Genomic DNA, 64,449 nt, shown 5'->3' on the forward strand with positions numbered 1-64,449 from the left:
CTACAATATTAAGTTTGTGAACATGTGATAGAGCATATTCATAATTTTATAAATATATGTTCATAATTATAGAGATATATGTTTATAATTTTTGATGTTTATATTCTCCATCACATAACTATATTATGAATCTACAGTATAGAAATTATAAATCTACTCTCGTACCCACCTTGCAATGTGAGCACGATTCTACAGCATAACGTTCCTTCTAATTTTTTTATATACACAATGGGATCTACAAAAGAAAGCCCTTTTCCTTTCTCTCTACGTCATGGGTTGTGGACAAAGGAAAAACACAGTTTTTGAAAGATGTTACGGGTTCGGCCCAACACTAATTGGGCCAGAGAAAAAGCATGGTTTAGGTCCAACGGAAAAGCATCAGAAATTCAGAATTGAAAACGAAAGGGGCATTCCGAGAATTGAACTCGAGACCTCTCGCACCCTAAGCGAGAATCATACCACTAGACCAAATGCCCACTGCGAACAGTGACTAATTTTAAACAATAAGTACAAATTCGAAAAGCGTCAGAATTGAAAATGAAAGGGGCATTCCGAGAATTGAACTCGGGACCTCTCGCACCCTAAGCGAGAATCATACCACTAGACCAAATGCCCACTTTGAACAGTTCCTAATTTGAAATTATCTAATATGTATTGATTCAAACATTAAAGCTAACAGCATTATACCCACACCCCTACATGGTTGAAACATTGCTGGTGAATTGGTGGTGTTGCTACTTCTTTTTTGAGTGACGAGGAAAACCACAGTCACTATATGAGGATACGCATTGGGTAAATTCCATCTTGTAACTCTAGTCAACAAAGGATCACAATGAGGTAAACTAGTATAGATAGCACATAGTTGTTCCGTTCAAATTAAAAAGACAAAGATTACTCCCGTGATTCGAAGTTATAACTTTATGATTACCAAGTCAACAACCTGACAAACTTGGTCCGAGTTGCCCACAATGCAAGTGTTGCTATTTTTGCATCCAATGAGTGTTGCACTTCTATGTATTATGCTTCTAATTACTAGTAATTTAACTTAATCTTTTTAATAAATACAACACTTTTATATGCTAATTAGGCTCGGCCTATAAAACCCAAATGCAGATTGTGCTAAAAAAACTAAATTAAAGAAAGATGGTTAATTTACTTGAAACAGTGTAGGGGGGAGATTTCATAGGTGGGGCATGCAAGAATGATTAATCTCAACAGCTTCATTGTTTATATATATTTGTGTTAGCTGTAATGAAGATAGTTTATAGTGTCCTCACTCCCCTCCATTGCTTTAGGAAGCTAGGACTAAGGTAATTAAATTTTAAATTTAATAGTCCATATTTGAAAGTGTGCGGTGTACTTTATCATTTTTAATTTTACAAGTTGTTACGTTATAATTAGATTTTTTTTTTTAAAGATCGGAATGGAGGGATCAAGTTGTTATAATTAGTTGTCAGTGTCAAATTACAATCGCAACTTGTTTGTGTGACCAAATTCTTGAATAAGAATGCATGGCCAGCCGATGAAAAGAAAGTATAAAATAAAATTGGACGAGTTGTCAAACAGAGGTTAGATGGTCAAGTCCAACATCGTGACGCTGACTGATATGTAAGTATAAAGAATTAAAATTATGGTTTTGTAATCTATTTCTTTGTATAATTATTTTAATCTAAGTAATGATAAACACTTATTTTGATAAGTCATACTTCCAACCCCATCGCTCTTCTTCTTCTTCTTTGTCTTCTTTTAGCTGCAGCCAAGTTTTGAATTTCATAATCTGGGTCAGGTTTATTCTTGGCTGCTTGTGGCTGCCACATTTTTGACTTCAACTAATGGCACTTCATATATATCCCCTCATTGTCCCCATTCCTCATTAATATAAATATTAATGTTAGGATCAATCGTCTAGCATTACGCCAAAAGGTACAATTTTATTTATTTATATACTGTCATCACATTTTCGAGATGCAAGGTGTTGGACTTGACACTTCACTAACTACCACTCAACAATTCTCTTAACCGTTAATTATTGGATTTGACCTTTTACCAGCTGGCTCGGTCCAATAATTAAGCCAGCTATTCATAACCTAAATCAATTCTATCTCAAATTGAGTTGAAGCATGCAGAGAGATCAGATTAGGCAAAACAGTGTTAGTGAAAGTGACATACTATTTTGATACTTATCCACTTGCTAAATAATACCATTTATTTTATACATTTCAATTGTGAGGGTATTGGGATTTGGTTTCCAGATCCTTTAGTTATGCATCTTGTTTTGGTCCTTGTCTTGCCATATTTCTAAGTTAGGTTGAAGAAAATAAGAAATAGTGTGCCCTTTAATCCAGCATGCATGAGTTTTAATTTGTCCACTGTGAAGCTATATGTTTAGAAAAAAAAAAAAAAAGAGTCAATTGTTTCATCATAGACCCTCGCTTAATTTACTGTACAATGACTCACGTTTCAAAGTAATAACATGGTTAATAATATAATCATTCGCCCCCACAGATCTAATTCTGATACCAAATAAAATTCAGTTGAGTTACCATCATTTATATCCTCATAGATGTTCTGTCGGGTCGGGGTGTGAGGGGCCCTTGGGGTTGGAGATTCAACCTTTTGGGAAGAATGATACCAAATAAAAATATAATGGCCCTGTTTGGTAAAAAATTGGCCTATAGGTCAATTATGGCTTATTTGACCACTACTAATTGTTTGATTTAGGTAAAATATCAATATAAATGTTTGGTTAATTAACTTTTTGCAACTCCAAAAGACAAAAATTGAAAAAGCTACTCCAAGCAACTTTTTCAATTAGCTTTTTGAGAAAATAAATTATACCAAACAGCTATCAGCTAACAGCTAATTCACCAAACACTTTTCTACAATCAGCTAATGTTATCAACTATTTATACCCTCTAATTAACACAATCAGCTAACAGCTATCAGCTATCAACTAACAGCCATTTTACCAAACAGGGCCAATATCCATAAATAATCAACATCATATATCCTAATTATTTCAATAGTAGTGTAACCAGTCTCCCCCACCATTGTCATCTCCAAACCCCTAATTGCCCAAACCATCCAAACACATTAGGTTTACAAATTACAAGTAATAATTTATTTCAGCAATTCAATTATTATGCTTCTCAAAATAAAAAAGAATTTATTTATGGCCCAAAGATCAGTTGTACTTAAATCTAACAAAAGAAGAAAAATAATAGAAAAGGACAAAAGCTCCTTTGAAAATATTGTCCTCATCGGTCCACACTCCATCATGTGATATATATATATATATATATGGTCAGGTTCCTATGAGGTCAGGTCTTCCCGTGCGGTCAGTGCGGCATACACCATTAGGTATGCATAAATGCACCACACAGTATTCGTAAATACACCATTATGTGTGGTGTATTTTTTTTTTTTTTTTTTGTGGTGCATGTTTTTACATTTCATTTTGGTGTATTTTCAAACACTATATGATGCATTTATGCATATCTAATGGTGTATGCCGCACTGACTGCACGGGAAGACCTGACCTCATATATATATATATATATATATATATACTAACTATAATCTGTATATGAATTATTGTGATGGATCAAGAAAATAAATAATTAAATCAAAGATTAAAAAATTTCTAATTATTAAAATGGATTAAAGTATTATATATGGTCCAGAAAGTCAATGTCATTAATCATTTTCTACTTAATAAGCTTTTTTATGAATAAGAAAAAACGTAATCAATTACGTGAAGTTTTTTTTTTTTTTTTGAACGCAATTACGTGAAGTTTATTTCTTCTTAATAAATAATAAATAAAACGCTACGGAATATTTATGAAAAAAATATATATTATGATACAGTGTAATAATTTTTCATATCTATTGACTAAACCCTCTTAATTGAACCCATTACACAAGTTTTTGTTTGATTTGCAAGTTATTTACACATAGGTGTGGTTTATTTACACAATTGAATAGTCGTGACAGGTTTCTCTCATTACTCAACAAAAAAGTCAAATACGGAGTAATATTTTTGAAATACTCATGATTCTTTACAAGGTAGAGAATCAATGTCTTCCGATCACTACCGAGGCTTGGTTTGTGACCACTCATTTAGAATGATAACAGAAGTATTATCACGCTACATAGCAGTTAGCAAAAAAAAGTCAAATAATATAATGTAAGACTAACTCAGGTTTGACTCGGGTTACTCTCACAAAATTTGATTTTTATTCAAAAGAAAGCGCGACTCATAATCTGTTTACATTATACACCATTTAAGAGACTTGAACATTCAACATTGTAGTTGTATTAATAAAAGGATGCATTATTTTTCTACATTTAAACCCTAAACTTAATAGTTCATCACTGTTCCTACGTACCTTAAAAATTACGGAGTAATAAAAGAGGTAAATCGTGAATTATACACTCATGTCTATCTTCTTCTTCTTCTTCTTTTTTATTTATTTATTTTTTTTATCATTAATAAGATTTGAACTTACAGCTTACCGCTATTAGTAAAGCAAAATGTATACACAATGAATTAATGATTGGGCCTACGAAATTAAATGCAATTGTTATTTGTACAAGTTGTGAGCAATAAATGTGCCACGCCAGTATCTTCCAAAGTTTAATTAGTATAAGTATCTCTCCAAATGTTAATCAATACCACACCATTTGGATCAATCAGTAGAGATCAGATCACACTTTCTTCATCAATAATGCTAGCTTAGCTTCTTTCTTCGATCTTCTTCTATTCATACAGGTATGCTGCTTCTTCTTCTTCAGTTCTTCTTTTTCTTGAATTTGCTTTTGATGCTTATATATCAGTATCTTAATTATACGTGTCAACATTTAGAGAAATTAGTATTCGGGTTTGACAACTACTTAAGTTTTTAAAGTTCATTCTTCTTCTTATTATTTTTAGAAAAATGATTACGAAATACCCATGATTCTTTTACAAGGTAGTATCTGTTCTATACTTTTTCAAATATTTTTAGCCTAAATAATCTAAATCACACCATCCAAGTTCGGACTTATGACCACCCATTTAGAATGGTAATCAGTATATAATCACACTATATAGTAGTTGGCAAATTATCCGTACAAATGTGATAGGCTTGCCATGAGTATTTAATTTGACAAATTATTAGTGGGGCGTGGATGCACTTTGTCAAATGTCTACTACTACTTAGGCTTCACAATTTATTACAAGTAAATACCGCAAAATAATCATCATGAGTAGTGTTGCAAAAATCGGGCTCTAAGCGCTGATTAATCGCTCTAGGCGCCCTAGGCGGTCCCCAGACGCCTAGAGGGCGCCTAGCGATTTTTTCAACTTTGATCATGAGTATAGTAACATACTAACATGTTGCACTTATTTAATTTTTCTTATTAATTAGTTGATTATAATAATATTTCAACATTTTATTGATCCAGTAATTTAGGTATATACTTAAATATGTTCTTACGCATATATAATACATGTAACACATAATTATGTAATATGTATTTTTTATAGTGCGGATGTTAATTTTAAATAGGGTTTAGTAATGAATTTAACGAGAGGCAGAAGTGTGAATATGATAATATCATGATGTATGCAATTAAGGGTCATAATTGATAATTCATCCCCCACTTAGAAACTTCCAGGCCACTAATATTTGTGTGCGTCGCCAACATAACCTTAGTGGATACATAACTAATGAATCCATGAACAAACTTTGTTTGCAAGTTACACTATCCAAATTTCATGATTTCAACCTATGGGATACACTCTAGAGAAGAAATAATAGTAATGTGTGGTACTTTTTATATATTTATTAATAATAGACAATTTTGTTGAAATTGATGGATCTTCTCTTTTACTTGATGGATCTAGTATCAAGGCCGGCCCTTGCCGTGTCTGGGCGACGACACAGGACCCTTAAATTTGGAAGCCCAATTTATTATTTTTTTTTTAAATATATACATATAAAGTTATTATTTTTATAATTGATAGGGGCGTATTGTAATTTTTTTTTATGTTAGGGTTATAAAACAAATTTTACTCTTAGCGCGCATTCAGGTAGGGGCTATGAGTTTTGCTGTAAATGAAAAGAATTTTAAATCTTTTATACTTTTGATTCTTAGTAGCAAATAACCAAGCCTGTAAGTAGGTGCATAGGTACCACACATTAATAATTTTAAATTAGCAAGATACCCTGGCCTTCTAGTTCTAGTTCAATAACAATAAACTAATTATACATATAGTCATATATACAAAGTATTCTTGTGGCTAAATGCTAATCTTCGTAGGATTGCAAGACAATAGGGGAGGAGTGGAGGGCTCACTCCCCAAAAAGCATGTATAATATTAATGTACATGCATATATAGCATTTAAATAATACTACTTGCATGAAAATTATTTATTAAAAAAATTATACTATATAATTATAATACAGTACGATTTACATCTCAAATATGGTTTACAATTTATTATATAAAAGTGAAGTTTATTCCATATATAATCTTGAGCTAAATTATGAAGGATTGTAGTAGTTATTAAATATATATCACATTACATAAAGCCCAAGAAGAAAACTTTTAAGTACAATACCTACTACTTTCCCATCTTGTTCAAAGCTTTTGAAAGATGGGTTTTCAAGCTAAGGCTGCTAGTGGTGAGTTGACAAAGTGATTGTACAAATTAATGTTTTTATACAAACATGGGTTTTAATTTAGCCATAAATAAAAACAATAATGAAAAACAGTTGCTTTCGGTGGGAGGCTAGCAAAGGCCAGGCCAGGCGTGGTGAAGAATAGCCCAAAGGTCTATTTAAAGAATAGTTGCGTAATTGGCTAGTAGTAGTGGATGCATGTTTAGTGGCACAAGGCCGCTTGCAACCTTCTACTATGTTTTTTCTTTTGTTTTTTGCTCACAAGAAAAATCCGCGGACCACAATCATTACTCAATAATGTGTAATTTATTCTGGCACAGTCTTAACTCACTAGTTCAGTAGACAATATTTGAGAAAAGAGACTAAAGTTCGAACTTCTACCATGACAGTGTAAGGATTATGTCTGAAGTGGACAGATTCCTAGTGGTGACCTGTGACAGTGTAACGATTATGTCCAAAGTGGATAGATTCTTAGTGGTGAGTGGTAACACTATCTGTTGAGTCAGAAATTCAACCTGGGGAAGAAATGTGCAACTTATACTCCTATATAAACATTAGAGTTTGCTCATTGTTTGCAGGTTCAACATAAGCAATAGGAATCCCAAACCCAAAAACAATGGCCACTCCCATCTTCAAATCCATCTTCCTTCTATCCTTGCTACCCTTTCTTCTCCATATTCGCTGCGGTAACTTTCTCTTCTATCTATGCACGTTCTATATATATCAGTATTGGTGTCATCAGTAATAGGTAATGGATGAAGTGTGTTATGTATGCAGCAAAAGGTGATCTCCAGATGGGTTACTACTCGGAGAGCTGCCCAAGAGCAGAAGACATCATCAAGGAACAAGTGATTAAGTTGTACGAGGAGCATGGAAACACTGCTGTTTCTTGGCTTAGAAACCTCTTCCATGATTGTATGGTTAAGGTATATATGTGTATATATATATATGATTAATTCTATCATAAAATTACTAATTAAGTCACCTTAATTATATATGTATTGGACCGATATGATGATCGATTATAGTAATGTAATGGTAAATTTCATGTGCGTATATAGGCATGTGATGCATCGATACTTTTGGACTCGGTAGCTGGCGTGGAATCAGAGAGGGAATCGCCAAGAAACTTTGGAATGAGAAATTTCAAGTATATTCAGACCATCAAAGCTGCCCTGGAGGAGGAATGCCCTAACACGGTTTCTTGTGCTGATATTGTAGCTCTTTCGGCTAGAGACGGTGCTGTTATGGTAATAGCACCATAACAATAATCATTTTTTAGCTTATTACAATATAATATTCTATTTTTCTATTTGGGTATTACTGATTTAAAATATACTCCACATTTTAATTTGTGAGTATAGTTAAAAGGGCCACGGGCCGAAATGAAGACCGGGAGAAGGGATAGCAAGGAAACCTATTTAGCAGAAGTTGAGAACTTCATCCCCAACCACAACGACTCCATGGAACTAGTTCTGTCACGATTCCAGTCCATTGGAGTCGATACAGAAGGAACCGTCGCCCTCCTAGGTAAACTAATACCACATTATATATATGAATTTTTTCAAAAAAAAAAAAAAGAGTACATAATATTTTAATTTTATGACAGGAGTTAAAGTCTCGTGTTCTCCCGTCAATTTCTTAAATAATAGATTATAGTACGAATCATTGTACCAAAATGTTTTATTTATGCTATGTTAGGTGCCCACTCAGTGGGCCGGGTTCACTGCATCAACATCGTCCACAGGCTCTACCCCACCGTGGACCCGACGCTGGACCCCACCTACGCCGACTACCTGAAGCTCCGGTGCCCGTCGGCGGAGCCTGACCCGAGGGCGGTGGAACCGACATACTCCAGAAACGACCGGCGGACACCCATGATTCTTGACAACATGTACTACAAGAACATTCTGGAGCACAAGGGGCTGTTGGTAGTTGATGAACTGCTGGCCACTCATCCTGCCACCGCTCCTTTTGTGGAGAAGATGGCGGCGGATAACCAGTATTTTCACGACCAGTTTGCTCGGGCTCTGGTGATTATGTCGGAGAATAATCCGCTCACCGGCGACCAAGGGGAGATCAGGAAGAATTGTCGCTACGTCAATACTAAATAAAAATAATGTATGTTCCTAGGTAGCGGTTGAGAGTTGAGAGTTATTCACTGTTAAATATAGGTGAATTGATTAATCTCTCTCAGCTCTTATCAACTGTAAACTACTGCCAAGTGGCAAGTGTAAGTGTCATAAAATATATCAAATTTGTCATCTTTATGTGTTATCCCTTTCAAGATGTTTCTTACTTCGTATTTAGTTTTGTCCGAAAACTAAGGTTGCATGGATATTTTTATTTTGGTTAGTACATATTTACTGCACAAAGAGTCAATATCGTCCATACTGAGCCTCAAATTCTATCACAATCTCTCATATGGGAAAACAATTTGGTGTCAGACCACAAGAACATTGGCAAATGGATACCTATTTATTAATTAAATCTTATTAAGGTACCAATCTCTTCCTTAGAACACCTAACTTGACAAGAAGCAAAATATTTTAGAGAGGCGGTTTCAGAGGTCTTGTAAAGACCCTCCACTAGTGGACGGACTGCAACTCATATCAAGCTGAGTTACTGGTTTACTCCTTTACTATCTTGTTGGGTTGAAATGTGGAAGTTTAGGACCAGAGAATTTGCTTTTGTGGACAATAAAATCCTTCATTAAGTTTCCTATAAATGTGGACAACTTGATAATTCAATCCCTTTAATTTGTTGGTGGTGTATGCACTTTTCCACCAAGTTCAGTAAGGGTCATCATCGTAATACATCATTTTTTAGTCACATGATCATCATCTCTGACTCTCTGAGTTACAATCAATATCAACAGTACTATTAAGATCGATATTAATACTATAGTACTATTTTATTGTTTGGAGTGTGTTGAGATGAAGCCATGAAGGGAAGTTTCTTGAATACACAAACTCATTATTGCTCTTTGGGGGTCCATAACCAATCCCTTTTTTCTTTGTTTCCATGCTTTTCCCTTCCAAAAGAGGGTGAGGCCAAAACTGATGAATATAATTACTTTTTGTGTGATTACTCCACAATGATAGAAAGCGAATTATATTTGTCACCTTTTGGGAAGTTCAAAAAAAGAAGAAAAAAAACTATATTTTTTGGTAAAATGAATTATTCCCTCTTTGACAGCATCAAAATTTCAGCCACCTAATTCAAACACAACTACTTTCCATGGTTTTTATGAACCTGTGGGCTTGTGTGGAACCGGACACGTTCAAGAGAAAACATTGTGGTTTAAGTCAAACAACCAGAAAGAGATCACAAATAATTGAAGTGTTGTGTTCTCTTCAAGTCTAAGAAACTGTGATTGTTAGCAAAAAGTTGGAGAGGTGGGACAGAGGCTGCAGCTGGCTTGGGTCATGCATGTTATATTGAGATTGTTTCCGCTGGGAAATTCCAATCAAATTAGTTAGACAATTAAATTAGTAACATTGACTTTCATTGCTTTGCGAGTCCCTAACAGATTTGAGAGCCTTTAAATTTTATTAGTGCGATACTGTGATGTGATCTACACTCATTTTATATAGGAAAAAAAATGTCAATAATGGACCCTTAAATCCAATGAGTAATATAATTAGATTTCTTAATTGAGAAAATAAAAATCCAATGAAGTCTTATAAACCAACAAAAATGGTGTAATTGGGTCATAATATTATCTACTCATCAAGTTTTTGTTGAGTGTTACATAGACTAGGCTAACATGTGGAGTCTTAGATCTTATGTGGATACTAAGTGTACAATTTTTTAAAATTTTTAATTTTTTTTGAAAGGCATACAATTTTAATTCCCTTTTGAAGAAAAAAAAAACTTATATTTTATTTTATTTTTTTAAAAAGCCACCGACCATTATAAATAACCGATAGTTGTTTTTGTCATATGTCAATGGACAAGACAATCATGACTGTTTAGATCTAGATCTCAAAGGCAGACAACTAAGCAGCCTCAGCTTTGACATTAAGTGAGAGAAGGTGGCTATGTTGCCTTCATCAAATATGGACCTCTTTGACATCTAGAAATGGACAACCATGACTAGGGGTGACCGCGGTTCCGGTTCCGGTTCCGATTTTGCAAATGGACAAACCGGAATCGGAACCTTAGGGGCCGTTTACTAACTGGAAATTTTCTTGGAATTTCCGGAAACTGGAAAATAGAAAACAGAAAACATGTTTACTAACAAAGTTTCCATTTTGAAAACTGAAAATAATTTCTGAAAATTTCTGGAAAACTGGAACACACTTAAAAACTGTTTTCGAAATGGAAAACAGAATCATCTATCATCTATTTAGTTATATGTCACTATAACAACATTACTATGATTACATCCATTATCATCCTATTTTACTTATCACTATCTTCTATTTTTTCTACTTACTTTAATTTACTTATTTAAAGATCATTTATTTACTTACACTTTAAAGTTAGACATTCTTTACATTATCAAAATTAAGAATTAAACTCTATATAATGCTTTAGATTTTTATTGAACTCAATAGATTATTAGTTCAAATATTTTTAATTATGTTACATCATAATACAAGTTCGGTCCAGATATTGGATATTAAAATCTAACATATATTATATTAGAATTCAAAGTAAAAGTTATATATTCATATACATGTCATTCAAATGAATATATCCAAAAATGTATTTTAAATATTAGCTCAAAATTATTAATATTATTTAAAACAAGTTTTTTAAACATAAAACAGAGAATGGAAAACTGAGAATGAAAACTAAAAAATTAGAAAACAGAAAACAGAGAACAGTTTTCTGTTGGTAAACGGACTCTTATAGTAAGGTTCCGGTTCCGGTTCTAACCGGATTTATTTTTTAAAAAAAACAAAAAATAAAAAAAAAAAAACACTATAATTTTAAATTTTTCCCGGTTTGGAACCAGAACCGCCGGTTTCGGTTCCTTTTCATCTCGAACCTTAATCGAAACCGTATGAACGGTTCGGTTCCGTTTCCAGTTCAACAGTGCACGATTGGTTCGAACCGAACCATGGTCACCCCTAACCATGACTATAGTCAACGAAAAATGGTCAATAGCTTATAATGATGACCAGTGACATTTTAAAAAAAAAAATAAAAACTAATACACATAGAGGATATGTAATTTTCGAGATGCTACGTGCTAGCACTATATTAACACTTACTTGCTGAATAGGTAATATTAAGATCTAATTGCAAAATTAAACTTCGTTCATCTCAACTTTTTTTAGTTCAAAAACTTAATTACATTATTTGTTGGACTTAAGGGTAAATTTGACATTTTTCATTTAATATGTCCATCTTATTGGTCATGTATACTATCTTATCTTACTCTATATAATAGCAAAGTATTTTTTGTCAATCAATTTTCCGCCTAAATGAAATTGCATCATTTTAAGGTATTAAATACCAATTAAATGAAATTGCATCATTTTAAGGTATATAATGCAACATACTTATCTATTTTCAATACATGTTAATCTACAATTATTGTTATTTAATGATGAAGCAGGTAATACATTTCCGTATTTTTAAGTTAACATTTTATTATATAAATTAATTTATTGTTTACTGAAAAAAAAATTAGAGTATCCGATTTTAAAAAATAAGATTAACCTATTTTTTTATTCTTACAATTTTGTTGATCAACAACAATTTAATTGTTCATTCTAATATAGTTTTGAGAGGGAATTTTTTTTTTTTTTTTAAGTTACTAAATCAGTTACTAAATTGAAAAAAAAAGTTTTTTAAAATTTAAATCAGTTGCATGAACAATAACATTGGAGAGACGAATAAGTTTAAACAAATAATTATTGAACTGATATTAAGTAATTAGAAAATATGATGTATTTCTTAATTTCGTTTTAAACAATAAGTTTTACCTGAAGATGATACTATATTTATTAGTTTGTTTTAGATCTGCTCCGGTCACCCGATTTTTCAGATCGGCATTTGGGGAAGAAAGCAATTCCACAACGGCCAAAAGCTACGGTCAGATTATCTGAAAAGTTTTTTAGCAGTGGATTACTTGGACGTGCGATGATTTAAAATCGAGTGTGTCAAGGCGCCGGAAACAGAGAAGGTCCGCGTAAGCCAGTGAACATTTTAGAGAGAATGACGAACGCAACAGAGTAGACGGAAGCACAATCGTCAAAAAATATGGATTAGGGTTTGGTAATCAGGTTTTATAATTGGGTTAATGGGTTCGGGTATTGGGCTGAAATGCAACGTAACTGGGTTATATGGATAGATAATTAAATGTTTATTGGGCTTAACATTGCAGGTTTTAGTTTTTCTTTCATGTCATGAAATATTTCATATTTAGTTTAGATTTATATATGTTGTACGTATATAATTATTATTATTAAGCAATGTTTAAGAAAAGATTTTCGTAATTAGTTTCAATGTATGATGATGATACTGTATTTTTTATTTATATATTGTCAAGTATATGTACTATAGGCTTTAATTGCAAATCATATTAATAAATATTTTTATATATAAGTGATGCGTAGTATATTTGCAAACAAATAATTCTCGGAGTACAAGTTATCGATCCACAGGGAAGTAGTTGTATCAAGCACTAGTTACTAACTTATTCATTAGAGCTAATCCTAACAATTACTTAGATGATTGATTGGCATAAAATAAATAAAATAAAACAGAGGTTCAGGACTTTGAAAACAATTAGAGAGAAGTTGAGATTCATGGGATTCAAGTATTTAATCACCTAGTGCCAATTATCGTTTGCAATATTTAGTTTGGAATTAAGATTTGTGTGGGAATGCAAAGTGGAATCGAATTACTCCCGTAATCTCTATTCCTAGTGAATTTCCACTCCCGTGGCTTAAACACCCAATAAGATCGAAGATCAGCATTCAATTATTCCTAATTACTACCATCTCCCGATTGGCAACAATCTAGAATAAACTTCCCCTAATAAGTTCCCCTTTCCCAAGGTCCAACCATTAGGTGCAATTGTGTGTACCCTAATATATGCCCCAACTCCCATTGGTGACACAAACATGGCTATGAAGCTAGTAACTATGGCCATTAATTACAAGCATCAAACAATATTATCACGATTGCAACACAAGTATTAAACCCAAATAATAATATATTAAAGAAACTGAGAGCTCAGGCACATAGGTTCATAAACACTTTTACCCAAGAATCTCTAAAGAATTTAGCCAAGCATGACTAAATTATACATAGCAAATATAAATAAAGAATTACAAATCTTCAAAAGAGTACAAGAATTAACCAGACGATTTTCCCAAATCTCCCTAGTCTTCTTCTTGCTTCCCAAGACAACTTGTGGCTCTTGATTTCTCTCCTTCTTGTCTCCAAGAATCTCTAAAAATCTCTCGGTGTCCCGTATTAGGGTTGAGGAAGGGGAGATTTTATAGTGGGTACAAAGTTGAGATGAAATAGGAATCTTGTACAAAATTGGACTGAAATTATAATTCCTATATTTAAATAAAGAAATTGCCGTCCTTCACATTAATTTGGAAATTAATGTAGCTAGCAAACTTTGACTTTGGAAATAGTGCCCTAATGATTAGGAAATCATTGTTCAACCCGCCATACAGCCCACCATTTGGATTCGCGACTTTCTCGACGCGTTGAGCCTCTTTGGCTCAGTTTTGTGATGCTACTGGAAATTTTCGACGCGTCGAGTCCTCTGGGTCCCGGACTTGTCCAAAATTGCTCCAAACTCATCCTTGAACTTCCCTTGCTCATAGAATTAACCTACAATGGTTCAAAAACACTAACAAACACCGTAAAACATTCAAAACAAGTGTGAACCATAATTAAATGATAATAGCAAGGAAAACATGTTTTAAATAAGCAAAATTAAAGAACTTAAATACTAAGATGATTCAAAATAACTATAAAAACAAGCTAAGATGTGATAACATCAATAAGAAAATTTAATTTCATAATTTTTTATTGTATATTGTTTGATTTCCTAATTTTTAATTTTTTTTTTTATAAAAATGTGTGTGTGTGTTTATAATTATTTTAATGTACACTTTTTAAATCTCATGTGGTATGTTATAACAGAATTCTTTATAATATATGCTAACAGTATGTGATGTTCGATATAACAACCAATTTAGTATTGTTAAAGAAAATTACATTTCAGAATAAGTTTTAATTTCATGATTAATATTTTATTTTATTGTTTTAAAAATATTATCAATAATAAAGTTACTTAAATTTTATGTCGTGCATCGCACGGGGCAAAAACTAGTTAATTATTAAAATCAAATATTTCTTCTTTGTTTTTTATAATTTTAAATTTTAATCGTATTTTTAATATAATTTCGAAATATATAAATTTTAGGAAAAATGGTCAAATAGACCTTCAAACTTTTATCAAAGAGTCAATTAGCCACTCCAACTTTTTAAAGGTACAATTACATCCATAAACAATACATTTTGATGCAATGAAGCCCAAATACAAGTAAATAACCTGCTATCAAAGGTCATTCAAGATTTGACGTATTTTCCGAAAAAAGTGACCGGCGATCGCCTTCTTCACCGGAGAAAGCAATTCAACCCAGATATGGGTTGCCTTCTCCGGCGAGAAGGCCACCACAATGGTCGCCTTCTCGTCTGGAGAAGGCAACCCAGATTTGGGTTGGAGAATTTGGGTTGCCTTCTCCAGACGAGAAAGCGACCAATGTGGTGGCCTTCTCACCGGAGAAGGCAACCCAAATCTGAGTTGCCTTCTCCAGTTGTGGTGGCCTTCTCAACCGGAGAAGGCGATTGCCGAAGAAGGCAACCACTGGTTGCCTTCTCCGTAGTCGCCGGTCACTTTTGTCGGAAAATACGTCGAAAATATGTCAGAAATACGTCGGATCTTCAATGACCTTTGATAGTAGGTCATTATCTGTATTTGGGTTTCATTGCATCAAAATGCATTGTTTATGAGTGTAATCACACCTTTAAAAAATTGAAGGGGTTAATTGACTCTTAGCAAGTTTGAGAGCCTATTTGACTCTTTTCCCTAAATTTTATATATTAATACTAAATTTAATATTATGAAAAATAGAATTATAAATAACCTCATTCAAACCTCAGTAAGTGAAACAAAATATATAAATTGAGTCTGGGGAGTATTTCGTTATTTACTCCTCTTTATATTAAAAAAAAAAAAAAAAAAAAAAAAAAAAACATAATGGAATTGCCGTCACCAATCAACATTATGACTTCACAGACAGGTCATAAATAGCACTATTAAGAATTTAAAATCAATATATTTTGCAGTTTCTTTTACCACAGTCCATACTTATAATTAGGGATGGCAATGGGTCGGGGAGGGCTACATCCATCACCCGACCCACCTTATATTTTCTCCACCCACCCTCACCTCCAACCCGCATCGGGTGGACTTTTTCAGAACCCACCCCCAGCCCCACCGAGTGCGGGTGCCCACTACGGGTACCCACCACTTATCATCTTATTATGTTTTTCAAAAAATAATATTTAAATTATTTATACATAATAAAAAAATAAAATCCATTAGTGATACTAAAACATAAATAATGGAAATATTTAAATATAATAACTAAATTGTTAATTTTTAAAAATAAACTTAGTAGTTTTGATATAAAAAATAGTAAAAAGATACGCGGAGTTATATAAACTATTATAAATAACTACATACTAGTATTTATTTTACTATTATATATATATACACACACACATGGTGGGTCGGGTGGGGTTCTAGGCGGGTCTTGTACATAGAACCCGAATCCAACCCGACCCACCGCGAGTTTTCTTTTTTAAGACCCACCCCCGACCCACCACCCACCATCACCCAAAAAAACCCGATCCATGCGGAGTGGATTCGGGTGGATATCTACGGGTCGGATTGAAATTGCCATCCCTACTTATAATTAACCGTTCATTACTTCATTATGACTTCACAGACAGGTCATAAATAGCACTATTACAATTAACCGTTAATTAAATGAAATGATTTTTATTTCTAAAAAAAAAGAAAGAAAAGCTCACGATTTAAATTAATCTATCTATCTATCTATATAATATAAAAGTAAAATCCTCCTAACAATTTTTCCTCCCAAAACTTTTGTAGTAAAGTTTATTTGGTAAGTAAATGTCAAATGGAAATTAAATAAATCTATTAATTGTTATATTACATAATTGGTAATATTATGTATGGTATTATATTCTATAATATAATTGAAAATATTATTGTTCAAATATAATAAAAATCTTATGAAATAATGTAAGCATAATAAAATAATAATAATAATAATAATAATAATAATAATAATATAAAAACCATACAAATTTTCCCCCAAAACTTAGCGGCATTTATATAATATCCTAATTTTCTAATTTAATTAATTATCAAAATATTGAAATTATATATTATATATTATATATTATTCATTTATGTGTAGACATACTTATTACTGTATATAAAGTAAATTAGGTAAATATATTCTTCAAATATAAATTAAGTATCTATATATAATTTTTTGGTAAGCAAATGTAAAATTGTAACTCTAATTTTAATTGGTAATTGGTAATTGATAATATAATAAAAACCATAAATGTTACCCTTAATCATATCTAAACACCTATATATACATCACATTCTCTTCAATACAAATAGTACCAAGTTACGAAGAACCTAAGGGAATATTCTCTGCAACTTCATAGCAATGGTGTAGAGAACAGGGACCTTCAAGAAGAGGAGGAACAAGACCCATATTCTCTGCGTATCCAGAAGAGCTGTTGCACTACACCTACACATTTGGTAAATCTCTGTATCCTTTTTCAACTCTTTTTTTTTTTTTAATAAAGAATAGAAAATCATATATACCATTGGTGAAATTTAAAATCTATCTACATATATTATATAAACTATGATTATATTGATCATATATATCATCTGATCTTCTTCATCATTAATCTGGACGAGTTTGCTCAACCCATTAAAATGTATTTCTCTAATACCTTATCTCAATCCATTAAAAGTTGTTTATTATTGGACTCTGGGCAAGATTAAGTAATGCACTATTCATAGTGATAGAAAAAAAATTGACCATCTGATTATTAGTGGACTCTGAGCAACTAGATCTGCAGGTCATTTGCATGAGAGGGGACATCATTGAATGAGTTTGGACTATTAATATTTTTTTTCCTGATGTGACGGTCCTGCCAGCACCAATAGGAGTAACACAAGGATTTGGAGCCATGGCAATGTGTTGAGGATCGTGAGTAGTGCTCCTTGACAAAAGCCTAAAGCAACAGCATATGAATATGATAGAGATTTAATTATTTTAATTTTTTTTTGATAAAGATTATTCTCTAACCAAACAATTAGTAATATTTACGATTTATTGAACCAACCTTCATATTTTTGGTCAAATGAGTACACATGATGGAATATATGTTCATTGCACGGAAACTTAATATTCATTGAGTTTCCAAATCGTATATTGCATAAGAATTATTTTACCATAATATGAATTGTAACCAATTTAATAAATCTAAATATTAACAAGTATGTATGGTAATTTTATGTATGTTAATATTATTTCATATGGACGTAATACTATAATATGATTTATAACCAATTTAAAAAATCTATATTGATAACCAATTCAAGTATGTATGGTAATTGTATGCATGGTATTAAAAATAATAATTACGTATGGTATTATATATAGTAATATTAGGTATGATATTATGTAATACGTAGTATTAATTAAGTTGTACATTTATTCTTTTCATATTCTCATATGGACGTAAATCCATAATATGGTATATAACCAATAACCAATATGGTATATATATATATATATATATATATATATATATATATATATATATATATATATATATAATTTTTCACTCCTTATTATAAAATAATAATTCAATAAAAATTTTATATAAGTAAATAATCTGTAATATTTATCTTAAGTATAATTTGTCAAATTAATCAATTTTAATTTGATAATGATTATTTTCTAACCAAACAATTGGTAATATTTATGATTTATTGAACCAATTCATATATGTTTTTTATCATCCAGACTAATTTTAATGGTCAAATTAATAATAAATTTTATTAGTTATTAATTAGCATAATATTAATTTATTATGCATAATTACTGTATAAAAATAAATTACCGTTCAAATGAGTACACAATATGATATACATGTTCATTGCACGAAATCTTAATATTAATTGAGTTGTCAAATCGTATATTGCATAAGAATTATTCTTACCTTACTATATACAATTACAAATTTATTCCGAAATTCTGAAAATTAAATAAATTAGAAATCTAATTTTAAGTATGTGTTTCCTGTTTTTTCATTTTTAATTTATACAACTAATTTATTAATTTATATACACAATTTTTTGCTACTTTTAATATAATAATTCACTACATTTTTTTCAGTAAGTAATTCCTCTAAGCAAATAATCCGTAATATTCCCTGATATACTTTACACAATTTAATCATTTTTTATTTTTATAATTTCTAATCTATTAAATTATATATATATATATATATATATATATATATATATAATTTAATATAGATATAATTAGATAAAGCTTATTTTTTGACCAAACAATTGGTAATATTTACGATTTATTGAACCAATTCGTAAATGAGTCAATCTATACTATAATTAAAAACAAAATCCTATTTACTTGATTTTTCACCCAAACAATAGTAAATAGTAAAGGTAAATTTTAAAAAAAGAATGAAAAAAAAGAACATAAATATTTCACAATAATATTCTACATCATCCGTTAAAAATGGAATGGAAATTAGGTAAACTGAAAAAATAACTGAATATTAATAATTGACTGAAAATTAAAAATGGAAAAAGGAACATAAATTAGGTTAATTGAAAAAAGGAAATAAATATTTATAATTGACTAAAAATAAAAAATGATCCATAATTGACTAAAATGAAAAAGGGAAATGGTCAAATTATTACATTTTAATTTTTTACAATAATATTACACAATATAGTACATCAAACCATAATTATGTTATAAATCTTTCACAATTTTAAAAATGGAACTGAAATATTTCAATAATAATATTTTACATCATCAAGTAAACGTAAATTAAAAATGAAAAGGAAATATTTAAATAACAATATTCTACATCATCAATAATAAAGCCATATTCTAATCAATAATAAAGTTAAATTAAAAATGCAATGAAAATTAAAAATGAAACAGAAATATTTTAATAATAATATTCTACATCATCAATTAAAAATGGAACGAAAATTGGGTAAAATATCACTACATCTGATATTCTAATTGACCAATTGACTGAAAATAAAAAAGAATAATTGGCTGAAAATGAATATGATATTACTAATTAACTGAAAATATAAAATGAAATGAATATTAATAGTTGACTGCAAATAAAAAATGATCTATAATTAACTAATATGAAAAAAATAAATGGTTAGATCATTGCATTTTAATTAAAAATTGATGGAAACTAAAATTTGACGGAAATATTTCAACAATAATATTCTATATCATAGATAATAAAGACATATTTTAAACAATAATAAAGTTAAATTAAAAATGCAACGGAAATATTTCAATAATAATATTATACATAATCAATTAACACTCGAACGAAAATTAGGTAAAAATATCATTGCATATGATATTCTAATTGACTAATTGATTAAAAATAAAAAAGAATAATTGGCTGAAAATGAATATGATATTACAAACTTACTTAAAATATAAAAAAATCCCTAATTGACTAATATTCTACAATTATATATTTTCACTCGAGTCACCCATCATGATGGACTAAAGGTGTTAGCTATAGACGATGATGGACAAGATTGTGTTGCTACTACCAATGTCGAAAGATGTTTCAATAATGTGTACATACAATCGTTGATATTTTTTTAAATGACAAATTTGCTATATATCTAGACAAAAAAATATATATCTTCCATACAAATGAATTAAGATAGTAATTCATTCCTATAACTGAGTTGCTTGAGAATGAGCACATTTGACTAATTTATAAATATAAAAAAAAAAATTACTAAACAATGATAAATAAAATCTCCAAAATTACAGCACTGCATGCGTACATCTACACATTAGCTATTAATTTGAACAATTATTTGCTCAAATTTAAGCAATGATAACATCAAAACACATAGATAATCCAAACCATATGTTCAATTGCACTATATAATATTTGATGTTCTAATTTAAATAATTATATATTGATCCAAATATTCTTAATATATTACAACAAATCCATTCTGTGCATCGAACGGGTGAAAAATACTATTATTCTAATAATTTTTCTTTCCTTCTTTGGTGTAATTACTATGCTAATGTATTTAAATATTGAAAGAGAATTCTATAAAAAGGATCCTTAACTCACTAAAATTCTATATTATTCTTAAAAACTAAACCCCCATTTCTTACTTACCCGCCCAAACAATAAAAAAAAAAATACCAATTAATGATACTAATAATAATTAGTAAAAAAGTTACTAGTAAAATAGAAAAAAAGATCCTTAATTCACAAAAAATAGAACAGGAAACGGGATTCACTAATTAATTAAAACTAACAATAATCAGTAAAAAAAAGATCCTTAATTCACTAAAAATGAAAATATAAATGGAATTTACTGATTATGACTAATAATAATTGGTAAAAAAAAATGAGTCTTAATTCAATGAAAATGGAAAAAAGAAACGTAAGGGTGTGAAAAAAAAAAGTCATAATAAGGATAACAGTAAAAAAAGAAAATTCTACCAAAAATTAGAATAATAAAAAAAGTTTCTTAATTCACGAGAAATAGAAAAGGAAATGAAATTCACTGATTAATTAATAGTAATAATAATCAGTCAGAAAATAAGCAGTAAAATATGAAGAAAAAAAAAAGATCCTTACTTCACTAAAAATGGAAAAATAAATGAAAGTTACTGATTAATACTAATAATAATCAGTAAAATTAAAAATAAAAAAGAATTCTTAATTCAATGAAAATGAAAGATTTTTTTTTAAAAAAGGGGTCATAATAAAAATAACAGTAAAAACAATCCTACAAAAAAAATTGAAAAAAAAAATTCATAATTTACGAAAAATAGAAAATGAAATGGATTTCACTGAATAATTAATACTAATAATAATCAGTAAAATTAAAAGTTAACATTAAAATAGAAAAATATAAAAGGATCCTTAATTCACTAAAAATAGAAAAAGAAACGAAAGTCACTGCTTAATACTAATAATAATAAGTTAAATAGGTAAATATAAAAAGATTCTCAATCTATACCATTATTAAAAAGAAAATCCTTCTTCCTTACTTTCACACCCAAACAATAGAAAAAGAAAAAAAATCTATAATATAATTAAAAACAAAATTCTATTTACTTGATTTATCGCCCAAACAATAGTAAATAGTAAAGGTAAATTAAAAAAAAAATGATGAAAAAAAAAGAACAAAAATATTTCACAATAATATTCTATATTATCAATTAAAAATGGAATGAAAATTAGGTAAATAAATAAATATCTGTTCAAACATATTTTCTCAACCAACACCTTCACTAAGGCTTGATCTCATGACTTCCCACATAAGAGAGGTCACTACATGCCATCTAAGCACAAGGTGCTTGATAACAAACATTAGATTAATTGAAAAAGGAAATGAATATTAACAATTGTTTAAAAATAAAAAAAGATTCATAATTGACTAAAATATAAAAAAAATGGTCAGATCATTACATTTTAATTTTTCACAATAATATTACACAGTATAATACATCAAATCACAAGTATGTCATAAATTTTACACAATTTTAAACAATATAATGGAAATATTTCAATAATAATATTCTACACTATCAAGTAAAGGTATATTAAAAATAAAAAGGAAATACTTCAATAATAATATTCTACATCATCAATACTAAAGACATATTTTAAACAATAGTAAAGGTAAATTAAAAATGTAGCGAAAATTAAAAAATGAAATGGAAATACTTCAATAATAATATTCTAAATCATCAATTAAAAATGAAACGAAAATTTGATAAAAATATCATTGCATTTGATATTTTAGTTCGCTAATTGATTAATTGACTAAAAATAAAAGAGAAGTAATTGGATGAAAATAAATATGATATTACTAATGGATTGAAAATTTAAAAGGAAATGAATATTAATAATTGACTGCTAATAAAAAATTATTCATAATTGACTAATATGAAAAAAATAAATGGTTAGACCATTGCATTTTAATTAAAATGGAAGGGAAACTAAAATTGAACGCCAATATTTCAATAATAATATTCTACATCATAAATAGTAAATGCATATTTTAAACAATAGTAAAGGTAAATTACAAATGGAACAAAAATATTTCAATAATAATATTATACATCCTCAATTAAATATGGAACACAAATTAGGTAAAAATATCACTCCATGTAATATTCTAATGGACTAAAAATACAAAAGAATAATTGACTGAAAATGAATATGATATTACTAATTTATTTAAAATATAAAAAGATCGCTAATTGACTAATATTATACCATTATATATTTTCACCGAGTCACCCATCCTGATCAATTGAAGGTGTTAGGTCTAGACAATGATGGACAAGATTGTGTTGCTACTACCAATGTCGTCTACAAAGAGGTTTCAACAATGTGTAAATAAAATCGTTGATATTATATTTTTTAAATGACAAAATTGCTATATGTATAGACAAAAAAAATATCCTCCATACAAATGAATTAAGATAACAATTCATTCATATAACTGAGTTGCTAGAAAACGAACAAATTTGTATAATTTATAAAAAAAAAAATACTAAACAATGATACAAAAAAATCTCCAAAGTTATAACACTACATGCATACATCTACACATTAGCTATTAATTTGAGCAATTATTTGCTTAAATTCATACAATGATAATATAAAAGCACATAAATGATCCAACCCGTATATTCAATTGAACTATATAATATTTGATGTTCTAATTTAAATAATTGTATATCGATCCAAATATTCTTAATATATTACAACAAATCTATTCCGTGCATCGCACGGGCGCAAATACTAGTTAGACTCTAATGAAATTATTAAATACCAAAAATTACGGTACCATATAAAATGATTTGAATTTTTAAAATTACAATATGGCACTAACAAACCTCAAAAAATTATAATTATCATAAATTTTGCTTATGAATTATTAAAACAAAATGTAGCAATAGGAGTTCCAATCAATTTTTTAAGATGATGGCAAATGTCCAAACCTTCTAGTCACACATGTTAAATTTACTGGTTTAGACAATATTTGAAGCAAAAATGTATCATCGATTATCTCCTCATTTCACTAATTAAGACTATCATCCCAATTAATTACAGTTAGAATAATTACTCAAACCATAAAGAGGCATGATCACAATACAAACCATTTTTTTTCCAGTATAAATCGCTATGGTCAAAGACAATGATTGGCATCACCATCTATATGTATCTACATTTTCCTCAAGATCCTCCTCAAATTCTACCAAAATATGTTTACACTCTCTCAAATTCAATGAAAATATTATGAATTCCCCAAAGTTCTCCAAAAACATACATGTACTAACACTTCTCGAAATTATAATGAATTTGACTTGACACTACCGAAAAAAATTTATGATTTATACACTACAGTTTTCATGTAAAAACATTTCCACTCAAAAATTAAAACTTATGAAAACACAATAAAATGTTTATTTCACTATTTTTAAAATTAAATAAAAATTACATTTTCTGAAAAGAAACTAATACATAATTAATATCCATGTATATTAACAGGATAAATATTTGTTTGGGAGAAGGATAAATATTTGTTTGGGAGAAGGATAAATATTTGTAAATACACACTTATTATATTTTTATATTTATATTTTTTTCTCATGTTTTCTTTTTGTTGTTTTTGTTTTCTATTTTCAAACTGTTGAATTGACAAGGTAAAAATGTTTTCCTCAAATGACCACTGTAGTACTAGATAATGATCAGAAAAAGTCGGACCAATACGAGGGAATATTCTACTTTTTGTTACCTTTTGAAAAGTTTTTTTTTTTTTAAGGACTTTATAAATTTTTTAAAAATGAATTATTTCCTTTTTCACTGTTAATTTTTTAGCCAGCCAAACGAGCCAATTAGATAAAATGTAATTACTTTATAAGGTCTTTTGTGGACTTAATCATGTTCATGTGTGGAACCGGACATTTCAACAGAAAACATTACTATTTATCTTAAACAAGTTTATGTATTTGATATTATATTGATGGGTTTTTAATCCCAAATATATATTACAAAAAAAAAAAAAAGGAAAAAATGAAATGTAACCATAGCACTAACAAGGGATTTGACAATGTGAGTAGTTAATACTTTTTCGATCTCGAGTACAATCTTTGATTGATAATTAGATAAGTGTAGATTTACAACGGGTGACAATACAAAATATATATTTTTACTTGGAATTGGATTCACCTCCTTATACAATGCTATCCCTTTTATAGACTACTATGACGATTACAATATGAATTTTGTATTGTTTATGAATATCTCTCTTTACACAATGTCGTCTCTTTTATAGCCTTATAGGTCAATATGATGGTTAGAAGTCCTATAACACACTGCACCCTGACATCGTGGAACATGGTTGCAAAAATTTCTCTGAAATTGCCTTGATTGCACTCGTCAACTATCTACAATGTTAAATTCTATTAGTCTAATTGTTGAATTTATATTAATTTATCGTAATAGTGTTGGTTTGTATGAGATTTTATCCGCAATTTATCATAACAGCCTTTGAGAATCAATTTTCTCATTCATTATTATTATTTATTTTGAGCTTATAATATATTAAATCCATCATCTCAACTAGCTAGGAGAATTTGAATCCACCTTAACCAAATAACAATTTAAAATGTCAAAATAACTATTTTTTTTTTAAATAGTCAAAATAACTACTTATAATATCAATTGTGCTAATTTTTTTTTTTTTTTGAAAAAAAAAACAAATAATTAAACTCGTGTATTCTCTTAAAGTTGAAGAAAGTTTGATTGCAAGCAAAAACCTTGGAGGGTGGGGCAGGACGTGTAGCCGGCTGGGGATCATGCATGTTATTAAACAATATTGGCACGTACTGTTCTGGCCTATTGTGTGCAAGCTAATCCATAATTAATAATGGATCGGAGATGGAGTCATATTGGAGAAGTGGTGGATTAATATAATCTAATTCTTTTTCTCCCAAAATATAATTTAATTTTTATTTCTTTTTTAATATTTGGGTGATCACAATTTCACCGGAGTAATCTTAAGCCCATAGCATTCTGTCCCTAGAATTATGCTGTGGACACAAGTCCAAAATGACGTCGTTTTCAGGTAAAACGCGACATTCTAATTTAAAAAAAAAATGATTTTGTCTCGCCGTTAACGGCCCGTTATTCGTTTGTGGCATTATGAATGTACAATTATGGAATTATGAATGTACAGTTATGAAATTATGAAATAGAATTATGAATGTAAGTTATAGAATTATGAACATAGAGCTCTGACATTATGAACTTACAATTATGAACATATAGTGATAAAATTATGAACATAAAGCTTCGAAAATTATGAATGTACAGTTATGGAATTATTCATGTACAGTTAGGAAATTATGAATGTATAGTTATAGAATTATGAATGTACAGTTATGAAATTATGAATGTACAATTAAGCAATTATGAACACAGAGCTCTGACATTATGAACTTACAATATGACCATATAGTGATAAAATTATGAACATAGAGCTCTAGATTTGTGAACATAGAGCTTTGAAAATTATGAATTTACAGTTATTGAATTATGAATGTACAGTTACGGAATTATGAATGTACAATTATAGAAGTATGAATATACAGTTATGAAATTATGAACACAGATCTCTGACATTATGAACTTACAATTATGAACATATAATAATAAAATTATGAACATATACTCCTATAATGAAGCGGTCTGAAATTAAAAATAAAAAATAAAAAAAATGGAAGATAACAGTGCGGCACCGTTACCGTGCGCGGGTCTATAGCATAACAATTGGAGTCACTATGGATGTAAATTCCAAGTCGCGCAATCACTTCATTTCTGTATGCCTTGTGATCTTCATTTTCTTGATGATGATATAATTCTTTTGTTGTGTCGTTTTGTACTTTTGTTTCAAATATTACCATAAGTATGAAACTATCAAATTTACCCTATAAATCGTATAAACTGTTAGCTATAATTTAATAAAAACTATCATACTTCAAATTATTACAAATGATATAAATTGTAACTACTTTATAAAAGTTGAATTAAAAGTAGAACAAAATTAAAACTAATGTAACTGGGTCTAAAGCGCTTTTATCTGGCATGAACAGCTCAGTCGGTCATATAAATAAGTTTGAGAAGAATAGTAAATAAAAAAGAAAAAAAAAAGAGTTGTGACGAGGTAAAAACGTTATGCAACGTCCACCAATGACTAGGACTGTAGTAGTCGATAATGATTACAAAACCCAAACGTCTACACTCACACCGCAAAGATTTCTTTATCGGAAAATTTTACCGTTACAACCAACACGTGGCGACGTGGCCCTCAACCCAAGCCACCTGTCTTCTTCAATCCATTGCTTAGGATTCTCTTCTTCATTCACACCCCTTCCTTTCTTCCTCTCTTCTCCTCTCTCTCTCTCTCTCTCTAAATTCTCGTGAGTTTTGGAATCTTCTCCCCCAAAAATCTTATCTTTCAGGCAAAGTCTTGAGCTTTTCGCTGATGGGTTGTCGCGAAATCTAGCAATGACGTCATTTTCCGTTGATTTTGTTAGCCCCATTGTGGTAGTGGGATTGATTCTTGTGTGCTGGTTTTCCGGCACCGCCGCCGCCGCCGCCGCTACTGAGTTTGATTTCGGAACCTTGACACTGAGCAGTTTGAAGCTGCTGGGGGATGCGCACTTGAGCAATAACACGGTGCGGCTCACGCGGGACCTAATGGTGCCGAATTCCGGCGCCGGGAAGGTGTTGTACGCCAAGCCGGTGAGATTCCGGCAGCCTGGATCCAGCGCCGCCGCCAGCTTTTCCACATTTTTCTCCTTCTCGGTTTCCAATTTGAACCCGTCGTCCATCGGCGGCGGGCTGGCGTTTATCATCACTCCCGAGGACGAGACGGTGGGGGACGGCGGCGGGTACATGGGAATCATGGACGCGAAGGGGACACAGAGCGGCGCCGTCGCGGTGGAGTTTGATACGATAATGGACGTGGAGTTTAACGACGTTAACGGGAACCATGTGGGGTTGGATTTGAGCTCGATGGTATCGGCTCAGGTGGGGGATCTGGAGGCCGCCGGCGTCGATCTGAAAAGCGGCGACCTGGTCAACTCGTGGGTCGAGTACTCCGGGTTAACTCAGCAACTCAACATCTCCGTTTCCTACTCCAATCTCAAACCAAAGCTCCCATTTTTATCCATCCCGCTCAATCTCGCCCAGTACGTGAACGATTTCATGTTCGTCGGATTCTCCGGGTCGACTCAGGGCAGCACGGAGATCCACAGCATCGAATGGTGGAGCTTCACTTCATCATTCGACGTGGGCCCCAAATCCCCAGGGGCAACCTCCCCGCCGCCGCCGCCAACCACCAGCCTGATGAACCCCACGGCGGACTCCGTAACATCGCCGCCGCCATCCATGCCGCCGTCGGAGTCAAGCAACGTCACCACCACGTCACACTCAAAGACCACCGGAAAATGCCACAACCAGCTCTGCAAACAAGGCCCCGGCGCCGTCGCCGGAGTCGTCACCGCCGGCGCATTCTGCCTAGGATTCGCCGCACTGGCCCTAATCTGGGTATACTCGAAGAAATTCAAGAACGTGAAAAGCTCCGAAACCTTACTAACCTCCGACATCATCAAAATGCCCAAGGAGTTCACCTACAAGACCCTCAAATCCGCCACCAAATCCTTCGATCCCACCCGAATCATCGGCCACGGCGCCTTCGGCACCGTCTACAAAGGCATAATCCCAGAAAACGGCGAGGTCGTCGCCGTCAAACGGTGCAGCCACAACGGCCAGGGGAAAACAGAGTTTCTCTCAGAACTATCCATCATCGGCACCCTCCGCCACAGAAACCTCGTCAGGCTTCAAGGCTGGTGCCATGAAAAAGGCGAAATTCTCTTAGTCTACGATCTAATGCCAAACGGCAGCCTAGACAAAGCCTTATTCGAGTCAAGAATGGTTCTCCCATGGCCGCACCGGCGAAAAATTTTGTTAGGCGTAGCTTCAGCATTAGCATATTTACACCAAGAATGCGAGAATCAAGTAATCCACAGAGACATAAAAACCAGCAACATAATGTTAGACGAATCCTTCAACGCAAGATTAAGCGATTTCGGGCTCGCCAGGCAAGTGGAGCACGACAAGTCCCCGGACGCCACCGTGGCGGCCGGAACAATGGGGTACCTCGCGCCGGAATATCTCCTAACCGGCCGCGCCACGGATAAAACAGACGTGTTCAGCTACGGCGCGGTGGTTCTTGAAGTCGCCAGCGGGAGGAGGCCGATAGAGAAGGAAGCGGAGAAGGCGAGAGGGGGGAATGGGAACTTGGTGGAATGGGTATGGAGTTTGCACCGAGAAGGGAGATTGCTTTCGGCGGCAGATTCGCGGCTGAATGGGGAGTTTGAGGAAGGAGAAATGAGGAGAGTTCTTCTGGTTGGGTTAGCTTGCTCGCACCCGGACCCCATGGCTAGACCTTCCATGAGAGGAGTGGTGCAGATGCTGGTGGGGGAAGCGGAGGTGCCATTGGTGCCCAGAGCTAAACCTTCCATGAATTTCACCACTTCGCACCTTCTCATGACGCTGCAGGATAGTGTTTCTGACTTGAATGAAATCATCGCCTTCTCCCCATCGTCCTCTCAGAGCAGCTTCACTGGAATGGATATAGTCTAATTATTATTATTATTATTATTATTATTATTAACCCAGAAAGCCTGCAGGGGAGAAGGAAGAAATTAAACCCATCTTTTTGTTCATATTATTCATTAATTTATTATCATCATCATTGTTGTTGTTGTATGTAAAGTGTAAAACAAGACAATAACATTAATCTTCATGCCCAGAGAAAATAGGCTTTAGTAGATGAATTCAACTATCCTTACTCCCAAATTTTATGCCTAATGTGACGAATAAGGATAAATTATTTTCATGTGGGTCTATAGAAAAGTGATTATATCAATAATTTGTGAGGTTGAGTATAAAATGAGAATTTATCAAGTATTTTTCTAAAAGCATCCTTAATAGATGGAGATTTTAGTTGATTCTTTTTTGCCAAAAAAAAAAAAAAAAAAAAAAAAAGTAACAGAACTAACGCACCCAGTATGCTGAGCGCGCATCAATTGCCCGTAACACACAACTGACGAGAAAGTAAATGTTTTTTTGTGAGACAGTGATGAGTTCTACAAAAAAAATCAAGTCTTGCATGAGCAATCAGAATAGTGGCTTTTGCTCAATTTTTGAGGAAGTTTTTGACTAAAGTGAAAGAGAGAAGAGGTGAGAGCTTCCTGCAAGAGTGTGCATTCAGGCACGTTACCATAATTTTTTTTTTTTTTTCTTGAAAACTCATTTTCTTGTTATTTTCTCTCACTCATTCTCTCTTACTTGACATCTTAAAATTTGTACAAAAAATCAACTATTGAGGATGCCACGTGGAACTCAACATTCTCTCTCCAAGCTTCTATCTCTTTCAAGTGAATTTTAAAATTGAAAAAACCATCCAAAATCTTCTTATTGAGAGATTTAGGGATGCTCTAATGCCTCTAAGTAGATTTTGGTTGTTTTGACCTCCAGATATATATACTATTTGTCCACAATATATTATTTAAAAATAAACTGAACTATTATAATTTGTCACTCAATAATTAATTGAATTATACGTGCAAACAAGAATTAAATGTACTATCACAATCTATCACCCAATAAGTAATTGAATTAATCTATCACCCAATAAGATATTGAATTATCCGTGCAGGCAAGATATGTATACTTTCCACTGCAATATAATAGTTCCAAGTGAACTGGTGGTACCTGACCCCTAGTTGGAATAAAATATTACTTTTGGTCCCATGGACTATGCTTTTTCTATTGCCATTATTACAATTAGGGGAAATAATATTACTTTTGTCCCCATGGACTATGATTTTTCTATTACCATTATTACAATTAGGGGAAATAATATTACTTTTGTCCCCATGGACTATGATTTTTCTATTACCATTATTACATGAAAAAAAAAATGACATATTTGATTCATTGGATAATATTTCATGCATAGACACGTTCTTTAGTTATTGTTGTATTTAATTTTTGTCCCTAAGTTATAGTTTTGATTCTTTTCATTAATAATTTTCTCATGATAAAAGGTCAATAGAAAAACATAAATAGTTTTTGTCTCTCAGTTATTGTTGTATTTCCTCCCGTGTCTCCCAGAGTGAATAGGAATTAATCGGGTGAACTTGGACCGTTAAACGAACTGAGAAAGACAACTCATACCACCTCGTGATTTACACCAAAAAAGAAAAAGAAAAAGAAAGATAAACCTAAAAATTGGATTTCATTGTCTTTTCTTCCTATGAGGCCGATGTTTATGGTGTTTCAAGGCATTGGTTTGACAAATTTCAAGCTCTAAAAGGGCGATAAATAAATATTAGAATCCTATTTAAAAGTTTGAAATTTGTCAAATAAATTCATTGGAGTATTGAAAATGTTTGTCTCTCTATTATACCCCAAAAAAAAAAAAAAAAAGTTTGTCTTTTGTAACGAGAATAAGAGGTACTTAAATTTACATAGTAATTATTATTGACTCTTCAGGGAGTTGCAATCCCAAATCCATCGTCATTGATAGTCTATTGGAGTATCTCATGGATCTGGAAAACTAAATTTACATGTGAAATATATAACTCATGATCAAATATGTCATTCTCCCTTGCAATTATGGCATCCTTAACAAACAAAAACATAAAATAAATTAGAATTATCTGCCTAGGGCATTAAAGAAACATCAAACTGGCTCAAAGTCAATTTTCTAGGATTTGTTTGGGTGGGCTGTCATTGTGGGGAGGTGGATGGTTGCTTTCCCCACTGACATTTCATAGTCAAAAGTATAGAACAACTTAGCTTGTAGAGGCATTGGTAAAATTAAATGATAGTGAAATATCTCAACTAAAAGTTATTTCTCATGAGTTTGACTCTAATACTACTCTGTTTGGTAAATGGCTGTTAGCTAGAAGCTGATTGGGCTAATTAAAAGGTATAACTAGTTGATAACATTAGCTGATTGTGGAAAAATATTTGGTAAATTAGTTGTTAGCTGATAGTTATTTGGTATAATTTCTTTTCTCAAAAAGCTAATTGAAAAAGTTGATTTGAGCAACTTTTTGAATTTTAACATTTTGAAGTTACAAAAAGCTAATTAACCAAACACTTATATTGATTTTTTTAATCAAGTCAAACAATTAATAGTAATCAAATAAGCCAAAATTGACTGATTTGCTAACTATTTTACCAAACATGACCATAATTCATCTGAAATAAAAGTTTAAATTGATAGTGCTTAAACTGATATTTGAACGGTATATTTATATTTATATATATAGAAGGGTTCAAATGAGAACATGGTCCTATAATCCTCAACAGGTAAGTAACTGTAATAGACGTTATGCTCCTACTGCCATTAACAGTGTCTGCTTTATATGGATAATCAAACAAAAATAAACAATTAAGTATGATGCATCATTTTTCAACCACTTTCAGCATTGCCTTATTTAATGCCACTGTACAGTACTCCCCAGATGTGGACTTTTCAGTTTGCATCTCTATAAGTTGGGTTGCTTTCTGTCATTGCCGACTGGACAAAAGTATTAGATTAAATACTGACAGATTAGCTAAGCTACTTGTCTAATTACACAAATTTCACCCTCCATTAATCTATTGGAAGACGTTAGATAGTCACTACCAACACATAATTGACTTGCCATTGGCAGTTCAAATTAATCTCTACACCGTCTAGGCTTGTAGTCGCTACTCAAATGTACACTATGAGTAAAGCTCGTCTTGTGATCCTAATCGGCAAAAGACTACAAGGAGGTAAACCAACATAGATTGCCCATATACCAAATCAAACCAATAGAACTTATAGATAACTCTAATAAGTCAATTGTTCGACCAATTTAACTAGGGATTGTCTCAAGTTCACATTATGTATCTACTTTAGGGATATCATTCTCATTGGCACTTCTAAAGAGTATAAAGTCAAATAATTATAGAAAAGCATGGATGGTGGAGTGTGTTGGAAGATCACAAAGTTGGACAGTATTGGATGTGGTCTTAGTTGATGCACATCACCACATCACTACAACTTTACACCTAACTTGTTGACATGGTGCACTCTCATGTCTTCTTCTTCCATATTAAACAAAGAAGAAATTGTCTTTAGTACATTCATCTAATAGATGATAAGTTTCACTTTAGACGCATTTTCATTGGTAGGGTGAGGGTCTGATTACTTCCAGAAACATTGAGAATTTGAATTTGGAATAGGGTCTAATCACTTCCAGAAACATTGAGAATTTGAATTTGGGATGAGTTCTTTGTGTGCATAAATATATAATTTAATGTTAAATTCAAGATATTGTATGATGATGTTGGAAATATTTTTGAGTTATAATTTTTTTTTTTTTTAATTGTATTCATGGTGGAGCCACATCCCATCATTGTATAAGGATTGGCAATGGCATGCTCCATTTTTTCCATTGATGAATTGCATGCTACCTCTATCCAATCTCTGACAACATTATTCCACCTTTCTTTTCCTTGGACTTTTGTGCTACTATACCAACCTATATCCTATTCTTGATATTAGGGCTAACATTGCATCATTAGTTTTCATTGTGGGGTTAATGTTAGTGATACTTAAGAAGGGAAAATAAAAGAAAGTGTGATTTTTTTGTGCTTTTAATTGTTAGGGCATCTTCAACCAAGGAAAAAGAGGAGAAGGGATGAGAAAATTGGAGGGGGAGTAAGGGGCCGTTTACTTCATTTATCTGTTTTTTATATTTTAGTTTTTTAGTTTTCTAGTTTTTTTAATTTTATTTTTTATTTCTCTAACTTTTTTTCTAATTTGTTGGTTTCATTTTACAAATATAATTTTTAAATTTAAAAAATTAATACACTAATACTAAATGTGTAAAAGGTAACAAAAGTTAATAAAAGCATATTACCAAATAAATTGTAACTATTTCAATTATGCGAAAGGAAAAAAAATGGAGGGAACTACAGTTGTATATGCGAATGAAGAAATTGAATAATATTATAAAACAATTACACATTGGGATAAAGTACAAATAAGCCACTGTACTATTTGAGAAAAAGCAATTAAGCCATCGAACTCAAATAACCCCCAAATAAGCCATTGAACCCGAAAAAAAGAGCAATTATCATTTTTAACAGGTTAACTCCAGGTTTTTGTTGATTGGATTGCCAAATGTTTATTTTATTTACATTTTTTTTTTATAATCCACCTACATAGTAAAATATTTTAAAGTAATTATAATCAAAGTAGTTTTGTTTTGTCTAGATCTAATTTATTTATTTATTATTATTTTTTAAACAAAAGATCCAGTGAAAAAATAATAATAAATAAATAAATCAAATCTCGACAAGACAAAACTATTTTGATTATAATTACTTTAAAATATAATACTATCCAAGTGGATAATATTATTAAAAATAATAATAATAAACGTAAATAAAATAAACATTTGGCAATCCAATTAGTAAAAACCTGGAATTAACCTGTAAAAAATATTAATTGCTCTTTTTTTCAGGGTTCAATGGCTTATTTGCTCTTTTTTTCCGGGTTCAATGGCTTATTTGAGGGTTATTTGAGTTCGATGGCTTAATTGCTGTTTTTCAAATAGTTCAGTGACTTATTTGTACTTTATCCCTTACACATTTAACATGCAAGTATGTCTGTGTGTATGATTTTCTTAAAAATGATTTTGTAATTCATTTCATCACATAAAAAATTTCAATACTCTAATACTAAATGTACAAAAGGTAACAAAACAAAATACACAAAACCTCAATGGAGAAGGAGAATGAAAGGAAGTGCGCAAAAGGAACCGAATTGCCGACTTTATAGAGAAGTATTATTCACCCATGTTTTGTCCATTTCTCCATTTGGAGAAATTCGAATTCCATTTCTCCAAAAACAGAAATAAAATGAAGAATGGAGTGAAGTTAAGAAGTTGGAGATTTGAGTTTAGTAAACAAGTTTTTCATTTTTCATTTTTCTTTTCTCCAATTTTCTATTTTTTTTCAAGAAAATTTTTCAATCCTCAAATTTCTACGGAGAGAACTTTCTCTTTCGAGACGCGCCTAATCACGTGACACATGTTGCCCACACACCAGAAGTAGTGAGTGTAATATTTGTTCACCAATAATAATCAAGACCTAAAATTACAAATAATTAACAATTAAAATGTTAAAATCACTTTTTATTTTTTGAAGTATTCAATTATTCATATACAATCTCTAAAAAAAAGTATTCATATTCAAGGCACATGTCTAAAAAAAAATGTCTATAAAAACCCTTTGGTTTGTTTGTACTCTACTTTATTTTTAGCTTTATAGGAATGTCATAACTTTTTGAATAATTGTACCCCATTGCCAGATCCTATATTTTGTTGGCATTAGCTTGCTACGAACTCCTTTAGTACTTGCCATATCGTGGCAACCTAATCCTCCGAACATAGTTTTCCCACTTAGTAAATCTACCTCCGAACCAAACACAACAATAACTAAAGCATATAATGTCTTTTTAATTTACGAAAATGACCGCAGTCGCTACTTGAATGTGCACGAACAAATTCTACTTTTAGTCATTGACTATTATGGTATAATAACTACATTCAGTCTTATTCTTTTAATTTTGTCACATTACCTTCTTAATTTTCGTTTATTTGCAATAATTCGTATTTCTAAAAAAAATTGTTATTTTACCATTTAATAAACATGGGTAACATTTAATTTCATCATTCAATTTAAAAAGTTTAAAAGAGAGGAAGAGAAATTATATGTTGGGGCAAGAGGCTTGAATGATATAGTTACATGTTAACCCTTTATTAAATGGTGAAATGACAAATGGAAGATTAATTGTGGTAATCAAATAAAAGTGAATGATGTATTGATGCAAAATTAAAAGAATATGACTAAATGCGATGATACAACAATATAATCAATGACTAAAAGTGAAATTTGCTCAAGGTGCAAACTCACCATATCACCACAGCTAACAAAAGACAATAATGAAATATAAACTAGTCTAAGTTATTCGATTAACCGATAAAATGTCAAGATGCTAATATCAAATTAAACTATCCAACTAACTCTACTAAATGTGTCCATACAGAAAGTCAAACTTAAAATTAAAATATTTTAATTAATTACCAAATTAACTCTCCAATATATATACGCGGCGAAGCATGTTCATCAATGACACCAAGTCTCAAATCCTAGATCAGATCGAACATTTGTCATTATTCACCCTTAACTGTAATTTAATAATAAATGTCAGTACTCAGTAAAACAGTACGTATTCATTGCACCTACCTCAAATTTTTTAGTTGCTATTAGTGTTAATCTTACCTAATCAATAAACTTATCATTTATTTATATAGTTAACGTTAACTTTTGTGTTTTACGTTGGACCTGCAACCTGCTACACAGATTATATATGTTACAGGAATCTTGCTGGGGAGACTGAAAAAGTGAGCTTAATCCCGTTCTTTTATGTAGTGTGCACGTTTCACGTGCATATTATTTCACACTTGTGTTTAGTTAGAAGGAAAAAATTTAGGGAGAAAAAGTGAAAAAATAATGATAATTCGGTGGGAAAAGAATAAGATGAGAATAAAGTAGGAATTCAAATTATATTGTTTGGTAGAAAGGATTAGAATTATTAGAAATGAGAAGGAAAAATAAGTAGTATTCCAGAGAAGGAAAGAAGTACTGTAATATTCTGTAGAGTTGCAATTCTCTTCAACAAAACACATAATTTGTCTTTCTATGAAATAAAATAGGAAAGAAATTAGAATTACATCTAACCAAATAGTATGTTATTATGCAAGCCAACGTCTAAAATGCGTAATACTACGCTTACATCAATTTTTCTTAATGTGCAAGGTGGACCATATAGAAAAGCCTCTGGTTAATTATATACTCAAATTAATAGTTTACTAAATTTTTAGTATGTAAGTACAAAAATTTAATTTCAACTACCAAATTCAAATATTAGTATAGTACTTAAGTGCGTGTGTGTGTATAGTATCGAGGGACAGGGCAGATCAATAGGGAAGCATTCCTAGTCTGAGTCCCTGTCCTCGAATACAACTCTCTATACTCGTCGTATTAAAATGGGGATTAGAGATCCCCTCTAATCCCCGAGAAGTTGCGGAGAAATTAGTATCCCAATATTCCTACTCTGGTATATGTCGGTCTCACATGCATGCAGACAATGAAGTCCCCATGAGAATTGAGAAGTGATGTTACATTGTAGGAACAGTGATATGAACACATTGTATATATGTTCATTTCTTTGAAGAAATGTGTACAATTAAGAATCACATGTATGCCTAGAGTTTGGACCGTTTCAGGGTGATTTTTATCAGTTGGAACAGGAAGACAGAAATATATTGCATTCTTCCCCCCTCATATTTTACACATTTGGTTTTAATAATATGATGATAGTGACTTCAACTTTCTTTTCATTGTTTTGGACCCTATTACCAAACAATCTAGTTTTTCTATGATTTTAATGAAACATTAATTACAATTCTAAGATGACAAAAAATGAAGTACATATCACATCCCATCTCTTATGTATACAAAATTTTTGATGATTTGATGTAAAGGAATAAAATGTGTTTAATCAGAAATACCGACAACTTGACGTAAAAAAGGAATTAATGCATACAAATTTGCGAAACACTTTAACACATTTTATATTAGTTGAGAGTTTACTACTTGTCTACTTTAGAAAAAAGAAAAAGAAAAAGAAAAAAAAAGGAGGAATATATGTTCATAGCGAATAGCCAATAATGACTACCATCATTTCCGATAACTATGATTTAATGGAAAATTGATTAATATTTGAAAGAAAAAAAAATGGGGAGAATGGCATTTTTTGCAACTATAGGAAAATATCAATTTTGTCTCTTATTTATAACTATTCTCACTTTTTCTTATCAATTATTTGTGAAGTGATTTTTTTCCCGTATGTGAGTTGACTGAGTTCTATTAGGGGGTGTTTGGTTGGATGGAAAATATTTTCTATGGAAAATGTTTTCCTAAAAGTGAAGAAAAATGATATTTTATGTTGTTTGGTTGAATGGAAAACATTTTCCATTGGAAAAAGTTTTCCTTAAGAACAAAGAAAACAAATTCCTAGCTTATGTTAGGTATTTTGTTTTCCATGGAAAACTAATATGACAATTTTACCCTCACCATTCTTTATTAATTACTCTTATTATTATTATTTTATTATTGTTGTGTAGGGTTATATTTGTCATTAGATTCATTATTCCTTACCATTCCAAACTCAACCAAACAATGGAATTCATATTCCCAGTAATTTCTTTTCCACCAACCAAACAATGGAATCTGTTTTCTTGAAATTTATTTTCCATGGAATTTCAATTCCATTTCCCTTCAAATATTTTTCAGCGAACCAAACGAGCTGTTATAGTTGGGTTAAAAAGAAAAAAAAAAAAACAACTTTCTTATGCAATAATTAAGAAACAAAAGAAGTTGTCTGCATGGCAGCTCAACTGGTCGTTGGAAAGAATGACCAGGGATCGAGTCTCACTAGCGGTAATGTGGGAGCAACCTCTTAAAGTGAGGGAGGCTCCTTAATATAGCCTCATGTGGGAGCAACCTCTTAAAGTGAGGGAGGCTCCTTAATATAGCCTCTATGGTTCATGTTCATTGAATTACCATGATTTACATCCTCATGCTCTGTCGGGCTGGAGTGTGGGGGCCCTTAGGGTTGGAGAAGTCACTTTTTAAGACAATTCAAATACTAATAGTAGTGATGATATAATTGAGGAATGAAAAGTAGTACGTATATCTATATTGCAATGTAAAGTACTTCTATAATTGAGGAACGAATTTGAAGTATAATTTGCCGAATTGTTATATCATGGACCAAGATCCACCTTGCATTATGAGTCTTGGTCTAATAATTATGTGTCTACGCCTCTATGGTTAATATATTACGTGTCTTCAGTTAATAAATTGTGTCTGTAAATAAATTGAATATATTTAGTTAATCTATTATTTGTCCATAGTTAACCTATTATGTGCCTTCAATTTATATACATGAACATATTCTGTTAACTATAGACACATAAGTTAAATGTCATTTTGAACTAGGATTCACAATGTATAATTTGTCTCATTTGCCTCCCTCGATTCGATTGTTTTACCATGGACCAAAGTCCACTGTACACCCTAGTCTAAAATGGCATTAAAATTATGTGTGTCTTTCATTATCATATTATATACTTGTAAAGACATGATCTACAATACAAAATGGATAATGGTCTAGGGTATAATTTCCCGCAAATTATATCGTGCACTAGGGAGTTTATGTATATTATGTTTAGGGTTTATGTGTATTATGTATTATGTTAGGAGTTTATGTATATACGAAACAATAAATTTTTAGGGTGCACAATACACCCTGGTGCACGATATAACAATGCATAATTTGCCCCTCGATTTTCATCATTATTGCGTGGACCATGGTCCATACAAGTTGTGTGGACCATATTTTGTCTACTGTAAAATAATGTACATTCAGTAAAAATAATAGCATTCAATACAAAAATAATATACATTATATTCAGGAAATGTATATTATTTTTAAGAATAAGGTTCAAATTGGCCACTGAACGTAACCTGAAAATGCAATTAGGCCACTGAACGAAAAAAAGTGCAATTAGGTCATTGAACACTCAAAAAATGTGCAATTAGGCCACTGAACTCTCCAAACATATGCAATTTTACCGGATAGCAGGTTACCATCAATTTTAGCAGGTTACCTGCTTACGTGGCAGCTTAGTTGTCATTTTTAATAATTTTTAAATAATTTTTAATAATTAATTTTAATAATAAATTTTATAAAAAAAATTAAATAAAAAATAAAATAAAGTCGTTTTTATTTTTTTAAAAAATTTTTTAATAAAAAGTTATTATTAAAATTTATTAAAAATTAATTAAAATTTATTAAAAATGCCAACTCAGCTGCCACGTAAGCAGATACCCTGCTAAAATTGAGGGTAACCTGCTATCAGGTGAAATTGCACATTTTTAGAGTGTTCAGTGGCCTAATTGCACTTTTTTTTCGTTCAGTGACCTAATTGCATTTTCAGGTTACGTTCAGTGACCAATTTGAACCTTATTCCTTATTTTTATTCTGAGTGTACATTATATTATATAATGTATATTCAATACAAAAATAATATACATTTAGTATATTAAAAATGTACTTTTTGTTATGTACATTATATTTGCCCCTCGATTTGATGGGGCTCAAAAGTGGGCTTTCAAATCCAGGGTTTCAAGACTATAATTGGGCCTAATAGAAGACTATAGTGAGCTTTCAACTTTTCACATTTTGAGATTTGTAATTATTGTTAACTTTAGTGGCAATAATGTAATATCATTAATTCAGCCATTAATTGCGGGCAGAAAAAATGACTGTCCTAGTTTTAAGTGCCATAAACGCCGCCGCGGTTTCTAGTTTTCCGCGTGTTGAGGTCGTCGAAATCGCCGGCCTTTCCATTAGCGACGGCGAGACTGTGCGCGGAGATCAGGTCAGCTCGGTTTCCTCTCAGCCATGGATCACGAAGGCGATTTCGGAGATGACAGAATGGTAACGCTTCCGCACATTTCTCACCTCCGTTTTTTAATTTCCTTCCATTTGCACAAGTCTTCTGCATCAATTCTATTCCAATTCTGGAATTCATCATTTGATCTTCAATTCTTTTGCGTACGGAACGATATACGTATGGACTCTGTGTGTTTCTGTAATTTGACCCCGATTTCTGTGGTGTGAACTTGTCCGAAATTTGCAGAAACTAAGTACTGTAATTACTTGATAAAATTACTGGAATCTTTTGAAATGACTGAGAACAGAATGAATTGAAGCTTTTGTTTGGCCTAACTCTGGCAATTGGATCTCAGTAGTTTACTTCATATAAAGCAAATTGCTGGTTTGCAGGTTTTGATGACTTAATTGTTTAGGTTTTGAAATGTGATTTGTGGAAATGCAGCTATTTCTTGTTGGTAGGTAGTACTGCTTGTTATGATGAATTAAACTGAGCAAATTCCCCCTTTGTTTTGGAAGTCAATTTTGACAAATTTTCATGTCATGCAAAACTTGACTCTTTTATCATATTGAAGATGTTAACTAAAATTTCTGCAAAGTTTTTTGCTCCTGGTGATGTTCAGTTTCAGTTTTAGACAGACAATACATTATACATAGAGTTTGGTATTTAGGCACTTAAAATTTTATCATTCTTCAAATATTTTGCTAAATGGATCTTTTTCTAATAGAGCGGATTGTGTAAATTGCCATATCTTGGTATGATCTTTCATCTAATAGCTTGGTTCAACGTTCCTTGTTTTAGTTGCTTTGTATTTGTGCAAATTGTAATTATCATGTCCTTTTGCTTTTTATACACATTATTCTGCCAAAGCAAAAGGACTTGGTAGGCCAGGCCCTACATACAAATGAGCACATCATGATTTACTCAATCCAAGAGAGATTGGATTACGTGCCTAAGTAATTTGGTTTCAGCTTGAGTTCTTCTTTGGTTTTGATAGTATGTGATAACCAATCTTCCTATCTTAATGGTGTTTTTCAACATATGAACATTAATACTGTAAACATACCTGGAATCCCCCATTAGCCAACAGCTTTTACTAACTATTATGAAAAAGGTGGGTGCTGTTTTAGATCCCCAACTCCTTGGGTGCACATTTTTTGGGCATAGATTATGAATACATAATGTCACATGTGTTGTTATTTGGAATTGCTAGAGAATGTGATCTTTTTCATCTGTTGGACATGCAGGGAAATGTGCCCCAGGACGTTAAAGGATTCAACCCAGGACTGATTGTCTTACTTGTTGTTGGTGGGCTAGTTTTGGCATTCCTCATTGGAAATTACTTCCTCTACATGTATGCACAGAAAACCCTCCCTGCAAAGAAAAAGAAGCCAGTCTCCAAGAAGAAGATGAAGAAAGAAAGACTGAAACAAGGTGTTTCAGCACCCGGGGAATAGATATGCAACAGAAGCCCAGGAGTATTCCATTTTGGTGTTTAGTGGCTGTGTGAATCTCTGTTAAAACTTATTTTTCCCTTTCTTGATGAACAAATATTGTGCCTTTTACTTATCACCTTAGACAGAACTTGGCTTGAGTTGGAGCAAAATGTGTTTTCTTTGCTTTCCATTATTGATTTACTTCTAGCATACTATTATTGCAACCTAAGTTATACTGGCTAGGGATCAATTCCAACCAAATTGATCAGGATATTGACTTAATAACCATAAGGTTCCAAGTTGTAGTTTGAACTGATTAACTATGGATAACTTAGGTCAGTTTACCTCCTAGTAGTCTTTTGTCAGCTAGGGTCAAAAGACAAGGTTTACCTAGCGGCTAACGCACATTCTCGAGTAGTGATTACTGGTTTTCCTTGTCATCAAAAAAGAAAAGAATTACACAGGCCATGAAAGAGGCCAAAACTATACTTTTGATCATTCATTAATCAAAAACTCAGGGCATACAGGGACAGATCCAGAGAGATAAATACAGAAGCAATTAAGAAGTGTAATGGGACTCCATACAGCACATACAGAATTTGGGGACTGGTTTTTAGCGTCCCATTGTCTGCTCCATGGGTGGGAGCATGACCAAGATTGGTTGCGCTTGCGCATTATACCCAGGATGAGTAATTCTACGACGAACTTCGCGACCTTCCTGACAGATGGCACAAGGGTGACAAATCACATGAGTTGCAATGTCGAAAGCAGATTCGCACTGTTCGCGTTTCAACTCATCCTCAAGAACCCCACTGGTGCATCCAAATATTCTGGTCAGCGTCTCGTAGCTTCCCTGTTAATCAAACTAGTTTCAGATCCTTTACAAATGAAACTCTAAGCATCAATAAAAGCAAAACATCCAATTCGTATGAATCCCTTTCAGTTCGTGCTGGAGCTATAAACTAAACATAACCTTAGAGAGAACAAAGTTATACACTTTATTGTTCAGACAGCATGACTTCATGATCGGATCTCAAGTTGCGCTATGAGGGTAAATCCCATTATCCCACCACATCCCGAATACTCAGAAGAGATATAATGTATTCGTTTGCATATATACAACAGACATAACATGATCCATTCGTTTGCATATATACAACAGACATAACATGATCCAAATTCATTAAAAGTCTAAGCTGATAGTTGGATTGCATATCATTCAAATACCCACAAGGGCGTTCATTTCACACCGCATCCACATTAAAGTATGAACGAGATTCAAGATCACAATCAATGCATTGGATACAAAGATGCAAAGGAATAAAGGAGACGATAATGTACCTCCAAATTGAACTTCCGGCGGATAGCTGTACGGCTATGATACGAGTACCAGGGAGCCAGGATGTTCATATGAAAACATGAATCCCCAATGAGGTATAACGCCGTGTAAGGCAAGCAGTGAGCTGTGAAAGTGCCGGAAGCAGGTGCAATCCTCTCGACATTGCTTCCATAGAGCACACAAGGAGCCACACCTCCCAATACACCTGATCATAACCATGGCAAAAGGACTCAAATACGGGAAGAGCCGAAGAGGATAACCGAGAAGCCTCAAATGAATGCATGATCTCAACTTAATAACGATCTCACCAAGGCCAATTGGTATTCGATCCAATAAATAATACGGGCGGAAAGATTCTTACACAAGGAATATGTTATATGTACAACCAAATAACAATTACTGGAAATTGGAAAAATGCTCAAAATTTCCAAACATCAAGGGAAAATCATTAACATTGCAGTTATCAAAGAACATGATCATTAAGATTGTCTTCCTGTGTGAATCATCAATTTATGAAATACTATTTCATCAAGGACTAAAAATTGAATCTTTAACACAAATAAAAATCATTTGCAGCAAAAAAGAAATTATAAATTTTGACAATGGAGAACAGTAAATAAATCAAACAGAAATAGAAAAACTCACAAACTTCAAGATCGCTGCTCCAGAAATCATCATTTCTCCCAAGACAAGAGCAGAGGCCCGTATCCCACTCGGCCCGACGATTAACCGGCTCACCCATCACGCCGGGACCCACGGGGAGGCCCTCGGCCGTCCAACCCTCCGGTGGTTGCTTCTCCGATGTCGCTGGAGGAGCTGGATCCGCCGTTACGGTGGCTGACGAGGGTTTTTCCTCCGGAGAAGAAGTGGCGTCGGATGATTTACTGTCATTGTGTTCTTCAGGTTGTTCTTCAAAATTGGCCATTGAAACAACAGTTTTCGAGGAATACAAATATATATAATCTAAGAGTATTGAAAAAGCCGATGATCTAAGAGGTTTTAATGTATATATATGTGTGTATGTACAAGAGATTCACAGAAAGCGACAACCTCAAAGATCGATCTGTCTTTCTGCGAAGAACGGAAGTCTCCGTTATGTTTAGGTACATACCGTGTCGAACGTGAAGCTCGGGCGTTCATCACTTCTATCATCACACAATTTTGAGACTTCAATTCATTTCAAACAAAACAAATTTCATGATCACTACTTAAAAATGTGATCCATATTATTTTATAATCTTAACTCATATATGATAAATGATTAATAATAATAATAAATTGATCTAGATTTCAACCCTTAATAATTCCGTAATTTATATCGTGGACGCTTGATCAAAATGTCGTCGTTTTGATATTTAAGTTTTAATAGATATTGTAATTTCTCGTTTCTCATATTTTAACACAAATTTTAATTTTAAATACAGAATCGATACTCTTAAGATATAGAATTTCATAACACAATATACAAAAACTTACAACGTAACGCAAGATAAATACACATGTTATATATTTACTTATTCTCAAATCTGATTTATGTAGATAATATATGTCCTATAGGCACATAATAATTTCATAATACAATGCATAAATTCGTAAAATAAAACAAACAATATATTGTATGTTACACAACTACTAATCTATTTCAGTTACAGAGTCCATACGCTTAAGGTACATAATTGTATAACATGAAACATATAAATGCGTAACACAAGACACATACACATGTTTTATATTTACTTTAGTTATGTTCAAGTACAGAATCAATATTCGTAAAGTACAAAATTGCATAACACAAGACACAAAAATGCATACTACAAGACACAAAAATGCATGTTATATTTACTTTATTTTATGTACAAAATTTATACGCTTAAGGTACAAAATTACATAACATAACAGATAAAAGCGCATAACACAGGACACATACACATGTTTTACAATATTAAAAAAAAAAAAAAAAAAAAAAAACTTGTAACGTAAATACCGCCAAAATATTAAAATTTAAAATTACGTGGATAACAATACTAATAACCCCTATTACTGAATTATTACTATTTCGTTTTTGACCCAACAATTTATATGCATTTGTATCAATCTGATTTTATTTTTAATTTTAACATTCGAACCTTATAAGATGAAACTAATATAACTAAGTATTGGTTACGAGTTCGAGCCTCAGTGGAGGTGTTATTGGTTCTTTGTGTTTCAGTAGATTGAGAAAGTATATGAACAGATACTACAATGTAATAGGGCCAGTAACATTCAAAAAAAAAAAAAAAAGTATTGGGTAAAAGCTTTTTTTTTTTTTTTTTTTTTTTTTTTTCGAAAACCAAACCAAATCATAGAATATATTAAACCATAATAGTGTTTGTACATAAGGAAGCAGAAATAAAAATAGGAATAGAGTCAAAACACTCAATTCTATTCTCCCATGTACACTGAAGCGCATGCTTAGCTAAAACATGAGCCACCATACATGTTACCATTACGAGGCACAAATTAGAATTCAGTCAAAGGCATTTGGCGTAGCAGCTCACATATCTCGTCAATAATGAAGTAGAAAGGCGTAATATTCGTCCGAACATGACCGCATGGATAACAATATGGGCGTCTGTCTATAAGATAACCCTTTAACATCCTATCTCCTTTATCCAACTCAACGCTTCCCTAGCCCTTATAGCTTTTGCTTTGCGAACCGTATACAAACCCCTCTATTATAAATCAGGAAACTATCTCTTTAGCATTTGGATCATTTTCGTGTTTAAACAAATAAATCTATTATAAGTTATTTAATATAAAATATTAATTATTTTAAATTGATAAGTGTAATAATTATGAACTAAAAAATTGAAAGAAAGAAATAGTAAAAAGTTGATTTTCTTAATTTTTTTTGAGTTACGAGTTGGGTTGAGAAAATTTTTCCTATTTAGCCAGATACTATCTAGGTCAATCCAATATTGCATGATATATGAGTTTTTTTTTTTTTTTTTTTTTTTTTTTTTTTTTTTTAACTTTTGGTCAGAGAATTATTGGACCATTTTCATATTTGATTTTCGACTATTAATTTTTCATATTTGGTCTTACAATTTTTAAAATATTATCACATTTGATCTTATGGGCTAAGTTCTGATCATCAATGACCAAATTTGTATCTTTATGTTATTGAACATGAGTGCATAATAATCAATTGATTTATCTTGAACTACAAAGTTGTTATTTTTATGACATTTTTCAACTAAAAAATGTGATCGCCAGTGATAAAAAATTATGCCGGATGATTGGTCTATTCATTTGACACCACTCAAAGAACGGAAGGAGAGAAAGAGAGTCAAGCGTAAGAGAGGGATTCTAAAAACGTTTTCCAAATAAACATCTCAAAATACATCAAAATGAGTATTTTTGTTAGCTTTTATTTTATTAAAATAACTAGAACTATATACTAAAAAGTCATTTTTTGAAGTTATTTTTTGAGTGATAAATTAAACGGTTTAATATTATAACTACAATCTATTCAAATGATATCTAGTGACAGATTTTTTGGACGTATAGACATTTGACTCCGTTTATTGAGCTACAATATTATCATAATTTATAGGAAAAATGACACTTTTTACCCATGAGTTATATACTTATAGCACTTTTTCCCCCTCAATTATTTAGGTAAGCACATTAGCCCCCTCAATTATTCTAAAAGTGGTGCTTTTTCCCCCTAATATATTAAATTGACATTTATACCCTTAGAGTAAACATTTTATTTATTTTACTACTCCAACAAATTATTGCGTATACGTAGGGATGACCACGGTTCGGTTTGAATTGAACCGGATACTAAAGCAATCGAATTAATAGTTTCTGGTTATAATTCGGATCTAGAACCCAATATTTAAATGTCAATTTATTAAAATTATGTATCAAAAAAATTGAATCTTGAACCGTGAACCGGCAGTTCTGGATCCGATTCGCGATTTTGAACCGTCTTTATTTTAACATTTTATTTTTTATTTTAAAATAGTCTACATTCAACAATAAATGTATTTTATTTTTTGAGTACGGAACATGAACCGTCCGTTCCGGTTCACGATTTTAATAAACTCTAAATATCGAATTTCGATTCTAAATTGTAATTGGAATATTTCGGTTTGGTTGCTATAGTGTTTGTTTGGTTTGAACCAAATTATGGTCATAATTTGTTGGAGAAAAAAAAATTAAATATTTAATTTAAGGGTAAATATGTCTATTTAACATTTTAGGGGGAAAAACAGCCACTTCAATAATTTAGGAAAAAAATATACTATAGGTATATAACTCAGGAGAAAAAGTGTCATTTTCCCTAATTTATATTCTCTTAAATATTTTATCCGACTGAAGTGTGACAGATTTTAGAATTAGAGTTTCCCTTTGAGAAAGATATTCTAGAGAATCATATCGTTATAGTACCCCCAATAACCTATCTTAAATATAACATAATTCATTTTAAATGTGTTTTCCCTTATCGAAGTGATGACACTTGGAGGGTACATTTCACAATAAATATTTTGCCTTTTTCCTGGCATGAATGAATCATCAATGCACAGCAAGTTGGTTGAAATTTAATTATTTATAAACCCCTACCTGCCTCACTTTTAGGTCCCTTTTCAATTTAATCACAATTCAGATGATATATTTTAATTTTAATTTTAATTTTTTAATTTTATAGTATTCAGTTAACTTTAGGAATAATTCATTAACTATTGTTATTTACTTATTTATCAATTTTTATTGTTCAACTTTCGGTTGAATTATAAATGATCCATTGACTATTGATCTTTACTAATTTTTGTCTCGATTTTCAATTTAATTATAAGTAATCTCTTGACTATTAACTTTTTTTTTTTCACATTTAGTCCTCTAATTAAATATCTTTTTAATAAACATTAAATTTAATTTGTCAATCTCAGCAATAAGCTAATTTTTATATTATTATTTTTAAATTTAATGTTTATTAAATAAATATTTAATTAAATGACCCATTTGAAATAAAATCAATATTTAAACTTAATTATTTTGCGTCTGTAATATCAATAAATCTCGTGTGTATTTCATGATGAGTATTCACAATTTGTGAAGCAGGTTTTGTTCTCATTTAGATATTTATGTGATCGAGTTATTATTTTCTTTATTTATTTGAATCAAAATTTTAAATTCAAATTTCACACCATATATATATATATATATATATATATATATATATATATATATATATATATACGCTTATCTGCATACGCTTATCTGATGAGTATTTGTAATTTCTAAACTTAGATGAAAATAATTTGTAATTTCTAAACTTAGATGAAAATAATAATATTATTGAACGTAATTAAAGTACGCACTTATGAATTTTTTTGAGTGCTACTAGCTCTATTAGATTATAGTATCTGTTCATATACTTTCTCAACCTACTGAAACACAAAGATGAGCTAATAACACCTCCATTGAAGCTCGAACTTACAACCTTCCAAATACAAGTCCAACCCGGATACCATTAGACCACATAGTCCTAGTATGCACTTATGAATTTGTAGATAAATATAATGATTAATTGTAAGCTTGTAACCATAAATCTATAAGTAAGAATGATCATATTCTCTTCTAAAGATGATCACAAACCAAATAATTAATGGATGTGAATATATGATCCATTCTCTTCTATTCCAAGCAAATTTAATTTTGCAAATTTATAAATAATTCACTAGTAAAACATAACAACAGTACAACAGCAACAAAGAGCATTTGATGATTTTTATAATTACACTAATTAAGGTATATATATATTAACCTTAATTGTATTAGTTGGCTTCTGCAAACTCTTCTCTCTAAGCACATAGCCACTCAGATCAACTTCTTCATCCAAACCCTATCATTTTCTTGATGACAATATATTGATGCCCGTCCAATTCACTTGCCATATTTCTTCTCCTACAAAATCATAAATCCGGCTTAAAAAGTGTTAGGTGTAATATATTATAACAATAAATATACAATCCAACTATTAGTTTAACTTAAATGGAGCAAAGAAAAATGGACAAAGAAAATTTGAAAGATATGAGATTATAATGAGAATATATGAGGATGCAGGCAACACCACCAAGTTGGTTAAGCTGTCGGTTTAATGACCCTAAAAATCTAAATTCGACTCCAGCCTATTAATTAAAGTAACATATTGACCTTATTGATTATTGAGCCGATCAGGACAACTTAAACTAGTTTATTTCTTTTGCATATTATGTTAGGGTTAGATTTACCCAATGTATACCTTTAGATAGTCGTTACTGTTTCCTCATCATCCAAAAAGAAAAAAGAAAAAGAAAAGATGTTATCTATATCTTACATTATGTCCATGATGACTAGAATTGAAACGACGTTTGTGACGCGCCACCATGCTTTGTTGGTGATGAATGATGTTGCGGTGGCGGCGGCGGCCGCCTGATCTCTTGGGAGGAGGGACAGTGGTGTGGGTTTCCGGGCCACGGTAGTCAATATCATAAACCACCGGACTACTACCTGATCCGTGGTCGGAGAAACAAGGCCCGACGAGGAAGAGGAAGAGGAGGAGAAAGAGTGCGCAGGTTGTCTTACTGATGAGAGCCATGGTCGGAGATATGAAAGGGAGGAATTGAATGGCAATGAAGAATGGTGTTAAAGAGTAGAGGAACATTGCACAAACTTATTGGCAATTCAAAACCGTCCCCATCGATACAGCCATTACTTGCAAGGTCTTGATGTGGAAACGTGTTATGTGACTTATATCTTGGATGCATATATGCTCAGATCAGATCACACATTTCATTCATTCCAATCACTAAATAACTTTTAACTCCTTTCCCTTTAATTATGATAATTCAATTTGATGGTGTAATGTTGTTTGTATCTTCTTCCCCAAAAGGTTTAATCCCCAACCTCAAGAGTCTCCATCCCCCACATTTCGGCCCGACAAATCAGAACATTTGGGATGATGTAAATCAAGGTGTAATTCAATAACTTAGCAGACACGACTAAATGCTGGTGTGCACAAAGGATCTGTCCATTTTGAACATAATCCTTACATTGTTACTGTCGAGGTTCAAACATTTAGGATTTGTATTGCAGATGAAGGCTTTAATTTGTTGTGTTGGTGAAGTATGAGACTCTTGTAACATAGAGTGAATCTTAAATCACACTTCTTTTACCACTCTCCATTTAAGTCTAGAATTTGCATAACAAATGGAGGTTTTGTTGCGTTGGTAAAATATAAGACTCTCGTGACATAAAGTCAATGTTAAATCACACCCCTCTTAATAACACTCTCCAATTAAATTTAGAATTTGCATAGCAGACAAAGGTTTTGTCATGTTGGTATGAATAAAGTTAAGAGATTGAACCCATAAAAAGCAAACATTTTAGAGCATCCACACTAGGAGTTATTTCTACATGAATTATCTCAAGTCAAAATTAATAGCTGATGTGGGAAAGGGTTATTTCAAAAATATTTGCCCAGCAAAATATGGCATGCATAATGTCAGAAAAAAAAAAAATTAATAAAGTAGGCAGTGAGACGCAGTATGAGACTCTTGTGTTTATTTCAATTCTTCAATTTTTCTTTTTACTAGTTTCCTATTATCCCTTCTCTATTTTTAAATTGAAGAAATATACAAGTAATGCATTCATTGTTTCTCTTTCTCTAACTTCTCATTTCTCAATAAAATTAAAGAACAGGAACAATTATAGCCAAATTGGTCAATAAGTTAACTTAGTGACTATAAATTTCAAGTTTGAGGTTAATTTACATTCTTGTGGTCATTTGTTGGTTAGGATTACAAGAACATCAGAGAATTTCATTGATTATTAGTAAATACTTACTTGTCTTAGTGGAATTAGTTAAAATTTGGTTAAGGATTATAACTATATACAGGGTACAGAGGACATTCCCATGTGTTTATAATTGAGATATGTTTTAGAGGGAATCCCATTTAGCAGACCCTTTGACTAGACTTCACAGCAAAAAACCAAATCCATGAAACTGATTTGGTGGCTGCTTCATAAACCATAATTGGTGGATGATTACTATCCAGTTATGATCCTAGAAAACACCAAATTCTGGTAGGTTCTATGATTAAAAAGTTTAATTAAGGCTGTTTAATTAAGCATATATGTATGCTTCATCAATTCAAAAATTATGGGTAGGTGAGTAGTAACATCAACTTAGTGTATGATTGATTGATGATAAGATGATGTTGGCAAAACATTTCATAAGGCACATATCATGTTATGTTACTCAACGGTTGAATTGAATATGTAGACCAACCATGTATGTGTGTGTATATATATAGTTGCGTTCAAATGAGAATCACTTCCCAAGTGAGAACGTGAGAACTAATCTTGTGCATTCGTTGTTTTTATTTGGATGGTCTAGATTTGTTTAGATATAAATGTAAATGAGGAACCTAACCTCGTAATCGCGGAAATTTTAAGACCTTCCAAATATCCCTAGCCATAGTCTTTGGTAGCGTACATGCCATCAATGTAGGTAGATATTCAGTTAAAGCTAAAGCTAATGCCTAACAGACTAAATCATTAACTAACTTAATCTTTACTTGCACCATAACCACTTAATTAATACAATATATTATAATATTTTATATTAGAAAAAATACTTACATTGATCTTTTTTTTTTTTTTTTGAATACTACTTGACTCTGATATAAATGTAATATCTGTTCATAACCATAACCTCTCATTTGGTCAATTTAGCTAAGGTGAGCAATGTGAATTGAGGACCACACAAGCATTGAGTGGTCTACTTCAATTCATATATATATATATATATATATATATATATATATATATGTATGTATATATATATGTATGTATATATGTGAGAGTGAGTGTATTTGTGTAGTGTATGGTACAACTGTTGTAAAGGTATCAAACCCTGGCAGACAACTATGTTAATAGGATCATAAATACACACTTCAATTGTTCTGCAGGTTTGGGATGAGCATTGGGTCGATTAAGGCTGCCAAAACTGATAAGTTTGACACTCATTTAATATGAGGTTCAAGATTTATTCTAATCATTATAAGTAATTTTGATTCCACTATATTGTCATTTCTATATAGCCCTTGTTGATAGTTAGACTGCACATCTATGTTAATATATTATTGACCCCATATATATAGGACTTGGTTACTTTTGACGAGCTAGCTCCAATAAACATGTACTTACACACGACCTTTGATATTGGGTCATGTACTTACACACGACCTTTGATATTGGGTTAGCTGTGATACCGAAGTGTTTCATATCAACTAAAAATCTAAGCGGATAGTTGAACTGCATATTTATATTTATATATTATATATGCTCAACATACCTAGCTAACTTAGGGAAAATGAACAATTGGAGAGTTTGTTATCTTTGAAGATCTATTGAAAGTATTAGAATACTTTTGAATTTATATGCGTTTTAAAGTTGAGACTAGGTAGGAAACTTAAAACAGTTTACGTTTCTAAACTATTCTCTAATTTGGTTTTTTTTTTTTTTTTTTTTTTCGTTTCATTACTTTGTTTTTCGCAGTACTAAAAAAACTAGAGACAATATTATTCTTAATTAGTTGTCATATTTGTAATTGAAATTTTAACATGTTGTATTTATATGTTATAATAATAATTGTAAAAAGGAGATAAAGATTGAAATTTGTTAGTTGCACTTGCTAGCATGACTTGACAATTATTTCCATTTAGTTATTAGTCACTTGTTAATTATTGTCCTCACCATTAAATGATCAATTGAAGTCACTTCAATGAGTGTATAAAGATTTAGAAATTGGATTAGATGAAACAAAGATGCATGATATCATGGCTATCCTTTGTTAACATGTTAACAAATTATACTTAATCATAAGATGTCATTATTAACAAATGATGCTTAGGATGATAATCATACTTAATCATCTCTAACTAATTCACGATTTAAAGATATCATATAAATTGAAAAGAGACAGTTTTATGAAGATAAGAGAGTATTTCTAAATTAAAAATTAGTTAGAAATAATTGAAATTTTAATGTGAGTTATTGAGCATATAGTATATAAAAATATAAATGTGTAGTTCATCGACTTAAACTTTTAGTTAGGATAGAACACATTCTTCAATTTGGTATTAGATACAAACACATGCAAAATGTCTGCACAAGTAAAGGACATGTTGAGCACCTTTTATCTCAGATTTTTATTTATTTGAGACAAAGCACATTTTTTCAATTTAAATAAATTGATGAGATGTCATCAAATGATACACGATGATATTAGCTAATGTTACATCCTTTCACAACCAATCTTATATATATCTTAAAGATTTATTGGGACATTTAGTAAATATATTGTATTGTATTGTATGTAGTTGCATATGTAAACCTTTTATAGGGCATTTGGTTGAAGGGAATTTAAATTTACATTCCACTTAATTTTCACCTAATTCCAAAGGTCACAAAATTTCTATGATGTGCATCCGTATGCACCATGCATGGTGCATACGGATGCAAAAACGACGTCGTTTTAATAAAACGCGCGTCTCCCCTTAAAAAAAAAAATCAGGTTCGATTCCCAGCAACAACATATGAACTAAAATTCCATAATCGATGAACTATAATTCCATAATCGATGAACTATAATTCCATAATCGATGAACTATAATTCCATAATCTAATCTATGAACTAAAAATTCCAGAATGAATGAACTAAAATTCCATAATCTATAAACTAAAATTTCAGAATCGATGAACTACAGTTCCATAATCGATGAACTATAATTCCATAATCAATGAACTATAATTCCATAATCTATGAACTAAAATTCCAGAATGAATGAACAATATAATGTTGTTGCTGGGAATCGAACCTGAATTTTTTCTAAACGGGAGATGCGCGTTTTTTAATAAAACGACATCGTTTTGGCATTCGTATGCACCATGCATGGTGCATACGGATGCACAGCATAACGATTGCTTGTTTGGTTGAAAGGAATTGTAATTCCCCCATTTTCATGGAATTAAAATCCCATGACCTTCCCTGTGATTTTAATTCCTGAAATTTTAGGAAGAAAAGAAAATAGTGATGAGTCAAAATTACCCTTCCTTTTTTAATCTAAAATTAATGCCTAACAACAACTATGGACATTTTTTACTTTATACTACTTATTCCCTTTCAATTCCCATGTATACCAAACATTGGAATTAAAATTCCCAGTAATTCTATTCATGTAAACCAAACACTGAAATTTAAATTTCTACTTTATTCACAGTAATTCATCTCCCATGGAATTGCAATTCCATTCCCATGTAATTGTCCCTCTCCAACCAAACGCGCTGTTAATATTTATTTCAATGTCTGATTAGTTATGTCCTAAGAATTAATCGAGTCTTAAAATTAGTCCCCCACTTTGGTGGGTTGGGCATACCCTTCCTGAACTGTCTATGCTATCAGCTTATCTATTTCCCCCGGGACAATTATATATATATATATATATATATATATATATATATATATATATATATATATATAGGCGGGGGGAGGGGTAAGCGAGAACGAAAACAAGCTCATTTGTATAAAGTGCGAATTAATTATATCTGTCTATTTAGGATGATCAAATGTTTAGCATGCCCTTCCTGAGCTGTCTATGCTATCAGCTTATCTATCTCCCCCGAGACAGTTATATATATATATATATATATATATATATATATATATATATATATATATATATATATAGAGAGAGAGAGAGAGAGAGAGGGGAGAGGGGGGGGGGGGGGTTCAAGCGAGAACGAAAACAAGCCCATTTGTAAAAAGTGTGAATTAATTACATCTGTCTATTTAGGATGATCAAATGTTGGAAATTAAGAGAAAAAAATGCGATAACATTTTCATAACTATTATGGTATATTTGAAATTGCGTGATAATATTTTCACAAATAATTGACAGTACACTAGGAGGTGTTTGTTTAAGGTTATTTAAGATTACAAGAGTAATATTTAGTTGGTTGGAGTTATATAACTTTTCCATGGAATCAAATATACCCTCCACTTCATATTTTCCATGAATGAGATTCCCTTGCCTTTTTATTTACTTTATCCTTTAATTTTTATCTTCTCCACATAACATTCTCCTTAAGAATAATAATGATAATAAATTATATTATTATTGTAATGTAATAAATATTTGATCTTTCCATAAGATGCTAAGTAAAAGCACCTTCGGGAAGTGCTTCAAAGTAGCACCGTAAGATGATTAACCTTTCAATAACCACCGAAAGGTTAAGCAATATAGGTGTTGCAATTAAGCACCTTTCATAAGGTGCTTAATTGCAATACCTATGTTGCTTAAGGTATAATAGTCCATCCATGTTATATTTTATTCTCATATATTAAAATACATGACATATGTTGAGGTTATTAAAGAAAATAACTATTATAACATAATCAACAACACTCCAACCAAGCATGTTTATATTACATGCATTAGTTTTAATCAAACACAATAATTTAACATTACCAGAAATTTAGCATTCCCACCAATCTAATATTCCTTAATCTGGCATTCTGTTAATCAAACAACCCCTTAAAATATGTAATGGTGCACTCAATATATGCATTATTAACTATACGCAGATGTATAGACTATTACACAAAAACAAAATTATCTAATGTATACATTCGAATAGTCACTACGAATTTTTTTGGTCACCCAATTATAACAACAACAAATATAGGTATAAGTGCAAGGCCCGCAAAGAAATTTTGGTGTCGATGGTTGGGTCGGTTAGCATTTGAAATGTGTTTGGTAGGCTTAGCCTCATTTAAACAAAAAGCTACTTCAACTATGAAGCCCAATTGGGCTAAACCTCTATACTTTTTTTTTTTTTTCTTTTTTTTGGGGGGTAAGGAAACCTCTATACTTCTATAGTAGGACCACCAAAAATAAAGAGGATCGTACCTCGATCAGTCGATCCCCAGAGTCTCATTGCACTCATTCCTTTTTTTTTTTTTTAATCCTCACGATTCTTTATAATATAGTGAGATGTGTATGAATTGATTTAAAGGGCTCAAATGTTTGTATACTAGTGCCCCTACAACTTGCGAGTTTTGATCGCTAACAAAATAAAATTATCAATTTATTTTGGATTGATTAACTAGTTGAGTTGTACTCCGGGAGCAGGATTATTTCTATATGGTCTAGTTTTATATATTTGATCCAATTAACAAACTTTTATTGAAATTATTTATAATATTTATTATTGTATAGAATATACATATATAAAATATTTAATGAACACAAAAATCGAAATATTTCACTTTCAAACAATAAATAACATGATAAAGATAGTTTTCTTCTTCTCTTTTTAATGGTAAAAAGGAGAGTGGGGAAGAGTTTGTTGGATTCATGATTGGATCAATGTGTGGCGTGTGGAAATAAAATTGGGCAACCCTCAAAAGGATATTATTTTTTTTTTTTTTTAAAGACCTCAAAACTACTCTAAAAGCATAATTTTTGCATCAAATCACATCAAATAAATAGATGTGTAGTACTAATATATGATGCGTTGGGCAAAATAGGTTCGTTGGATACGTAAAATAATTATTGATTTATAGGAATTTTTTATGTTACTATCAATCGCCTTTTGATGCATTATGTAATAATAATTTTTTTTTTTTTGAGAAATGTAATAATCTTTTAAAAATAGTCTTTTAATTTCAAAGACGGCTAGCTCCACCTATTTCTACTCTAAGCATTGATGGAAGAGATAAATTGTAAATTTGTCACATTAGTGTTTGTACATGTGTTTACCAAAATAACAATGAAAAATAATATGAAAAAACTATATATTAAATATATTCATAATGAAACTACCTCACCAATGGAGTGTAAATGAGATGCGTCTCTTCCAACTTAACTAAACATTTTGAAAAGAAATTTAAGATGCGTCTCTTATAACTTAACTAGATGTTTTGAAAAGAAATTTAAAATATAAATAAAATAAAACTATCTCGTATTTAGATTAGATAAGGATGCATTATAATAATCTTTTCTATGGCTTCATGTTTTTAAATCCCCTCTTAAGAGCATCATGTCAAAACTCTTTATCAATAGAATAAGTATTGTTTAATTTGAATTAGATTTATGTAATTAGTTTATTAATTTACGAAGAAAAAAAAAGTATTGAAAATGATAGTTATGTTATGTCTCAAATGTCATATAATCCCTTGAAATTATATTGTAAAGACAATACATAAGATGCCAACCAAAAAACATAACATTATAAATATCCCAATCTTGTCAAAATTCATTTAGCAAAAGTTGATGTCTTGTCTGATAGTTAGTTAGGAAAAGTCCACAAACATGAGAGGCCCTCGAAGATTATCACTTGCTAAAACTATGGGCAAAAAGAGTTATAAATTTTATTTAAAGTGAAGCTAAAACATTCTCCAAACTTTTGTACTGAATTTTGTCTTAAATAATGTGTCTAAATATTATTGATTTTCTGATGAAATAATCAAATTTATGATTATTGTTTTTGGGAAGGAATTGTTTCTGAATGTGGAAATGCTTACCTTTTTTGAGTTTTCATGCATCATCATAGCATATAAGCATAAAATATGATACATACAAGAATATTTTAATAGTGAAAAAAACATATCTACAATATTACATTTAAAATTCGCTAATATTGTTCCTAATAAAGTTCATATACATGACGAAGATGTCTGAATTCAAAACTCTTGCGATCTGTACTAAGATTACTCTCAATAGAGTTCAAATACATGACAAAGATTCTAAAACCCTAAGACTATTGTTACCCCTAAGACTATCCTTAAAAAGTTCAAATATATGACGAAGATTTTTGACTCTAAGGTTCTTGTCACTCAGAACACGTTGAAACTATCCTTAAAAAGTTCATATACATGACGAAGATTTTAGACTCCAAGATTTTTGTCACTCAAAAGACGGTGAGACTATCCTTAAAAAATTCAAATACATGACGAAGATTTTAGACTCCAAAATTATTGTCACTCAAAAGACGATGAGATTGCCCTTAAAAAGTTGAAATACTTGACGAAAATTTTAGATTGAAAACCCGTTATCACAACCCTTGAATTAATTAGCCCCACCATAACCTATCACAAATTTATATAATATTGATTTCACAAAAATGCCAATCAATAAATGGATGAAACCTAATTAACAGCTAGCAAATGAATACTACATGATACCTCAACAACAAAAGAAGAGAGATGCAGACAGAAGCATAGGCAGTCCCAAGAAGTTGAATTTAATACAACCGCAGCAGCACAGTAATAAATTAAGTACAACAAGTGTACAACTATTCAACTTCCCTTGGAGAGTGGGCACACACCTCTTGCCAACAACAACAACGTTGAGACCCTTAAAAACAATTGCTTTCTTTGTCTTTCATCTTTCAGTGTACCAATCAAACCGCCAACTTCCCAACCTTAACATCAATTTCATTAAGATAAGGTTTTCCCATTTCTGTGAATAATAATACACTCAAGATGTTCCTTCATACGGATGTGTGTTGTCTTCTACATCCCACACTTCTCACAAAATGTGAAATTTCCTAAACTCCAGACCCTACACTCCAATCTAACATTTCCTAAACTCCAGACCCTACACTCCAATCTAACAGGATAGTGGAAAGGTAAATCGCAATAATGTGTAGCTAGCAGTTGTCATGGCTCAATTATGTGTACTTATCAAATCAACTGAGTTGTTAGTGCGGGGAAAACAAATAATTATTATCGGGAGTTATGTTGTGTGGTGAACAGAATTGAAACATGTGCTCCATCTCAATTAAAAGTTTCAAATTGATAGTTGAATTGCACAAGCAACAACGTAGACCGTAATCGCTCGTGTGGTCAAACATATGACCTTTTGTCTGGCTCTAAATCTCTAATTAAAGCATGCTCTATCTCAACTAAAAGCCTAAACTGATAATTGGATGGCATATTAATGGTTATATGCTCAACAAAAGTGAAACCAAACGAAATGTTTTACTCACAGACAGTAATTTGCAGAGATGTTTGGGGATGGAAGAAGACAAAAGAAGAGAAAATTACTGGTGTGATATTAGCTACTTGGATGAGGCTCTGCAAATCTTCTTCGCCTCCAGTAACCGGCGTCTGGGTTCAGCCTTTCGCCGCTTCTTGCTGGCTCTGATTTGCACCTTGTTAGCAGCAATGGATGCACTGCGCTTTTCCCGATTGGCTCAACCTTATTTGTCTCCTCTTTTTCTTCTTCTTCTTTCGTTTTGACGTCGTCTGAGCTCGCAGAAGCCTCCGTTTCTTGGGATTTTCTCGGCGAAGAGCTGGGCTTCTCTTCTTGAGGCAAATTCTCGGGTTCTGTTTCGGGTGCTTCTGGTTCGGTGGCGTTTAATGGTGAACCCCAGAATCTGCAGGCTAGGGAGGAAGATCTATACGGAGCAGATCTACAACGGGTCAAGAAGAAAGCGTAGTTGGGCGGTGATGATGAACTACCGACGGTGTTTTCTTTATTTTCCGGTTGAGCTTTACTACCGCCGCCGCAGCGGCGGCCACTACTTGTACTATTGCAGCCGGGTTCTTCTTCCTGGGTCGGAGCTTTCGGGTCGGGCTCGACCCGGGGAGGAGAATCGGTATTGTCGCGTATCTTCCGGCACCCGAACCCGCAGAAGAACGCCCATTTCCGGAAAAACGAAGAAATCGGTTTGGGTTTACCGAATTTCCGCGAAATTCTGCGGCAAAATAGGAGCTTGCGGACCCACCAACAGGGCTGCTGTTTAGAGGTGGTAGAACTAGAAGGCCGTCTGGTTTTCCGGACAGACTTCGAGCGGCTGATTCCGCCGGCGGCGGCGGAGGAGGACTTGGAAGACCTTCTGACTCGGACTTGGCCGATGCAGGTGACCTTAGGAGAAGAAGGTTCCTGAGTGGTTTCAATGGCGACGGAGTTCTTCTTCCTCATAAACATTGGGCTTGAACGCGACCGCCCTCTGCTTCTGCTCCCCGCATTGCTCCTCAGAAACCTCATTAATGGCGGCGGAAACTTGTCCGTTCTCCCCGGACTCGAAATCGGCTTGCTTAATCCCTTCATCTCTCTGTATCTATCGTCTATACACACGAATTTCTCTCTCTCTCTCTATATATATATATATATATACACTCTCTATACAGTGTTGCAGAGACTTTGAGATAAAAGATGTGAAACTGAAAGGATATGTGAGCCTCCCTTCATGCTTCTATTGTAATTGCACCCAAAATACTATTTATAGTCTCATAAACGTTACCCCATCTTTAGCTTTCTTGAAACGTTTTTTCTTTCTAATTAAAAATAAATAAATAAATCCAATTGTTAATTTTTATTTCATTTTTTTAGACTATTATTTTCATAATAGTTTTTGAAGTGGTGGGTTTTGTGTTAGTTCTAATTAATTAATTAATGATAGATATTGTAAATTGTTGCACGGATGGGTGAATCTTGGGGTTCTTACACTTTTGTTTTGTAGGGTTGTGTTTGGCTTTTACATATCTCATATTTTATTTTCGCACGGATGACTCATTTGTCTGCACTAAAGATTTCTACAATAATTAAGTTTGCATTTTTTGTTTTCAACTTTTCGTACATAAAAGTTCAGGCGATGAAATACTATATATATACTATTTTGAGGTAATTTTGCGTTTGTTAATATACATTTTATGGCTTATTATTTAATTTAAAAGATTATAAGATCGGTTGAATGTATTTTAGGGTAGATAAAATATAATTTTACCTTTTAAAAAAAAAATAATTTAACACCTTTTGAGAATTTGTCAATTTTGTGAGAGCTTTATTTATAGTTATTAAATATCATTTTTCACTATTAGAGCATCTTCAATAGTTGTAATTTTTAATAAGTTTTTGCCAGTGTGATTAGGAAAGAGAAGATAGGAGAGAAGAGAAAAAGGAAGAAAAAAAAAAAACAAGTTTGACAAAAAAATTAAAACATAAGTTTTTATGTGCCCAATAGGCACGCAAGGTATGCAAACGCAGGAATAAACAACTGTCATTTCTCCACGCGGGCCCACATGTTTAGTCAAAAAATCTCTCCTCCTGCAATGACCTAAAAGTTTCTCCCTCCTCACCATCTCTCATCCATATAAGCCTTGTTTTCTCAAAAATCACACCAGGATGCATTGCTGGAGATGCTCTTAATCCCTTAAAAGCTTTGAATTTTTTACAATTTTTAATCCTTTTAATGAATATTTCAGGCAAATATGGCCTAAAATTAGCATGTACACAACTTATGTTTGATTGGAATTTGGAAACTCAAAATGACAATAAATTCAAAGTTGAGAACTAGCCGTGGCTTTGATTCTTATCTTGGTCAAATTTACACTATACTTAATGTGAAATATGTAGGATAAAGAATGGACAAATGTGACAGCCAATAAAATGATCCTTTTATAATGGGATTTTTACCCTTTCAAGTTTCAACCCAAAACATTTTCTCTACATGCTCTCTTTTTGGCTATGGATAAACTTTTAGTAATAATATATTGATATGATTCCATCAATGATGTTAAATTGGAAATTCCCCACCCCCTTTTTGACCTTTATAATGGAGTTGGTCCACACTCTTGCTTGTATACTTAGGCAAATCTTCATGTCACACTTGTTGCAATCCCCTATTCACACTCACCACCACCCCCTCTTCCTCCTTAGTCAATATGCTAATTAGTAATTTAATTCCAATATTAATTATTATTGTGTAGGGCTAGCTCTCTTCCTAGATCGCAACTTCCATTTTCAGTCTTTTCGGCACTTTTAGGTCAAATAATACTAATAGTGTATGTCTTTATAATGAGGGAATTGAAGACCTCTTGGTGAAGTACCAATGATGTGTAAACCAAGAAGTAAGCAGGTTTTATTGATTCTCACCCAGTCAATACACGTATTATATGTCTTGTTAAGTTGCAAATGATTTTTATATGTTGTCATCTGGTTAGTATAAACATTAGTTTTTCAGTGGATGTGTCTTATATATAGTGCAGTCAATACGGGCTGGCGGGGCGGGACGGGCTAAAGCTCGGCGGGCCGCGGGCCTAAACGGAGCGGGCTAAAAAAGCCCGCTCCTAAACGGTCCTGGGTTTGACAAGCCCGGACCGCCCAGCCAGTGGCCCGCGGGCTAGGCGGGCCCCCGCCCAAACCCCTTTTAAAAAAAAATAAAAAATTGTTTATCAAACATCTAACTAATTAAAATAAATTGATACATAAGTCATAACTCACATAAAACATAATAATCAAACATTAAATATTACATAAAGTTCAAAGTTCATAGTTTATCAAACATCAAACTAGTTACAACTACAAAGTCCATAAATATTACACATAACAATAATTTTAAAGTGCATATTTTATATAAAAATATTTTATATAAAATAAAATAAAATAATGACGGGTAGCCCGCGGGCTCGGCGGGACGGGCCTGGCGGGCCTAAGCGGGGCGGGCCAAAAAAGCCCGCTCTTAAACGGTCCTCTATTTTCAAAACCCGCCCCCTATCTAAGTAGGGGCGGGATGGGCTAAGCCCGTTTTGTCGACTCTACTTATATAACATTTTTTGCTACGATTCTAGAACTCTATTATGATATGCTATATGTTTTTTCAAGTTGCAAATGACTTCTATAAATTGTCATACAATTAGTTAGTACAAACATTAGGGCAACAATAATAGTTAGGTTTTTATTTTGGATTTTCGACACCTTTAGAGAGCTAATAGAGAGATGGTTGGGGGAGAAAAGAAAAACATAATAATTTAACAAACAAAAAATTTAAAGTGGTTGCCAACTGACAACTACCCTTACTCACCTAGTAGACGCATGTTCTGGCCATTTCTTCTTTCTTTCTCGGACACAAAAATCCAACTTAACAGAAAAATTAAGTTTTTCTGTCACCTTTTCCTCTCTCTTCCAAATCACCATGTTTGCCTTAAAAGTTGAATACAAATTCCTCAATGGAGATGCTTTTAATTTTTTTGTAATTATGCCCTATACTGTTATATTTTTAGCTATGATTCTCAAACTCTGCTATGATATATACATTATGCATAATTAAGTTGTAGTTTCTGAGTGTTTCTCCTTTTTATGTTTTCCACAATATAGTTTCAACAAAGAATTAATTTTACTTTTGGTCCTATGACTTTTGATCTCTTATCACTTTTGATGTATACCTTTAATTTTTTTCATTTTTGGTGTCTAACTTTATTATTTTTATCAGTTTTGGTCCTTCCGACCAAATTGACAGTGAAATATTGCCAAATTTTATATTTTAGGCGCAAGATCGTCATCCCAATGAAAGATCTTCAATATCTAAACAAAATCACTGTAAAATCCTATTAAGAGAAAAAGAAGAGTTTGTCAATCGTCGACGCTATAAATCTCATAGATCTGTATCTAGTTTCTGCCCGTCTTTCCCATTATTCTCATCGATCAAACACATATAGATATGATTTTACAGTGGTTTTGTTTAGATATTGAAGATATTTCTTTGGGATGACAATTTTACCCCTAAAAATTTAAAATTCGACAACATTTCACCGTCAATTTAACCAAAAAGACTAAACTGATAAAAATAACAAAGTTAGACACTAAAATTAAAAATTTTTAAAATTATACACCAAAAATAATAAAACTTAAAAAGTTATAAGACTAAAAGTGAAATTAATTATTCAACAAATATATTACACTTGTAAATTTTTTAATATATGTTAAGAAAGAAAAAAAGGAGGCAGACACACACACATATATAATTTGCAAAGGCACATGCAATTGAGTAGCAGTTAATAGGTTGTGTCAGTAGA

The 64,449-nt window shown here is 31.8% G+C and overlaps 5 protein-coding genes, 2 long non-coding RNA genes and 2 other non-coding genes across 9 annotated transcripts; 3 read left to right on the forward strand and 6 right to left on the reverse strand.

Annotated features, from left to right (window-relative positions):
* Window positions 1-404: 404 nt before the first annotated feature.
* Window positions 405-476, reverse strand: TRNAP-AGG. Its single transcript has one exon. It is a non-coding gene; the product is annotated as a tRNA-Pro (tRNA).
* A 67-nt stretch (window positions 477-543) lies between these two features.
* On the reverse strand, window positions 544-615 carry TRNAP-AGG. Its single transcript has one exon. It is a non-coding gene; the product is annotated as a tRNA-Pro (tRNA).
* A 6,623-nt stretch (window positions 616-7,238) lies between these two features.
* Window positions 7,239-8,797, forward strand: LOC109185917 (peroxidase 21). The gene is made up of 5 exons (XM_019335899.1): window positions 7,239-7,352; window positions 7,444-7,592; window positions 7,728-7,916; window positions 8,031-8,196; window positions 8,368-8,797. The coding sequence occupies exons 1-5, from the start codon at window positions 7,283-7,285 to the stop codon at window positions 8,778-8,780; spliced, it is 987 nt and encodes a 328-aa protein (XP_019191444.1). The 5' UTR covers window positions 7,239-7,282; the 3' UTR covers window positions 8,781-8,797.
* Window positions 8,798-27,390: 18,593 nt separating this feature from the next.
* Window positions 27,391-29,975, forward strand: LOC109185914 (L-type lectin-domain containing receptor kinase VIII.1-like). The gene has a single exon (XM_019335894.1). The coding sequence runs from the start codon at window positions 27,640-27,642 to the stop codon at window positions 29,779-29,781; it is 2,142 nt and encodes a 713-aa protein (XP_019191439.1). The 5' UTR covers window positions 27,391-27,639; the 3' UTR covers window positions 29,782-29,975.
* A 10,664-nt stretch (window positions 29,976-40,639) lies between these two features.
* LOC109185748 (DNA-binding protein S1FA-like) lies at window positions 40,640-42,404 on the forward strand. The gene is made up of 2 exons (XM_019335702.1): window positions 40,640-40,822; window positions 42,026-42,404. The coding sequence occupies exons 1-2, from the start codon at window positions 40,787-40,789 to the stop codon at window positions 42,233-42,235; spliced, it is 246 nt and encodes an 81-aa protein (XP_019191247.1). The 5' UTR covers window positions 40,640-40,786; the 3' UTR covers window positions 42,236-42,404.
* Window positions 42,405-42,656: 252 nt separating this feature from the next.
* On the reverse strand, window positions 42,657-44,703 carry LOC109185755 (cell number regulator 8). The gene is made up of 3 exons (XM_019335708.1): window positions 44,199-44,703; window positions 43,556-43,758; window positions 42,657-43,067 (listed from the first exon to the last, which is right to left on the reverse strand). Exons 1-3 carry the CDS (start codon window positions 44,476-44,478, stop codon window positions 42,828-42,830), a joined length of 723 nt encoding a protein of 240 aa, XP_019191253.1. The 5' UTR covers window positions 44,479-44,703; the 3' UTR covers window positions 42,657-42,827.
* Window positions 44,704-49,107: 4,404 nt separating this feature from the next.
* LOC109185802 lies at window positions 49,108-50,313 on the reverse strand. The gene is made up of 2 exons (XR_002055038.1): window positions 49,921-50,313; window positions 49,108-49,508 (listed from the first exon to the last, which is right to left on the reverse strand). It is a non-coding gene; the product is annotated as an uncharacterized LOC109185802 (long non-coding RNA).
* An 8,427-nt stretch (window positions 50,314-58,740) lies between these two features.
* On the reverse strand, window positions 58,741-59,400 carry LOC109185897. Its single transcript, XR_002055065.1, has 2 exons — window positions 59,255-59,400; window positions 58,741-59,217 (listed from the first exon to the last, which is right to left on the reverse strand). It is a non-coding gene; the product is annotated as an uncharacterized LOC109185897 (long non-coding RNA).
* A 307-nt stretch (window positions 59,401-59,707) lies between these two features.
* Window positions 59,708-60,706, reverse strand: LOC109185791. Its single transcript, XM_019335739.1, has one exon. The coding sequence runs from the start codon at window positions 60,704-60,706 to the stop codon at window positions 59,708-59,710; it is 999 nt and encodes a 332-aa protein (XP_019191284.1).
* Between the last annotated feature and the right edge of the window lie 3,743 nt (window positions 60,707-64,449).

This window comes from Ipomoea nil, unplaced genomic scaffold (assembly GCF_001879475.1).
Source record: "Ipomoea nil cultivar Tokyo-kokei standard unplaced genomic scaffold, Asagao_1.1 scaffold1361, whole genome shotgun sequence".
NCBI lineage: Eukaryota > Viridiplantae > Streptophyta > Magnoliopsida > Solanales > Convolvulaceae > Ipomoea > Ipomoea nil.

Excerpts from the sequence above, each read along its gene's own strand:
- LOC109185917 (XM_019335899.1), top strand. The coding sequence starts at position 7,283 with ATGGCCACTCCCATCTTCAAATCCATCTTCCTTCTATCCTTGCTACCC. Across the intron at positions 7,593-7,727 it reads TCCATGATTGTATGGTTAAG|GCATGTGATGCATCGATACT; the intron begins GTATATATGTGT and ends GTGCGTATATAG. Across the intron at positions 7,917-8,030 it reads CTAGAGACGGTGCTGTTATG|TTAAAAGGGCCACGGGCCGA; the intron begins GTAATAGCACCA and ends TTGTGAGTATAG.
- LOC109185914 (XM_019335894.1), top strand. The coding sequence starts at position 27,640 with ATGACGTCATTTTCCGTTGATTTTGTTAGCCCCATTGTGGTAGTGGGA.
- LOC109185748 (XM_019335702.1), top strand. The coding sequence starts at position 40,787 with ATGGATCACGAAGGCGATTTCGGAGATGACAGAATG. Across the intron at positions 40,823-42,025 it reads ATTTCGGAGATGACAGAATG|GGAAATGTGCCCCAGGACGT; the intron begins GTAACGCTTCCG and ends TTGGACATGCAG.
- LOC109185755 (XM_019335708.1), bottom strand. The coding sequence starts at position 44,478 with ATGGCCAATTTTGAAGAACAACCTGAAGAACACAATGACAGTAAATCA. Across the intron at positions 43,759-44,198 it reads GAGCAGCGATCTTGAAGTTT|GTGTATTGGGAGGTGTGGCT; the intron begins GTGAGTTTTTCT and ends GGTTATGATCAG. Across the intron at positions 43,068-43,555 it reads GCCGGAAGTTCAATTTGGAG|GGAAGCTACGAGACGCTGAC; the intron begins GTACATTATCGT and ends TTTGATTAACAG.
- LOC109185791 (XM_019335739.1), bottom strand. The coding sequence starts at position 60,706 with ATGAAGGGATTAAGCAAGCCGATTTCGAGTCCGGGGAGAACGGACAAG.